Source organism: Mirounga angustirostris, unplaced genomic scaffold, assembly GCF_029215605.1.
Source record: "Mirounga angustirostris isolate CCGP_5_RB_7025 unplaced genomic scaffold, mMirAng1.0.hap1 SCAF_12, whole genome shotgun sequence".
NCBI lineage: Eukaryota > Metazoa > Chordata > Mammalia > Carnivora > Phocidae > Mirounga > Mirounga angustirostris.
This window is the reverse complement of record NW_026991720.1, coordinates 6,467,431-6,537,415: the sequence shown is the minus strand read 5'-3', so window position 1 is coordinate 6,537,415 and position 69,985 is coordinate 6,467,431. Positions and strand designations below refer to the sequence as shown.

At 45.3% G+C, this 69,985-nt stretch overlaps 4 protein-coding genes across 7 annotated transcripts; 3 read left to right on the top strand and 1 right to left on the bottom strand.

The window, feature by feature from the left end:
- Positions 1-11,592: 11,592 nt before the first annotated feature.
- On the top strand, positions 11,593-19,511 carry GIMAP7 (GTPase, IMAP family member 7). Of its 2 annotated transcripts, none has more exons than XM_064575751.1 (2): positions 11,593-11,684; positions 18,022-19,511. In XM_064575751.1, exon 2 carries the CDS (start codon positions 18,062-18,064, stop codon positions 18,935-18,937), a length of 876 nt encoding a protein of 291 aa, XP_064431821.1. In that variant the 5' UTR covers positions 11,593-11,684; positions 18,022-18,061; the 3' UTR covers positions 18,938-19,511. The 2 variants fall into 2 exon arrangements, with proteins under 2 accessions (XP_064431821.1, XP_064431822.1); XM_064575752.1 differs by having other exon boundaries at positions 11,617-11,737.
- Positions 19,512-24,641: 5,130 nt separating this feature from the next.
- LOC123835179 (GTPase IMAP family member 4) lies at positions 24,642-30,527 on the top strand. Its single transcript, XM_064575750.1, has 3 exons — positions 24,642-24,942; positions 26,688-26,750; positions 28,754-30,527. Exons 2-3 carry the CDS (start codon positions 26,702-26,704, stop codon positions 29,683-29,685), a joined length of 981 nt encoding a protein of 326 aa, XP_064431820.1. The 5' UTR covers positions 24,642-24,942; positions 26,688-26,701; the 3' UTR covers positions 29,686-30,527.
- A 9,566-nt stretch (positions 30,528-40,093) lies between these two features.
- LOC123835181 (GTPase IMAP family member 6) lies at positions 40,094-44,953 on the bottom strand. The gene is made up of 3 exons (XM_045864067.3): positions 44,669-44,953; positions 43,471-43,555; positions 40,094-40,997 (listed from the first exon to the last, which is right to left on the bottom strand). Exons 1-3 carry the CDS (start codon positions 44,840-44,842, stop codon positions 40,240-40,242), a joined length of 1,017 nt encoding a protein of 338 aa, XP_045720023.1. The 5' UTR covers positions 44,843-44,953; the 3' UTR covers positions 40,094-40,239.
- Positions 44,954-53,419: 8,466 nt separating this feature from the next.
- On the top strand, positions 53,420-62,848 carry LOC123835180 (GTPase IMAP family member 2). 3 transcript variants are annotated; one of them, XM_045864065.3, is made up of 3 exons: positions 53,420-53,539; positions 60,641-60,676; positions 61,526-62,848. In XM_045864065.3, the coding sequence occupies exons 2-3, from the start codon at positions 60,649-60,651 to the stop codon at positions 62,512-62,514; spliced, it is 1,017 nt and encodes a 338-aa protein (XP_045720021.1). In that variant the 5' UTR covers positions 53,420-53,539; positions 60,641-60,648; the 3' UTR covers positions 62,515-62,848. The 3 variants fall into 3 exon arrangements, with proteins under 3 accessions (XP_045720021.1, XP_045720020.1, XP_045720019.1); XM_045864064.3 differs by lacking the exon at positions 53,420-53,539 and adding an exon at positions 59,123-59,314; XM_045864063.3 differs by lacking the exon at positions 53,420-53,539 and adding an exon at positions 59,124-59,511.
- Positions 62,849-69,985: the final 7,137 nt, after the last annotated feature.

Sequence of the window (69,985 nt, the reverse complement as noted above, 5' to 3'; positions counted from 1 at the left end):
TGGGTGGCTCTGATGCATAAGCGTCTGCCTTTGGCTCAGGTCATGATCCCGGGGTCCTGGGATCGAACCCTGAGTCAGGCTCCCTGCTCATCGGGGAGTCTGCTTCTCTCTCTGCCTCTGCCCCTGCTTGTGCTCTCTCTCTCTCTCCATCAAATAAATAAATAAATAAAATCTTAAAAAAAAAGAGAGGACATGGGTCGTGACCTAATCTTTGTGGTCTGTGTGTCCACAGCTCGAAGTGCAAAGGAAGACAGACTCGGGGTAGGTGAGGGAGGAAATGGCTGCGGGTGAGATAAGATGCATGTTTTTCTGTACAGAAGTGAATTTACAATAAATCACCCTGTTGCTCATTTATCGGAAATGTAGGGGATTATGGGAACAACAAGAAAAAGTCATGCTGTGGTGTGCTGACAGACACATTACAATCGTTCCTTTATCCCTGTAAAAGTCTTTTTTAAAGATTCATTCATTTATTTGAGAGAGAGAGCACAGGGTAGGGGGCAGAGAGAGAGAGAGAGAGGGAAGCAGACTCCCCACTGAGTGGGGAGCCAGATGCAGGGCTCAATCCCAGGACCCTGAGATCATGACCTGAGCCGAAACCAAGAGTCGGACCCTTAGCCAACTGAGTCAACAGGTGCCCCCTTGTCAACGTTTTATTGATCACATTTATCATGTGCAGTAAAGCACTTAGAAGCTCTCTCTTTACAGGAAGATCGGAGTGAAGCAACAAACGATGTTAAGTTGAAACCAAAAGAAAGGAATGAAGGTAACAGCACCAGCTGTGCAAACCTGTAAATCCCAGCAAGTCACTGAGTGCTGTGGGCTGGATCCTTTCCCTGATCCTGTTGTCCGGAGCGGGGCCTCTTCCACCGTGGAATGGCTAAGAATCCACGCGCTGCCAAGCAAATGCTGTGGGGTTTGGAGGTGTGGGGCAGAAAAGTCTAGGTGGACGAGGAAGGAAGGGAGCTGTGTGTGTGTTGAGAGAAGCTGAAACCTGGTGGAGAAACCTGCCTGTTTTCTTGCTTCTTGCTTCTTTGGCTCTTGGTGCCAGGTGGTAAATAAAGCTGGTATCGGGAACTGTCTGTAACTGTCCATTACTCTACGGCCCCAGGGACTCAAAAGCAGTGGGAGAAGAAGGTGCATCCTCGCACTGCTCCCCCACACCAGACCCCTCAAGCCAGGAGCCCGGGACTGGGCCCCCCTCATGGTCTCCCTCTGAGGACCACGGTGCCCTGCTCCGCCATGGAGGTTCAGAACTACAAGCAACCAACATGTGAGAAGTGGTGCGGGTCTGCGGGCTCATGCTTTGTGCCAGTGGGAGAGTCCGGGGATTTGTCCTCGCTGGGCGAGGCCCCAATATTCTCCTATGATACAACTCTGGAGTTGGCCTCCAATTTAGATAATCTGGGACTTCCCTACCTTCTTATCCGTAAAGATACCGGGCCTCACAGGGGTTATGGTTTTGTTGGTTTTTTTTTCTTTTTGGTTTCCTCCAAGCCATAGATTATGGTAATGGCAGAATCAGACCCACACGCTTTTCCGCTGCCTGCATTTCATATATTAATGGGAGACATTCGGTGCTGATTAAGATAAAATAGTTCTTTTGAGTGGGTTTGGTATTCTGTAAGAGCATGGGATTGACTCTTGCTGCTGGGACTGGGTATGCTTTTACCTTTTAGGCCGAGGGGGTTCATCACCTCCTCAGCTCACCCCACCTGGACAGTCTGCCTGTTCCCCTGAAGAGTTCAGGAGGCCTTACCTGCACTGCCAAGCCTTAAGTTCTTCTCTCTCTCTCTCTCTTTTTTTTAAGATTTTATTTATTTGAGAGAGAGAGCACAAGCAGGGGGAGGGAGCGGGAGAAAGAGAGGGTGAAGCAGACTCCCGTACTGAGCAGAGAGCCTGACACGGGGCTCCATCCCAGGACCTGAGATCATGACCTGAGCCGAAGGCAGACGCTTAACCGACTGAGCCCCCCAGGTGCCCCTCTATCTCTCTTTAGAAGAAACAAATTTTTAGTTTTTGTTTTGGTGTTATATAAATTGTTGGCAACAACTAAATTCTTTAGAGGATTTAAATCTAAATTCTCCTGAGAAGGCTTTCTTCTCTCATCACTGAGATTTCCGTGGTCCATCTGGGCCAGATACCTGGTGGGAAATGAGGAAGAACATGATCCAGAGAATTCACCCTGCTTGCATGGCGTGCTGCAGAGGGGATCTTTGGGACAAAACACAGGCAGGGGGGAGGGTGGAGGAGAGGAGAAAGGCGACATAGTCGTCTCCTAGCCCTGTTCTTGCAGATTTGCCCCAAACTCGAGCTTGAAAGAGCAGAACTTGATTTCTCATCGCCCCCAGAGTCCAAAAGCAAGATGGCCGCAGAGCCACGATCTCTCTGCAGGCTCTAGGTGAGGGAGCCTTGCTTGCTTCTTCCTGGGCTCTGCTGGTTGCTGGCCATCTTGGTGCTCCTTGCTGGCGGATACGTTGCCAGTCTCTTCCCTCTTGCATTTTATGAGAAGCAGCAAGGAGAAACCAGCAAGGTGTGCACCTTCCACACTTTTCTGGAAAACCTCCTCTGCTGAACATTCCAGTTCATCACTTACACGGCCTACTGTCCACCCTGCAGTGGAACTCAGTGCAGCCGACTTCTCGCCACTTTGTGCCAAGTGCGGTCTTTCCTCCGGTGTCTAGCAACCTGGTCCCCACCTCTATCTGGGACCGCACCACAAAGTGCCCTTATGTTCATCTTTCTACCAGCAGTCTCTTCAGGGAGATCTAGGCCTTTCCTGTCCTGTACCTCAGGATTCTTCCCGCCTCTATCCATTACGCAATTTCAAAGCCACTTCTAGATGTTAGGTAATTTTAGAGCAGCACCCCATTTCTTGGCCCCCAAATCTATAGTAGTTTCCCAGGGCTGCTGTAACAACCGCAAACAGTTGCTTAAAGCAGCAGAAATTTATTGTCTCATGGCAATGGATGCTGGAAGTCCAAAATGAGGACGTTTTCAGGGCCGCACGCTCTCTGAAGTCTCTGGGGAAGGATCCTTCTTTGCTTCTTCTTAGCTTCTGGTGGTTCCTGGCCATCCTTGGTGTTCTTTGTCTCCTAGGTACATCACTTCTTTTGTCACATGGGATTTTTTGTGTATCTGTGTTTGCTGTTTATTTGTTTTTAGAGAGAGCGTGTGCAGGAGCAGGGGGCAGAGGCAGATAGATATATAAAATCCTGAAGCAGACTCCCCACCTAGCACAGAGCCCAATGAGGGGCTCTATCTCACAGCCCCTAAGATCATGACCTGAGCTCAGATTAAGAGTTGGATGCTTAACCCACAGAACCACCCAGGCGCCCCTGTGTATCTGTGCTTAAATTTCCTTCATTTTAAAACACTTCCAGTCACTGGATTAGGGCTCACCTTAACAACCTTAACTGAACTTAATGACATGGCAAAGACCCTATTCCAAAAAAGGTCACATCTCAGGTACCAGGAGTTAAGATGTGAACATATCTTTGAGGAGGACACAATTCAACCTACAGTGGGTGGTAGGCAAGGGACAGTGCATGTTGTTTGAGGGTAAAATACCCCCAATCTCTTCCTTTCCAGCCCTAGTTGCACTTCTACGTAAACCCACTGGGATAGTTTTCTTATGTCACTGGTTCTGGGGAGACTTCTACTGCCTAGGGCTGAGAGTCCACACTCCTTGGCCTGGTACTCAACAATCATTACAATCTGTCTCAACTTTTCTTCCAAAGCCAATCTTCTACTTCTCTCCTTGAGAAGCAATGTAATACAGTAGTTTCAGGGGAGTTCTGTGTACCCAAATTAGCAGTCATTGCTCCTGTTCATATCTGTTTTACACGGTTGTAAGGAGTCAAGGTGGTAATGATGTAATGGCTGGTGCCTGGAACACAGAGGCCCTCAAGGGGGCTGGCTGGTAATGATTCCTCTTCTCCAAATTGTTTGCTGTTCTCTGCCTGTGTCCAGTAAAGCTCCACCTCCAAGGCTTTGCTCCTGCTATTTCTCCCTATCTTTCTTGTTACAGTGCAGTTAAAAAAGAAAAAAAAAAAAGCAAAATCATGGGGTTCCTGGCTGGCTAAGTCAACTGAGAGGCTGACTCTTGATTTCAGCTTGGGTCTTGATCTTAGGGTCGTGACGTAGGCCCTGCGTTGGTCTCTATGTTGGGTGTGGGGCCTACTTGAAAAAAAAAAAAAGCAAAATCACAGACTCTTGTGCAAGTATAAACAAAGATTTTGCTCACCTCATTGGTTAATGAGGGAACCGGTAGGATATTATAATTGGTTCAAAGTTCATTTGAGAATCTAGGGTTGACTCTCTAAGAGAATTGTAAAATGTAACTTCTGAGTTACACTTTCTACCAGACAGAAAATTATTTGCATATCTATAAGGCAGAAATATGCAAAATACCTCTCTTTCCTTATAGAGTTGTAAAATATCTCAGACGATAGTGAAGGAAGCACAGCATCACACAGAATGAAAGAACACTCAGTAATCTCTCTTACCTATTTCTAAATTGTGGGCCATTTTAATGGTGTTGTCTACTTTGTGATCATAAACAGTCTCCAATAATTATTGTTGGTCCTAGAAGATTGGCTTTATTACACATGGCCTGATGACTTACATGGATGCAGCAAGAATCTTAACTGGAAAAGCCTCCTTGAATTTGCTCAGCCTAACAGTATTAAGGAACTATTAATTCCAAAGAACAGACTTCTTTTGGAAATTTTCAAAATGAGTCTTGAATCAGACTTTTCAAAGCCTCTATCATTCTTCTATCCAAGGGTAGGAAACTGAGACCCAAACACTTTCTCCAATAAAATTGGCATGCTGTGCCTATACATCTCCGTGAATTTTCCTTTTTTTGAGGTCTCCAAAATTTGCCAAGTTTTCTGAACTGTCAGAGAGTGGACTTCCTTATTTCCCGAGAGACTGGGATCCTGGAAGTCAGATGTCATGTTTTCTTGGGAAGGTTTGTAGGCATTTGCTCGATATACAACACCAACCATTGCTCCTTAGTAGTGGTCTGGTTGTCCTTGATTGAACAAAAATCACTCTCAGATATCACACTGTAGGGGTACCTGGGTGGCTCAGTCAGTTAAGCATCTGACTCTTGATTTCGGCTCAGGTCATGATCTCCGGGGTCTTGAGATTGAGCCCCACAACGGGCTGGGCCCTGGATGTGGAGTCTGCTTAGGATTCTCTCTCTTCCTCTCCCTCTGCCCCTCCTCCACTTAAAAAAAACCACACTGTACATATGATCTTCATGCAGAATTGTTTTTTCCAATTGTATCTTTGTAAAAGGATAGATTTTTACTGACTCTATATAAATGATTCTATCATCATGAAAGTGAACGAGACTCAGCAGAAGCATTTGTTTTGGAATTCTCAGGGTAAGTGAAGATCAGATAACATTTTAAAATGGTTGGGCGGTGAGGAGATTGGGTGGCTGGGTGATGGACATTGGGGAGGATATATAGTTTGGTGAGCACTGTGTATTGTGTAAGACTGATGAATCACAGACCTGTATCCCTGAAACAAATAATACATTATATGTTAATAATAATAAAAAAGTAAAAATAAAAATAAATCACCCATTTAATAGGCAAAAAAACGGGGTGCCTGGGTGGCTCAGATGGTTAAGCGTCTGCCTTCGGCTCAGTGCAGGATCCCAGGGTCCTGGGATCGAGCCCCGCATCGGGCTCCTTGCTCAGTGGGAAGCCTGCTTCTCCCTCTCCTTCTACTGCTCCCCCTGCTTGTGCTCTCTCGCTCTCTCTGTCAAATAAATAAATAAAATCTTAAAAAAAAAAAAGATATTCTTCTATAAAAAAAATAGGCAAAAAACCCCCAAAATAAAAAAAAATAGCCCCTTAATGTTAGTCTTGTGACTAGGTGGATTTTGCCTTGATATTATTATTTTAATAACTTTATCGTTTCTAAATTCACTTTATACAATTAAAACAATTTTTCACTTGTTTGGTATTAAAAAGTTTGAAAAAAATGGTTGATACCAGTTTACAAATTCATAGTCTACTAAATTGTGGATTAGAGATAGTTTAAGGAGAAGGAAATCGGGTTTCCTCCTATATCCATACAAGTAGAACATTGAAAATAATGCCATCGATATTCAAAACAAATAACCACAATGAATTTCCTTAATCCATTCGTTCAGTCCTATGTAATTAATTCTCACTCTGCTGGATCCTGTGTCAGTCACCTGATTTCACGAGGAACATATGGTTCCAGACTGAGAGTCTCAGCAGTCCTGGATGTGCTCACTGGCACAGTCTGAACGTTGACTAAGTGCTGCTTCTTGGAAACCTGCTCTGAAGAGTCTACTTGGAGTAACAATAGTTCGGAGTACCTCCTCCAGTCTGGCCGCGCCGCGCCCCCCCCCCCGCCCCCCCCGCCCAAGCTCTGAGACTGTGTTTCTCTTTTGAAGATACAAATTCTGAACAGTAGCTTTTGGCAGAGTCTTCAGACAAGCCTTAGAAGGAAATGGAGACCTGTTTGATAGCAGGACTGAATGGTCATGGTTAACTTATTAGAATAACCGAATATATCAGAGTGCAAGAGAGCAAAAGTCTCTAGGGGGCTGGTCTGTATTTCACCAGGCTTTGATCAATGTTTCCTTTGAGGGATCCAGCCCCAAGCGCGCTGGCACACTTAGCAACTGTATCTCTTTTGTGACAAGGCTGACCTCAGACGGCCGGAGGCAGCTCTTCTTGCCAGTCCCTGGAGCCAGAAGACCATTTCCATAAAGACGTATGAGTGCTGGGATAGAGATAATCCAGGTCCCTCGCCCCGGTAGACAGGCTGTGGAGGTGCTGAGTCTTCTTTCTCAGGCAGTGCCCTTTGGGGGAGGAGTGAGTGGGGAGAACCCAGAAAGCTTGAGCGATAGCTAACAATTCACTTAAAGGGGATTCTTAGAAAGGGGAGTTAACTAACTTTATTTGGTGACAAGATAGCTGGCTCTAATATCCCTAGCCGCTGTCCTCACCCATGATCTGTTTGACCTTCTTGCTAAATGACAAACTAGATCAAGCCCTGTGTCTGTCCCCACATTGATCTCTGGCCAAAGGAAGTGGTGTTCCCTGGCAGAAGTTTGCGATTTTTATTTCTTGAAGATGTAGGAAGGAAGTATTTTCAGATGTATAGACAGAGGATGAGAAGCTGAGCCAGAAATCAACAGAGTCCTAGAGCTTTCATATCTGCCATTCTCAGGATGTGAGGACAGGCCCTCTGCAGGGACAGAAAACATGAAGTAAGGATTTGCCAAGCTCTCCTCCTCTCCCTGAAGGGTCTTCAGTTCTGTTCATGTATTTGGGTACTGTTGTGGACTGAATTGTGTGCCTGTCCCCCAAATTCATACGTTGAATCCCTAACCCTCAAGGTGACGATATTTGGGCTAAGGAGTTTTGGAGGTAATTAGGTGTCCATGAGGTCATGAATGTGGGGTCCTCATGCTGGGATTCTTACAAAGCCCTTGTAGGAAGGGATACCAGAGAGCCGATTCCTCATGCCACCAGGTGTGGACACAGTGAGAAGGTGCCATCTGCAAGCCAGGAAGTGAACCCTCCCCGGGGAAAGGGCTTGGCTGGCCCATTGACCTTGGGCTTCCCAGCCTCCAGAATGGTGGGAGGTAAATGCCTGTTGCTTAAGCCCCCAGGCTGTGGTGTTATGGCAGCCCAAGCTGACTGATGCAGACACCGACGATGTGAAATCCTACAGTAGGCCAGCTGTTGGAGGGTAATCTCGGACCTGGGACTAGCATCAAGGCTTTTGTTCCTACTACTACTTAATACTTAGTGATCACTGTGATCCAAGTGCCGATCTAACAGTACCACAGGTACTACTTTATTTAGTTTCAAACAACCCCCTGAAGTAGGTGCTCCATTTTATTTATTTATTTTTTTAATTTAATTTTATTATGTTATGTTAGTCACCATACATTACATCATTAGTTTTAGATGAAGTGTTCCATGATTCATTGTTTGCTATAACAACCAGTGCTCCATTCAATACGTGCCCTCCTTAATACCCATCACCGGGCTAACCTATCCCCCCACCCCGCTCCCCTCTAAAACCCTCAGTTTGTGTCTCAGAGTCCATAGTCTCTCATGGTTCGTCTCCCCCTCCGATTTCCTCCCCTTCATTTTTCCCTTCCTACTCTCTCTCTCTCTTTTTTTTTTTTAACATATAATGTATTATTTGTTTCAGAGGTACAGGTCTGTGATTCATTAGTCTTACACAATTCCCAGCGCTCACCATAGCACATACCCTCCCCAATGTCCATCACCCAGCCACCCCATCCCTCCCAAGCCCCACCACTCAGTTTGTTTCCTGAGATTAAGATTTCCTCATATCAGTGAGATCATATAATTGTTTCTCTGATTGACTTATTTCGCTTAGCATTATACCCTCTAGTTCCATCCGCATCATTGCAAATGGCAAGATTTTTTTTTTTGATGGTTGCATAATATTCCATTGTATATATATACCACATCTTCTTTATCCATTCATCTGTTGATGGACATCTTGGCTCTTTCCATAGTTTGGCTATTGTGGACATTGCTGTTATAAACATTGGGGTGCACGTACCCCTTCAGATCACTACATTTGTATCTTTGGGGTAAATACCCGGTAGTGCAATTGCTGGGTTGTAGGGTAGCTCTGTTTTCAACCTTTTGAGGAACCTCCATACCGTTTTCCAGAGTGCCTGCACCAGCTTGCATTCCCACCAACAGTGTAGGCGGGTTCCCCTTTCTCCGCATCCTCGCCAACATCCTTCGTTTCCTGACTTGTTAATTTTAGCCATTCTGCCTGGTGTGAGGTGGTATCTCATTGAGGTTTTGATTTGGATTTCCCTGATGCCGAGTGATGCTGAGCTAGGTGCTCCATTTTAAAGATTAGGAGAGTGAGGTGCAGAGAGCTTAACTTACCCAAATGTCCTAGGCTGAAGAGTGGCCCCCTGAAAGATAGCCTCCTCCAAATCCCCAGAACCTGTGAATGTTACTTGATGGCAAAAGGATCTTTGCAGATGGGATTAAGTTAATGATTTTGAGGTGGGGAGATTATTCTGAATATCCAGGTGGGCCCTGATGTAATCACAAAGGTCCTTATAAGGGGGAGGCAAGAAGGTCAAAGGAGGAAGAAGGCAATGGGGTGGAGGCAGCAGAGATTGGTGTGATGTGGCCACGAGCCAAGGAATGCTGGCAGCTTCTAGAAGCTGAAAGAGGCAAGGGATGGATTCTCTTCCAGAGCCTTCAGAAAGAACCAGCTCTGCTGAGACCTTGATTTTATCTCCATAAGACAAATTTCAGGCCCTTGTCCACCAGAACTGGAAGAGAATACATTTATATTGCTTTAGGCTACTCAATTTTTGGTAATTTGTTACAGCAGCAATAGGAAACCGACACACCAAGGTGACATAGTTAATATGTAGACACTGTGAGGAGCCATTATTTTCTATTTCGTGTTATTATTTCTGCAATGTCTGAATAAAGTAAGCTTTGAATTTACCTAGATCCCAGCAGCAGAATACGCCCTGAGCCCCACAAAGGAAGATTCCCATGGAATTTAAAGAAATGTCTTTTAAAGACCCCACAACCTTTTGGAAAATTCATTTATCCACATGGCCGTGTGTGTGAGTGTGAGCGTGAGTGTGTGTGTGTGTGTGTGTGAGGTGTAAAGAATAATAAGAAAATGTAAAACAGGAAGCTGTGGCTTTGTGCACGTTCATCTCTCTGCTTCTGACCGTGTGGAGGGAGCAGCATCCTGGAGCAAGAGGGCTACTTCAGGGGGGTGCAGGTGGGGACCAGCAGCAGACAGACAGGTGGCCCACAGCACAGCTGCGAGTGGAAGGGTGCTCTCAACAATGAGGAGAGTGGCTAAGTGAACAATACAGCAGAGATATGGGGCAACTCTGTTCCTAGCCCAAATCTTCTAGAGGGAGATCACTCCTAAGTTAGGGTTCCGGATGGGACGGATATGAGCTGGTTGCTCCTCTTTGGCCAATGGTCTCAAGGCTGTTACCATTTGAGATCTGCATCCTTAGTCCCGATGGCATCCATGGATTCTGCCTCAATGACTCCCCTGTTCCCTCTAGGGAACTTACCAGTGTACCTGAGCATAATACCTGGAGAAGCAATTAGCTGACCAGGAAAACATCCAAGGCGGCTCTGGCTGGGCAAGTTTCATTTAAGGAATATGTAGAATGAAATGAAACTGGGCAATGAGAGAGATCTTTTGAGCAGGAGATACTGTTCTGGGTCTCCTCTAGACTCCTACATATGCAGCCTTATCAAGATCAACTTCATGGATAGGTGACATGTACAGTTGCACAGGGCCGTATGCTTAGAAGGATTTAATGCTCTATTGACGTCATCTTGAAATTCTTTTTCTTTCTTTCTTTCTTTCTTTCTTTCTTTCTTTCTTTCTTTCTTTCTTTCTTTCTTTCTTTCTTTCTTTCTTTCTTTCTTTCTTAAGAAAGGACCTGGCATTTTCATTTTGTGCCAGACCTTGCAAATTACAAAGCTGGTCCTGGTCTGTGCCCTTATTGGAAGTTGGAAAACAGTTACCTGGGGCTCTCCGAGTCATTAACACCAACAATTGGTCCAATGATAAGGACCAATAATATAGTCACTAACACCATAATTTCCAAATCTAGCTGCTTCCGTCCATGGGTAGCTAGCCCATTGTCCACTATTTCCTGCCACATTTAGTCTTCTTAGTACCTGCCTTCAGGCTTGAACAGTGACTAATCCAATGTCTCCATGTAGTGAACCAAAGTATATAATGAAAAGCATAATATTTCTGTGGTGACGCAATAGACAATTGGAGCAGTTGGTCGGTCGACCATGACAGCTTTGAGAATCTGCCTCTCATCTCAAAGTTGCCAGAGCAGGTTGGAGTGAGACACTGGGTAAATCTGGGAAAATCGATCTGTGCCTGGGTCTAGGGTAGGGAGAGGTCGAAAGGTTGGAGGGGCCAGTTGAGTCTGCTCCCTGGGTGCATCTTTCCTAGTCAGGTCATGCATGTTGTCAGGCTCAAAAGAACCATATGAAGAAGACTAGAGGTTTGTGGTCATTGAAAGACTTTTTCCAGGCCACATCTTCTTTTTCTCTTGGCTCTTTTGGCTTTGTACCTGAATGCTAACGATTTTTGAATGAGTAACTTGAGACCTTCATGAAAGACTATACTAAAAACCCATATCATACAATCCCTGGGAAGTATCCCCAGGCTCTAAATTTGGAAACACAAAGCCACATATCTGAGTTCCTTCTTTCCAGAATCACCCGAAAGTCTCCCACTCTATCTGGGGAAGATGATCAGACACTGTGGCTGGCTCTGTGTGCATGATTTGGGTCATTTAGTAAGGGCCTTTTGATCCACCACTATAACCCCACACAACAAATATAGCTTTGGAAATTTTGGTGTGAAAACAGGCACACGGAGAAAAAGGTTTCAACTTGGCCAAACTAAAGCAGCCCCCGAATTATGGGGCAATATTTCTGTCTCTTTAAAGGCAAACTCTTCCTTCACTAGCTCCACCCAATCAGAACTTCCTGGCTCAGAGGTTTCAAAGGGTACAAACACTTTTTCCTTACAGTTAAAGCAAAAGCACCAGCTCAAACAGCTTCTTTGGAAAAAACCCTGAGAACTCATCATCTCTTCCAAAGGTGAGCCTGGCCTCAGAGCGATGTGGAGCCGTGAGATGCAACGGGACACAGGGGTATGCATGGGGTGGACTCTGGTCTGTGCCAAGCAGCCCAGCAAGGAGGATGCTGCCAGAGGGTAGTGGTGGAGGGTAGGGTGGGAATAAAGAGACCGATTTGCCCAATGTCGCGTGTCTTGTATTTACAGGACAAACTTGCTGAAAAACACCCCTTGCATCAGTTGCTGTTGTGACAGACATTGAGCGCCATCCATTTCCCTTAATGGGAAATTAGTGTCCTCAAGGTCGGTCTTTAGAGCCGGAAGGCAATTTAAAGACCACTGAGTCCGAATCCCTCTTGTTCCTGAAAAAGGATCTGAATCCCAGGCTGTGTGAATGTGGTTTCATTAATCTCCCAGGGGTACCTTAGTCACTAATGGCAAACTGAGGACCTTCGTCACTCAGCAAACTGAGTAAGGACTCAGCAACATTTAAGGAGCGCAGCTGTGTGATGGACAGTGTAGCAGATGAGGTGAGGAGGAGTGCCGTGGGGGCGGAGAGGTAGCTATTCTACAGACACAGTGTGTCTGAAACCCTTTTGTTACCTTCCCTAATTCCAGGCTTACTACCACTTCACTGTTTCTGGAAAGAGTCAGTGCTGTCTCCCTTGGTCTCCCCTGATCTATTTCTGATTCAATGTAAGTGGAAATGTAGGGAATCAAGGACCAGGAAGGACCCAGGAAGAGACCATGGTGTGCAGAGGTTATTATGCATGAACATGGTGGTCAGACAGTCTTTGAATTGGATCCCCCCTCTGCCCAATGCCTATTAGCACTGTGACCTTGGGCAAGTCTGTCAGCATTTCGGAGCCGCATCAATTTCCTCATGTAAACAATTAGAATAGGGGTGCCTGTCTGGCTCAGTCAGAAGAGCCTGTGTGTGACTTTTGATCTCAGGGATCGTGAGTTCGTGCCCCACATTGGGTGTAGAGGTTACTTAAATAAAAAATAAATAAACTTTAAGAATTAGAATAAGAAAATTGGCTTCCTTGCAGGTAATTTTGGGGAGTAAAGAAGAGAATGTACAAAACCTATTTACCAGGGTGCTTGGTATAGAGTATACATTCAGTAGTTGCTAAAGTACGAAGAAGTTAAATTTTTTATTGTGGGAAAATTTTTTTTTTAAAGATTTTATTTATGTATTTGATAGAGCACAAGCAGGTGGAGGGGCAAGCAGAAGGAGAGGGAGAGGGAAGGGGGAGGGAGAAGCAGGTTCCCCGCTGAGCAGGGAGCCCGATGTGGGACTCAAACCCAGGCCCTGGGATCATGACCTGAGCCGAAGGCAGACGCTTAACGACTGAGCCACCCAGGCATCCCCAATTGTGGGAGACTTTTAACTCATTCAAAGATAAAGGCAACTTCCCTGTACCTTCAACAATTATCAATTTGTGTAAGTCTTGTTTCGTCTACAAGCCCCTCCTACCCATCCCAGATTATTTTGAAGCAAATGTCAGACGCTCTATCGCTTTATCAGTAAATATTTGAGTATGTATGTCTGAAAGAGAAAGACCATTAAAAATATGACTTCTTCAGACTTTGAAAAGCAATTAGAAATTTTTAAAAAATTACCAGATGTATTCAGATTCCCCAATGGTCTCATAATTTTAAAAATTGTTTGGAAATCAGATCCTAATAAGGTTCATAAATTGCAATTATTTGATATCTCTTAAGTTTCACTTAATGTGAAAGTTTCCACCTTCCTGTTTCTGTCTGTGAAATTTTTGTTGTCGTTGTTTAAGAAAGGGGCAGTCTTTTGTCCAACAGAGTTGGACAGTGTACCATTTTGTTGATTAAATCCTCGAGATGTCCTTGAACATGCTCTTCTAGTTTCAATGTTTTGTATGAATTTATATTTAAGGAGAGGCTTGATCAGATTAAGGTTTTCCTCGTTTTTGGGGTGGGACTATTTCATAGTAGCCGTTGTAAACATACATCGGAAGGCACATTATGTTCGCTTCTCTCTCTTCCTGTGATTTAGCAGACACTAATGACAGCCTAGAGTAAAATGGTTTCATTAAGGGTCACAAATTATGATATTCTAATTCTATCATTCTTTCTTCATTTATTAGATGGAATAACCTTATGAAAAGAACTTCCCCTCAACAGTTCTTTCATTTCCATGAGGTCCAGTTATATAACACAAAAGACATGCTTGATTCTTTCCCTTTATCTGTCCATGTTCAGAATGATGGAATTATTTCCTAGCATACCCCAAAAGGAACAATTGACTTCTTTAAATATGATGATATTGTTATGAATTTGTGGATTTCAACATATTTGATCTATTTCAATCCATTGGAAATATTATTCTATGGATCCTCAAATTGTCCCATCTGTGTCAGAGCTTCTTCAAGTTGACTCTTTAGTCCTTTTGATAAGATTCGGGCAATTTTTTATTTTATTATATTCTTAAAGATTATTTATTTATTTATTTGACAGAGAGAGACACATCAAGAGAAGGAACACAAGCAGGGGGAGTGGGAGAGGGAGAAGCAGGCTTCCCGCCGAGCAGGAAGCCCAATGCGGGGCTCGATCCCAGGACCCTGGGACCATGCCCTGAGCCGAAGGCAGACGCTTAATGATTGAGCTACACAGGGGCCCCTGGAGTAATTTTTTAAAGTAATCTCTATACCCAGTTTGACCCTGAGATCAAGAGTTGCATGCTCTGCCGACTGAGCCACCCAAGTGCCCCATGGTCTGAGTAATTTTTGGTAGTATCCTTGCTTTATAGTATGACGAGACAGCCTAGGATCCACTTGCACATTTCCTAGCCCAGACTGGGATCAGTACTTTTTCCTAAGAGTCCTAGTGTTTTTAGTGGGAAACGGCATTTGAAGAGCACAGTATGGGCACTCAGGATGCTCTTTGCCACTGGGCTTGTCACTGGCCTTCAAAACTACACACACACACACACACAAAGCTAAGAACAAGATAGGATTCCCGAAAACAATTTCAGATTATTTTTGGCAGGTTTCTTTCCCTTTTTGACCTTATGGCATATTCCACTCTGGATGGACAATGAAATTACTGCATTTTCAAGTTTCTTTGGCCAATTTTTTGTGTGCTTTATCCATCACACCAAATACTATGTGTCATTTGCTTTTGATTTTTATGAGTATTATTTTAAATTATTTATTTATTTATTTATTTAATGTAGGCTCCACGCTGGAGCCTAATATGGGGCCTGAACTCATGACCCTGAGATTAAGACATGAGTTGGTTGCCTAACGAACTGAGCCACCCAGGCGCCCCTTACTAGTATTTTGAGATATAGTTTTTGTTGTATAGTTATATAAACTATTTACAGGTTTCCCCTACTATCTGAAAGCAGAATGCTCCTATAAAATCTTTCATAAACCAAAATGCAGAGAAACAATTACCATTAATTTATAGGGGAACATTTTTTCGGTATTCCCAGATCCCCGCCAAATCACCTCCCTCTGCATTTCTGATGGCTTTCGACACAACTTGCTGACCAATGCACAGAATCAGTTGAGGTAAAGCCCGCATGCTCACATGGTTCAGAGCTCTGGCAGCTGGATGCTGAGATGCTGTGTGGGGTTCCTGGGAAGGGGCTCGGCAGCATCATTCTCACGGCCCAAGAGGTTGCTGCCTCTCACGTCGCTCATCTCAATGTAAAACAGACGCTGAACACTGTTTTCGCTTCCAGCACTTTTTGTAAAAATGAAAATCCTCTTCGAATTTACTTTGGCTAGCAAAAACAGGTCCACGTGTAGGTGTTTCATAAAAGCAAAGTGATGTAATTCGAGCTTTGTTTTTTTAATTTTTGAAAAGATTTATTTATGTATGTATTTATGTATTTATTTATTTATTTGACAGAGAGACCGAGAGCACAAGCAGGGGAAGCAGCAGAGAGAGAGGGAGAAGCAGCTCCCCCAGAGCAGGGAGCAGTTTTTATACTTTTTAGACCAAGAGACAGTGAATCTGGGAGGAATTGACAAGACAAAGAAAACTTAACCTTTGGGAGCTTCGATTAGTAAGGAATTCTAAACAGACTTTGGGCTGGGGTAGTAAGTGAGTAAAAAGTGACAAGAGTTGTCTGTACAGCTTCTTGGCTCCAAATCTCCCATCTCTGGTCATAAGGATGTCTCTTTAGCTCCTGGGACAGGGAGGGCATCCTTCACATGGGAGATTAGTTTCCGACTTGCAGGGGGACAGAGGAGGGTCTGGGTGTCCTTCTTGCTCAGGCTGTTTCTTTAGTAACTTTTATTGAAAATAATCAGCATGCCGAAGTGGCACATTTTGGGGTGGTCTGTCCTCATACAGGCATATATCCTAAAATTGGGACTAATACTCCAAGGATAAATGCACATGTAGTTTGACAAGATAGTGCTAACTTCTCCTCTGTAGGTTTTGGACTGTTTTTCCATTCCCATTAACCATGGAGAAGAGGACCTATTTCCTCTAAGCCTTTACCAACAGATTATATCAGCAAACTTTTGGATTTTTGCCAAACTTGTAGGTGAGAAATAGTATCTCAGGGTAATTTGAATTGCTTTAATTTAGTTATTTTGTTTTTTTTATGTTTGATTTCTTCTTCTGTATTCTAAGTGAATGTTCATATATTTTCATATATTCAAGGGTATTTATACTTTGTCCTTTGAACTGTTTATTCATATGTCTTATTCCATTTTCTATCAAGCTGTTGGTCTTTTGTTTCTCTACTTTTAGGAATTCTCTGTATAATAGGCTAATTTTCTCTTTTATTCATCATTATTCTTTGTATAGTAGGAAAATCAACCCTCTTTGATATCGGCGGAAAAAATTTTCCCTCAGTTTGACATTTGTGTTTTAATGTCTGTAGTGTTCTTTGCCTCACATTATCTTTTAGATTTTTATGTAATCAAATTTATGAGTCTTTTTCCTTACTCTCTTTAAAATCTTAGAAATATTTTATCCACTCCAGGTTACCAAGAATTTACCCACATTTCTTCTAGTATTTATATGGATTATTTTTTACGTTTAGATTTCTAATCTATTTAGAATTTGAATGGCATAAGAAAGTGGATGCAGTTTTGTGTTTTTCTGTATGGTTTTATAGTTATCTCAGTGCTGGTTATTAGTCCGTCTTCCCCCCACCCTCCCGCCATTGATGTGAGATGCTGCCTTATTGAATATAAATGTAACATAATATAATTGAATTGAATATTCATGAATATAGTATGATCAATTTGGTCTGTTTCTGAATTTTCTGGATTGGTTTCACTGTTCTGACTCTCTGTTCATGCACTGACATCACCACGCCTTAAATATAGAGGCTAAAATGCTTTATACTCTGGTAGAGCCAGTCCTCCCTCATACTTCTTACCTTTCTTGATTGTCCAGGATAATTTTCTTTTTCATTCATCCAAATGAATTTTATTTTTTTTAAAGATTTTATTTATTTGACAGAGAGAGAGACAGCTAGAGAGGGAACACAAGCAGGGGGAGTGGGAGAGGGAGAAGCAGGCTTCCCACAGAGCAGGGAACCCGATGTGGGGCTCGATCCCAGGACCCTGGGATCATGACCTGAGCCGAAGGCAGACGCTTAACTACTGAACCACCCCGGCGCTCCCCAAATGAATTTTATAATCAACTCTTCTAGCTGCAGTGGAAAATAAGTGGTGACAAAAAATTTTAAATTTATATGTATATAAAATCACATTAAAGAAGTATCTAATAACTCAAATGTTATGAAATGCTTTAAACATGAATTAGTATTGCATTTGGTGAAATGTCTTTTCTGCATCTAGGTATTTTTATTCTTAATCTATTCATGAGAATGTGTTGTAACAACCCATTTTCTCATATTGAAGCACCCTAGGATTTCTGAAATAAATCACATTTAATCATGGTGTGTTACTTTTTAGTGTCTAATAATTTATTTAGGATTTTGTATTAGTATTCACAAATGAGACAGGTCTGTAGCTTTATTTATTGGTGGGATCTTTGTTAGTCTTCGGGATGAGTATCATACCTATGTCATAGAAAGAATCAAAAGTTTTCCTTCTTTTTAAATCATCAGGAATAGCTTAAGATGCACAGAGTTTCTTAGATCTTTAAGGGTAGAAGTGAGTTCCCCATGAAACCACCTGGACCTGGTACTCTTTGGTGTGGAAACTCTTTAACTATTTTATTATTTCTTCCATGGTGATTGAACTGTTTCATCTTTCTGTCTTTATGGGATCCACATGGATAGTAGACCACTACACATTTTCAAGGAGGAACAGAAAGGAGAAAAGAGGGGGTAATGTTTTCCACTTACTTCCATTGACCCATTTTCTTCTCCTTCCCTTCCTTAAGGTCTGCGGATACCTAAGCCCTGGAGCCTCCTGATACTGACATGGCTCACTTGCAGAACAGGAGTCTGAGGATTGTTCTGGTAGGGAAAACAGGAAATGGGAAGAGCGCAACAGCAAACACCATCCTTGGGAGAAAAGAATTTGAATCTAGAATTGCTGCTCACGCTGTTACCAAAAGTTGTCAAAGAGCATCCCGGGAATGGAAGGGGAAGAATCTTCTTGTTGTTGACACCCCGGGGCTCTTCGACACCAAGGAGACCCTGGAAACCACCTGCAAGGAAATCAGCCGTTGTGTCCTCTACTCCTGCCCCGGGCCCCACGCCATCCTCCTGGTTCTGCAGCTGGGCCGCTATACAGATGAAGAGCAGAAGACCGTGGCATTGATCAAGGCTCTCTTTGGGAAGCCAGCCTTGAGGCACATGATCATTTTGTTCACTCGCAAAGATAACTTGGAGGGTCAGAGCCTAAGTGACTATATAGCAGACGCAGATGTGACCCTCAGGAGCATCATCCAGGAATGTGGGAACCGCTGCTGTGCCTTCAACAACAGAGCCACGGAAGCCGAGAAGGAAGCCCAAGTGCAGGAGCTGTTGGGGCTGATAGATGAGATGGTGTGGAGCAAAGTCGGGGCTTACTTTTCTGATGACATTTACAAGGATACAGAGGAAAAGCTGAATCAAAAGGCAGAAGTCCTGAAGAAAATCTACACTGATGAATTAAAGAATGAAATTAAACTAGTAGAAAGAGAATATGCTCATAAATCACAGCAAGAACGAGAGGCAAAAATAAAAGCGCTGAAGATGAAGTATGATGAAAAAATAAAAAATCTAAGGGAAAAAGCTGAGCAGGGTATATTTGCAGAGGTTTTAAATGGGATTATGAAGGTGCTTTCAAATATATGGCATATATTTTGGTAGTCATGTCAATTTCACTTTTGCTCCTGAATTTACTGTGATTTGTAATAGCGGTAGACTGTATTTTCCAAAGATGGCTTTGACAATATATTCTATCCTACTTATTCTTCTTACAATCTGACTTCATTACTTCTCCCACTAAGTTGCGGCGTCTATGTCGCCTACCTTGGAATTGGATGGACTTTGTGACTGTTTTGATAAATAGCAGATGGTTGAAGCAACCCCTTGGGACTCTAAGGCTAGACACGGAAAATGCCCCCGGCCCCGCTGGGGTGCTTGCCCTTGGAAATGGGCCATCATGGTGTGAGAAAGGCCATGTCGCCCATTGAGAGGCTCCCAGCTTGGCGTCGCTGGCCAGCTCCCCTTTTATCTTCTTCTATCTTTTATCTTCCAGCTGGACCAACTTGCTAGCCATACAAGCAAGGTGACATGGAAGCAGGTTCTCCACCTGCCCCACCACCTCAGACAGAGTTGCCAAGAGCAAAGATGAGCAATCCCCACTGAGTCCTGCCCAAGTTGCAGATTGATGAGAAAAAAATAAATGGTGGTTGCTGTTTTAAGCCACCGAACTTCAGAATGGTTTGTTCTGCAGTGACAGCTAACCAGAATGAAACCTCTTCCCAGCTTGGTCCCCACCACCGCCCATTCCCCACCGTCCCTCTTCACAGTGCCGACAAACGTAAGAAGTTACAAAATTGGCATCCTCAGGCAATGAGATATAGACTTGAAGGACTCAGTTTAGGAAAATTCAAATCGAAATCCCGCATACGTTACGTGTGCACGCCCCTCGGGGCATGTGCTGCTGCAGGGCTGGTCTATGAGTAATTTGTTAGTGAAGCATCGGGTTTCTCTGGAAAGCTGCTTCTGTCGTTCACGGAGATCTAGAAGTTGGTAGATTCTCTTAATGCTTTTCTCTCTTTTCTTTTTTAGGTCCCATCCTAACTGAAAATGTGTCTGACTGTAACTAAAAATCTCTTCTGTGCCAAATATTTTTCACTGGCCTCTGCAGACCCACACTTCCGCCTTCTTCACCCTAGCTCTCTGCCCCAGGAGGCCGATCTCAATGGACTACATTGGTGGGATCTCCTGCTCTCTGACTTCTGCTTGGCCTGGCCAATGGGAAGTCCAAGTAGGAGACCCCAGGGGAGTAGAAAAGCAAGGCTGGGTCTTCGTTCTCCTGCCTCTCTCCCTGCAGGGCCATCTCTGATCAGCCACAACCCTAAGCCAATGGCGAGAGCTCCTCCCAAGACAGCCTCTCTACCCAACTCACCTTCTGGGTTCCAGTCTTTGTTCACCCCCTTAGGGTTGGGATATCATCTTCTCACCATTACTAGCACTCCCCCTTGTCGTTTCCAAAGCCCTGTATCCACAGTTTGTAGGAAGTCCCTTCTCTAGAACTCCCCCCGGGACCTGATGAGAGTAGGCCATCTTTTTGCTGCTAGAATTCTGATTGATAAATCTTAGGATTCTCACTTTTCTTTCAGAGCATTCCCTGATCTTTATGGCTGTTGTTGGTTTGAAATTCCCTCTAGTCTTTTCTGCCACCAGAAAAATCGCTTCCTTCCCCTTCCGAGCTGTGACATGGGCAGTGAGTATTTGAAAGTTTGTGTCTTGCTAAAAGAATTGAGAAAGTTCGAAGTTGGAGGGGTGACTTTCTTTCATTTACAGTGATGGCAGACATCCCAAATTCAAATCATCAGAATTTTTTTTAAAAGATTTTATTTATTTGAGAAAGTGAGAGCCAGAGAGCAGAAGTGGGGTGAGAGAGCACGAGCAAGGTGAAGGGCAGAGGGAGACGTAGACTCTCCACTGAGCAGGGAGCCCCATGTGGGGCTCGATCCTGGGACTCCAGGATCATGACCTGAGCTGAAGGCAGATGCTTAACGACTGAGCCACCCAGTCGCCCCCAAATCATTGGAATTTTTACAGTCGTCTTTGTTTTGACTATGAACACGACTAAGAGTATCTACTGTATCAATGAATTTTAGGGAGACGGATTAGAGATTAAGTCTGGAAAAAAATAACATCCTAAATCTCTGCTCATCACAAGTATTAAGAATGGAGTAAAAACGACATGGAAGAAAAAAAACTCTCATAAGCAAACATATTCATAACATATGTCAAATAACACCGCTGGACCAAACTGCTCTTTGCCTTCATGCAATTCTTATATTCAAAAATACTTCCTTGTGAGCGACTCATCTGTGCAGTAGTATTTATGCCGTGTCCTGATGTTTTTTCATTTAAAAACCATTTAAAAGGCATTTTCCCTCAGAGATGTGCAGAAGCATTATGAATTCAATTAACCTGTGTTAAGGCCTATTGAACGTGCAACTTCTGTGAGCTGATTTCTTTTCTCTCAGCCTTATATTCTATTTTGGAAGGTAAGACATACCTAGAGGAAAAAAGGAGTAAATCAAATAAATCATTATCTTTTTACTTGACAAATGAAATATCGCTCACTCATCTTAACCTATTTTATAACCGAGTTTTCTCTGAGTGCTGAGGACTCTGGAAGTTCCAGCCTTTAATGTGTGCATGATCCCCGTTATTGAAACATGTGCTAGCCATGATCCATAATGCCGAATTTAAACTAGGATTTATAGAGGAAGACCTGAGGAAGAATTCAGGGCTTGACGTCTACTGTGAAGGATGTGTGGGATGCGTCCACGTGGGTGATGGGTCCGACGACCATGCTTCTTTCCAGAAATAGGAAACTTAAGGGTGACAAGTAAGGTTGTCAGGGGAAGGGTAGAGTCAGGAGCAATAGCGTTCAGTTAGGTTTGTGCCAAGTTGAATATCAGTTGTCAAAGGTAGGGTCCAATGTAAATGATCTGCATTAACTTGAAATTTGGGTCTGAAGATTATGTGAAAGGCTTGGGGTGAATGGGGCAGGATAGTAATATAAATATCTCCCTCAATTGCAGCTGAGTCTTCAATAATTGCCAATATCCCCACAGTCCAAAGCTAGATGCTAGAAGATCCGTACAGGACTTGCAAAGGAAAGAGCAAGAACCAGTTTTGTGAGGTTTAGTTCTTCAACTAATTTGATAGGTATTTGAAGGGGTCAAGAGGAAAAGTTTTTGTTTTTTTTTAAGATTTACTTAATTGAGAGAGAGAGAGAAGGTGAGTGGTGCACAAGTTGGGGGAGGGGCACAGGGAGAGGGAGAATCCTGAAGCAGTCCCTGCCGAGCAGGGAGCCCGACTTGGGGGTTGATCCCAAGACCCTGAGATCATGACCTGAGCCAAAATCAAGAGTCAGACACTCAACTGACTGAATCATCCAGGTGCCCCAGATTTTTTTTTTTAAGTTTTAAAAAACAGAAAGAGAGAGTGTCTATGGTCTACAATTTCTATTAATCCCTTTTCTACAATGATTAGCCTATGTCCAGTTGGCCGTCTTGAATTTGAAATCCCTGATCTCTTGTTAAATAGAAATAAAATATGGTAAGAATGTGCAAACGACTTTTACATATTTATATTCACACACCATCATTTGTGGCCGTTCACAACTTGTAAAAAGAAATTCTAATTCCAAGTACAAATTGTTACTACTTCAAATAAGCAATAATAAAATGAATAAAAAATCAACCTCCGAAGTTTTCTGTAAGCAGTCTGGGCTTTTAAAGCTCCACCGTCAGGACTCTGAAGGTCAGAGTCAGGCAGGACAGCCTGCCCTGGCCATTTCCCTCAGCTCAGGTCGGAGCTGGGACGGTCCTTCATTAGGCGTCTGTGGCAGGGCTGGGTAGCGGGCATGCACCTTGCACCTTAACCTCGTACGTATCCTGTGAAGTGCCCGCAACTCCATGAGGCGGGTGAGATAAGAACGGAGCAGGATATGGTTGTGGGGAAGACAGGAAAGAAGTGCGGTCGTGCACAGGTAAATTTACAACAAATTTGTGTTCTTGGGAGAAGTTCTTGTGAGAAGCTTGTGGGCGTTCTTGTGAGAGGCTTCTGAGGGCCGGGCTGACATCGACCGTGGACCACACACTTCCTGGGGGCTGTACTGTGAGGTGTGTAGGAGTCATCCTCCGCTCTCTTTCCTACGTAATTTCTCTTTTTCCAAATATTTTTGTGCACTCCACCAACTGTGCCGGCCGGGTGCCCACCGATTTCTTTTCTTTTCCTTTTAAAAATTTTATTTATTTATTTATCATTTTATTTATTTATTTGAGAGAGAGTGCGAGCGGGGGGTGGGGTGCAGGGGCAGAGGGAGAAGCAGACTCCCCGCTATGAGCCCAGGGATCATGACCTGAGCTGAAGGCAGACGCTTCACCGGCTGAACCACACAAGCGTCCCTCCACTGACTTCTTCACAGTCAGGAGGAAGCCAGGAAAACAGTGGAGGCAGATTTTCAGTGTGCTGAGAGAAAAAAACAGCTAGCCTGAAATCCTGCACTCAGGGAAAATAGCCGTCACAAATGAGAGCAAAGTACACACATTTCAGGGGCGCCTGGGTGGCTCAGCGGGTTCAGCATCTGACTTCGGCTCAGGTCGTGAACCTGGGTGTCGTTACAAATGTCAGCCATAATAGGGAATTCCCTATATGTAGTGATCCTTGTAACCCCAATAAGGAATATCTAAGTAATGGCTTGGGGGTTTAATAGTACTTAAAATTTCGATTTGGATCATATTTTACATCAATCTCTGCTCTCACTCCCACACTTAAATAAAGAATGATACAAACCTTCTGGCTGGGCTTATGCTTAGTAACAGAATATAATCCTACCCTTTCTCTCTTTAAATCACTTCAGAATCACAGACATGTGTTTACACCCTGCCTATTCTTTTGACTTGCTTTTTTTGCCTATCTCACCCAAGGGCTGAGTCGTCCTTGTTGCTTGGGTTATATTGTTCTAGAATGTTCTTTATCCTCACTCCTAGTGCACAGTTTATTCCATTGCCCTGTCTCCTGTTTAGGAGTAGTTACCCTGTGCCTGTATGCACAAGGCCGACCACATACTATCCTCAGAGATATTTATGTCTTCTATTTTCTCTCTTTGGAATTGTTAGCAGTTTGTATAATTACTCAAGTGTTACGCAACTTGAAATAAAGTCTCAGTTAGGCGGTGTAATTGTAAATTGGCACCTCTTTCATAACGGAATCCATGTCTCTAGGGAACTGGGATCCATGCTGCTCACCACCGCCCCATAGTCTCACAGTTTACATTTTCATGACAGATAGTGTCAGATGTCAAGGATTAGCCTATTGCAAATGGTCTGAGCACCATCTCGCAGGGTGACTCTGGACCCGTCTCATTAGTTAAAAGCAGATCAGTTACCCTCACTTGCTTCAAGCAGATGAGACCTTGGAAATTGCAACTGTCTCTCCCCCAGTCACTGGGAGGGAGGAGAGGAGGTAGGGCTGCTTATGCTGATACAGGCCTAAAGCTCTAGGGGCAGGTGTTGGGCTGCAAGGCCTGCTGTGCTGAGACGTGGGGTCCGGGACCGCAGGCTTTTCGGAATAGCTGGCAGCCTCTGGTTTCAACTCAGCGGTTTTTCCAGAATGTCACAGCATAAACCATATTTTATCCCTCACGGCAGAGCGTTTGCATGGCTGAATAAGGTAGCTACTAGGCAGATGTGGCTATTTAACTTTAAATTAATTCAAATGGGGTACCTGGCTGATTCCATCAGTGGAGCTTGCAACTCTTGATCTTGGGGTCGCACGTTTGAGCTCCCCATTGGGTGTAGAGATTACTTAAAAATAGAATCTTTAAAAATATTAATACAAATGAAGTAAAATTAAGAATTCGGTTCTGCAATCACACTTACATCACATTTCATGTGTCAACAGCCCATGTGGTTAATGGCTACCCTATTGGACTGCACGAATCAAATCCATCATTGAGAAAGTTCTATTTGCGGGGCTAGATGCTGAAGTGGGCAGGTCTCTTACATGAAGATGTTTGAACAGCTCCTCCCCTCACTTCCTCTCTCCTTTTTCTCAACATTGTGGCTTAGCATTGCCTTAAAGTTAGAGAAGGGAGCAGGACCCAGATTTTCTAGGTAAGAGAAAACGGCTATTTGGGGGAGGGGACAGAGGGTAACGTGATTTGGTGGAGAGAGGACCTCTCCCCTGGGTGTATATCTTAAACCTACCAGCATATTTGTTCTCAGAAAGTGTATTTCTTCTTGGTTCCTATTTCCTGTATTTGCTGATGTTAAGCTGTAAATTTGGTGGTGGTTGTTTTTTTTTAAGATCTTATTTATTTGGGAGACAGAGAGTGAGCTCATGTGGGCTCGTGAGAGAGCACCAATGGGGGGAGGGGCACAAATAGAGAAGCTGGTTCCCCGCTGAGCAGGGAGCCTGATGTGGGGCTGGATCCTAGGACCCTGGATCATGACCTGAGCCGAAGGCAGCCTCTTAACCAACTGAGCCCCCCAGGTGCCCTGTTTTTATGTTTTGTTTTTGTTTTGTTTCATGTTGGGTTTTTTTTGTTTTTTAGAGAAGGAGGGGGCAGGTAGAGACAGAGGGAGAAGGAGAAAGAGAATCAGAACACTAAACAGGCTCCATGTCCAGTGTGGAGCCCAACTGGGCCCTGAGATTATGACCTGAGCCAAAATCAAGAGTAGGCCACTTAGCCGACTGAGCCCCCCAGGGACCCCTGGATACTTGGTCTTCAGGCAGTGGGAGAACTCAGCCACTAGGGCAGTCTTCTGTTTTCCCATCTAAACTGGGAGAAACAGCACAGCATTGCAGAATGAAGAGAGGGCCCAGGGGCATCTCAGTGGCTCGGTCTGTTGAGTGTCTGAGTCTTGACTAGGGCTCCGGTCATGATCTCAGGGTCCTGAGTCTAGCCCCGCATCGAGATCTGGGCTGGGCATGAAGCCTGCTTAAGATTCTCTCTCCCTTCCCCTCTGTACCTCCCCCAACTCACTTAAGAAAGATCTTTAAAAAGAGAGAGAGAGAGAGAGAAAGCCCACATGCCGGAACAAGGACCTTAAGAAACACCCAAAAACCTTTTGTTTTCCTATTTCTGTTATCCTACTTACTCCCTAACACCCATCACCAACATCAACTTTGTGGCCAAAGCTGACTTTAAAAAAGTCTGTGATTTCTCTTCTCAGTTTACAAGAAGCTGTTTCCTACTCCCTATCCATTAGAGATAAAGAAATAACTCTTCCTACAAAAGGAGTGTCTGTCTTTCTAATAATGTTTTAAATGTTTTGGGATGGCTTCTTATCAGATGAACCTGTCCTTAACAACTAGTATTTTCAGCCTGTCCTAGTCAAAGTCTGCTCCAGTGAGAGTTCTTTGTTAGGAAACAAAATTCAACCAAGTAAATTGGAAGATCCAATTGATTTTATTGAGCATTCATGAAGCAGGCAGCACCCCACCCTGCAAGTAGAGGGGCCCTCCCCTGAGCCACACAGAAGAAAGGCATAAAGGCACAGAGAGGACATTAAAAAAGAAGAAGAAGAAAGGAATTTATTAGCAAGGAAAGCATTGTTTAGGCACACTGGTTTCCTGGGGGGAGGGGTGTCTGGGGTCTGTCAGTAAATCCCTAGGATTGCTGGGGAAGGGTGCCCAGAAGCAGTACCAACAAAGCCCTCCAAGCATTTGCTTGTATAGAGAAAAAGGAACAATCTGAAGATGAGCCAATCTGGAGAGTGGAGAAGCTTTGGGAAATATGGGAGGAGAAAGCAAGCAGCAAGTTTACAGGGAAAAGCAATTGCTGGCCGGGGGAGGCTGAGGTTTCCACTTACTTTCCGTGTCCCTAAAATGACTAGTTGTGTTCCTTTCTGTGCAGGAGTTCCCGCTACAATGTCAGCCACGAAGTGTGGTGCATGCTCCAGCAAACCTGGGAGCCTTGGTGAGAGGGTGTTGGGGGGGTCCCCTGTGCGGCAGGGCGGGGGGAGGAAGGAGAGCTAGCAGGGGGTTCTCCTGAGCTGGCAGCCAGCCCTCATCCTTGCTGGAGCAAAATATCCAACCCCCATATCTGATTTCCTCTCCATTTACTTCCTCTGGACCCCCTGCACTTTCTCCTGCTACAGGGCCTTTCAGTGTCTCTTCCCCTGACTTGCTGCTCCCTCTCACTAGGCCTACAGATGCCCTAAGGATGTCCCCAGGTTGGAGTCTTCCATTGTCCTGCTAACTGAATAATCATCTGAACTCCCATCCACATTTTTTCCTTAGATAATCCTCACCATCCTGTGTTCAGTGTTCTTGGTTTCTGGAAATCTCCTTCTCTCACCCCAGGATTCTGGTGATCAGATGTGAGAAACTGCATCAGGGATGGTTTTGCTAATGCTCAGAAGGTGATGGGGATGATACCTACAGATTTTGTGGAAGGCAGAGTTGGGGGTTCTGCAATATCTCTCCTCTGTTTGCTATTTTTAAAAGAATATTCCAATTTACAGAGGAGACAGAAGGGGACAAAATGGAAGCAGAGAGACCAACTGGGAGCCTCCTTGGGAGGCATGGATGCCGATGGTAGCTTGAGCTGGTGTGCTGGGCTTCACAGTGGAGAGAAGCAGACAGATTTGCAGGTGGAGCCAAGAGAGGTTGCTGATGGGCTGGATGGGGAAAGGAAAGGAAAGAGAAGAATCAAGAGCAATGCCTAGATTTTTGGTCTGGGCAACTGGGTAAATGGCGATACCCTCTCTGAGAAATAAAATGGAGTTGTAATAGTGTCTGGAGTTGTGAGTGTGGTAATGTATGCATCACCTTCAAGCCGAAATGGATGGTTGTAATACAGGATTCCTCACGCAGGAACCAGACTCACTCAAGGGCTGGGCCAGCAGGGTCTGCCTTCTCGGAGAAACAGGCTCCCAAATGAGATTGCCCATTGTCTTCCATCCTGCGGGTCCCGGTTCTATGCTTAACAAATCCTGAAGCCCAGGACCCTATAGACACAGGAAGGAGATATGCAGAGAAATACTGAAGACAAATGCAGAAGAGCTGTATGGGTGATTTGGTGTTTCACTCAAGGCCCGGTTATTCTGAGAACAGGGTTTCTATTGCTAAGCTGTGCCGTGCTGGGATTAGCTGTCCACTTTCCTAGGAAGGAGAATGTGCTTCATCTAGTGGAACTAAGAAAGGATAACTCCACAGGCACTAACCTGTATGGATTTCTTTCTTTCATTTTTTATCTATCAAGGGATTTTATAGTCACTTCAGCTAACTGTCACTATTTTCTGGCTATCATTCTTTAATGTATTAATTTCGAATGTAAAAAAAGTCACTAGATTCGAAGCTAAGGTCTTTAACTTGAAATGGAGGAATTTTGTCCTCTCTCGGGTCACAATCCCTAACAAGTTGGTCCCACACAGGAACTGGAAAGGGACGCTTTGTCTTTCTGCCCAGGCATCCCTATTGTACCCTGCCAGGACGGGATGGGTTGTAGAACCCCCCTACCTGGCTTCTGAATGGGAAGAAGAACAGTTCCATTTTGACTACAAACTGGGGGAGGAGCGCCCACAGAGACATCCCAAGGTCAGATTTCGAGTTACTTCCTGCATTGCTCCTATGGGGAAGAGCTACCTGCAGTAGCTCAGAATTCTCTTCTTGAGCTATTTTGTTTCCTCTTCTGTGGGCTACTTAGCTACAAAAGGTAAGAGTAAGAAGCTCCGCCGAATCCAGGAAAGTCCTTGGGCCTTCCCCATGTGCGGCAAGAGGAACATCAGGCTTTCTGTAGACTTTCAATAGGGCTTCTGTAGAAAGGCCTTCTGTAGCGTTCCTGTGAGTGCAGAGGTCGCTCACGGGAGGGGAGCCTAGGGCAAGAGAGGAGGAGTGTGTGAGTGGAACAGGAGCCCTGCTGGGGAAAGGGCCAGAGGTCCATCCTAATGCCCTGGCTTTTGTTTCCTGATGTCCCAGGGCTTGGAACCCAAGACCACAGAGATGCACAACTGAGACTTGTCTTAGTGGGTAAGACTGGAGCAGGAAAAAGTGCAACGGGCAACAGCATCCTTGGAGAGAAAGTGTTTCTTTCCAGCCTTGCAGCAAAATCAGTCACCAAGGTCTGTAAGAAAGGGGGCAGCCGGTGGCAAGGGAGAGAACTTGTCGTCGTGGATACGCCTGGCATTTTCGACCCCGAGGTACGGGATGCTGACACTGGCAAGGAGATCGCTCACTGCATCCTCCTGACCTCCCCTGGGCCTCATGCTCTGCTCCTGGTGGTCTCGCTGGGCCGGTACACGCAGGAAGAGTTCAAGTCCACGAAGAAGGTTCTGGAAATGTTTGGAACCCAAGCTAGGAGATACATGATTCTCTTATTCACCCGGAAAGATGAGTTGGAGGGCATGAGTTTCCATAAATTCTTAGAGGACGCTCCAGACAGCATGCGAGAGCTGGTGGATGAGTTTGGGGATCGCTACTGCCTGTTCAACAATCGGGCGACAGGAGCTGAGCAGGAGGCCCAGAGAACGCAGCTGCTGGCGCTGGTCCAGCGCATCATGGTGGAGAACAAAGGAAAGTGCTTCACCAATAAGATGTACCAAAAGGCCGAAGAGGAGATTCAGAAACAAGTCCGAGTGACACAAGATTTTTACAGAGCAGAGCTAGAGAGACGGATAGTGCAGATCAGAGAGGAGTTCGAAGAGAAAATCAGAAAGCTGGAGGACAAACTGGAGCAGCAGAAACAAAAGGAAGAAATGGAGCGAAAATTAGCAGAGAAGGAGGCTCTCTATGCTCTAAAGCAGCAAAATGCCAGAGATGAAGTTGAGAGTCAAGGTGGGATACTTGACTTAATCATGCAAGCATTGAAGATTGCTCAATTTGTTTTCTTACTTCTGTTTAAGGAAGATTAAACGGAATGCAAAGATCTATTTCCTGCATGTTTTCTGGTGGTCCTGCCCCCACAACTCATTCACCAAAGTCAGAGTGCTCTCAGCTGTGTCTCCCAGGCTCTCCCAACTAAGCGATGTAATAAAGTTCACTGTTACTGATCGGCAGAGGTTTGGTTGACTTAACAGGTGAGGGACAAATTGTCAGTTTGTGGAACTGCAAAGCAGAAAGTATGGATGCTCTCTACCTTGTGAATTCTTCAAAGAAGATGACCTCAAACTTTCTCTTTTGCTCCTTAGTAAAAGTTTCTCCTCTAGATTCTTCCTAGATTGCTGGATCATCTGCCTCTGTGACGTCTACTCCCTTATTTTCGCCTTTAGGACACAGTGATCACCTCACCCATATGGTTTGTTAGACAGATTGGTTTTGTGTTGGGCAATCTATAGATGGAGAGGCTTATAGAATTCTTTGCAGATGATTGGAAATTTGTTTAATTACATTTTTACAGAAGGACTCAAATTGTTCCTTATCAGCTGCCCATTGAAGAACAAAGAGTCGTCTGGAAAAGAGATCTCTCGGAACTCAACTAAGTGAAATGCCAGAGAGAGTGGACAACAGACAGAGATTCAGCACATAAGGGAACAACGTTTGCTGTGTTCAGACACATCTATAGCAGCTCTTTGACCCAATTCAGTGTAATATATTTGCTGAATTAACCAGTTCTCTCCTTTTCTTGTGAAACTCACTGTTGCTACCAACACCTTGATTACTTACTGCTTTGTAGGTCATCTGCACACTACCACCCCCCACCCAGTTGAATTGCTTGCTTCTTGTTACTATAATAAAACTTTTCTGTTCTCTCATACTTGTACAGAATTGGAGTCCACTTTTTCTTGGAAAATACCACTGCTCCTTCTTCTAAGAACACAGTGATGAGTTTCACTTTTTGGGTAAAAGTTCAATATGATTTGGGAGCTAGTCTTGGTCAACCCTCAAGACATCTCTCCTCCTTTTTCCTGGAAGATTCCAGCCACATTCTCAACCCCTCTGCCAGTCAAACACCACGCCACACACTGCCAGTCAAACACCTTGGATTGATTCATTCTGCATTGATACAAATCATGTGTAACCAAGGTTTCAGAGACCTTTCTGGTTTTCCCAGTGCAAAAATTCCCCTTTAAGATATGAATAACAGTAGGACGTGTCTGTATCCCTTTTCCACTGGGTACTTCTCACCCAATCATTTCTAGGGCTTCCCAAAGCACATTCCCATGTTCTACGAACATGTCCTGGTGGTCATATGTGACTTGTGCCAACTCCCCTTGCTCTGCCATCTTGAAATTGGCTTCTCCACGCTCTAAGCCATTTTGCCCCAAGGGACATATACGTCTCCCTTATTTTCCCAAAACAAATATGATTTAGACTGTACATTAAAAAAAAGATTTTATTTATTTATTTGAGAGAGAGAGAAAGTGAGAGACAGAGCACGAGTGGAGGGGGAGGGGCAGAGGGAGAAGCAGATGCCCCATTGAGTAGGGAGCCCAATGTGGGGCTCCATCCCAGCACCCTGGTATCACGACCTGAGCCAAAGGAAGACACTTAACCGACTGAGCCACCCAAGGGTCCCTAGACTGTACATTTAATGAAAGTTAGCAAAGGCTTGAGGATAAGAGAAGCACAACACAAAGAAGCTTACAATTCTTCTTGAAATTATCACTCAGAGACAGATTTGATTTCACTCTACAGAATGTGGGTGCACTTTGAATCTACTGTTTTTATCATTGGAGTTTCAGCCAAAATTCCATTATGAATTTAACATCCTATTGTGTTACGACCTTTTGTAAGCAAATATTTAATCAAAGAGCCACATCTATCTCCTAAGAAAAAGGAAATACAGGTTCATGAGACGGGAGGCCCACGTGAAGTGCCCTGAAAGCAGTGTTGCCCACTTGTCTCCCAGGGCAGAAGGCAGATAGAAGGTCCTTGATAAATACTACCCATTGTGGTTCATCCAATAGGAGGATGAAACATATGACATATTCCCGTCTCTTGAGGTTTAGGAGCCTATATCTATTCATCCACTCATTAACACTCATAGATTGTTTGACTTCAGGGTAGATTTTATACCATAAGAAAACACGGAGAATCTAGAGCTAAGTAAAACAAAGTCCCTTTTGAGACTGGTTTCCTCAGTATAAAGATTCTGAGAATCATCCAAGTGGTGTGTGTCCATAGCTTGTCCTCTTTTATTGCTGACTAAGATTCCATCTGATGGATGCACCACACTTTGTCACTTCTTCTGTACTTAGTCTTACGTCCCTAATTGTTTTCTCTCATCTCATTGCATTGGCTGAAACCTCTATCATGATATTGAATGGTAGTGGATGGACACACTTGCTTGGTTCCTGATATATCTTCACTGATTCCCAGTGGAGTAAGTGAGATGCTCAATTACAGTAGTCTATAATTTGTGTGTGTGTCATTTTCAGCAAGTATTCTCCAGCCACTTTTTTCTTGAGTGAACAGCTATTCTATTATTTATCATGAACAGCTAATCAATTTTGTCAAAGGCTTTCAAAAATCATCTATGGGAATAATCTTATGATTCTTTTTCCTTCTATCTATTAGTAAGGTGAATGATATTAATAGATTTTCTAATAACAAACCGATTTTTCATTTCTGTTTAAATCCTATTTGGTCATGATGTATCACATTTGACAGTGTGGTGCTGGAGTCTATGTGCTAATATTTCATTTGATATTTTTATATGGATACTCATGAGAGATATTGGTTTATAGTTTTATTCTTTTGTACAGTGTTGTCAGGCTTAGGTATCAATACTATACTTCCTTTTAAAAATTTCCCTTCATTTCCAACGTTCTGGAACAATTTAAAGAGCCCTAGGACTGTCCGCACTTTGAAGGTTTGGAAGAATTTCCATGTCAAACCATCTGGTCCTTGCGCTTACTTTTTGGCGAGGTTCCTGGATGGCTTTCTCTATCTTCTCCATGTAAATTGGTCGATTTCAACTTTATCTCTCTAGTGGAGACAGTTTTGGTGATCTGTATTTCTCTAGGAAATTATCCATTTTGTCTAGGTCTTCACATTTATTTGCAAAGAGGTCTTAAATTTTAAAAATTCTCTCTAACTCAGGGGCCATTTCCTCTTATCATTTTGAAAATTTTATTTGTGCCCCTTCCCTTTTTTTTTCTTGAAAAAGTAGTTTAATTTTTTTCAACAAACAAGAATTTTAATGTGTTAACTAAATCTAGTGTTTTGTATTCTCTACTACATCAACTCTCGTTTTTATCCTTATTATTTCCGTATTTGTGCTTTCCTTTTGGTTTACTTCATTGTACTTCTCCAGTTTTCTCTTGAGGGGGGAATTGAACTGATTTATTTCCATTGTTTTTATTGAAGAAGTCTCAGGTGCTGTGCATTTTCCTTCCCTCATTTTTTCTTTTTTAAGATATTTATTTGAGAGAGAGAGAGGGAGCACCAGTGGGGTGGAGGGAAGAGGGAGAGGGAGAAGCAGTCTCCCCACTGAGCTTGGATCCCGACGCGGGGCTTGATCCCAAGGCCCTGAGAGCATGACCTGAGCCGAAATTAAGAGTCAATTACTTAACCAAGTGCACTACCCAGGAGCCCCGGTGTGCACATTTTCTTAAGCATTATATCTCTGGTATAGATTTGTGAGAAGGGACATGAGATAGGGAACTTTTAATTTTATTTTTAATTCCCTTTGAGTTAGTAGCTGCTTTTATAGGAAAGATGCTTGGAGCAAGCTTATGGAAATGAGTCCCCTAAGACTTTAAGTCAATTGGTTCTTGTGGAGTAGTGTGGATAGCATTGGAAACAGCCTACATAGCAAAATTAAATGTAGACTACATTTAATATAAAGAGAAATTGTAAAAATTTTACTTTTACTTTTAATTTTTCTAGTCTTTCCTAGCTCCTATCCATTACTTCTAGGGAAAAACTATAACTAAATGTTTAATCTTGTTTAAAGCAGTCCAATCTGATCTGTTAAAGAGACCCTTTAGACAGGGTTCAGTCTCTCTATGTAGGTGACTTCAGTAACTATCCCCCAGCCACCATGTTCCTCTCCTTCAGTGGGGGATAGATGCCTACGTGACATTGGAACTTGTTGAGAAATTTGTTGTTTGACAGACAGAATTTGGGACACACATCTCATTGCTTTATTCTCCTTTCTTCCTCTCTGTTTTCTTTCCCCTGTAAGATGATGGAGTATTCCCAACGCCACTTATCTGGACATCTACTGTATAAAATGTTACTGCACAGCAAATGAGACCTGGACCTTGTCATGCCAGTTGGAGGAGTGATAGAATATAGACAATCCGTTCTAAAGAAACACCCTGGATTACAAGGCCGCCGGCTTTTAACAAAACCCTATTACTATTTCTTACTATCAGAAGCTGATTCTTCAGGTTTTTCTCTGTATTTTGGGAAGCATTCGCATGCGTCAGAGCCACCAGGAAGGCTTGCTAAAGTACAAAGTTTCTGAGAATCTGCATTCCCAGCATGCTCCCAGGTGCTGCTGAAGCGCTGGCCTGGGACCATACTTTGAGAGTGACTGGCCTGGGGCAAAGATTCTGTGATTGAATGGGAAAAAGGCAAAGTCACTTCAATAATGTTCAAGGCATTTCCCTCGTTCCAATTGTTACCAGCTGGATTCGGGGCACCAAAGACTCCTCCTCTCCGAGATTCTGATGGAAAAGCATCCACACACAGAACTAAACCAAATAGGGCAAAATGCCAGATTTCTACCAGAAGTCTAGGACTCCCGAGTCAAGAGAACTGGAGACCGTAGCAGGGACCAGAATCCAAAGTTAGACGTCTTCCTTCTTCTCCCTGAATGGAAGAGAGCTAGTTGCATCTAATGGGGCCGGCTGACAACCAAAGAGTTACAGTCTGAGATGACTCAGCTGGAAGTGCCCGGAGGAGAACTTCTTTGGTGTGCATATAGGGTGGAACAAGGAACCAAAAGTGCGGTCATGTCTGGTCACAGCAGGTTAAAAGGGAGCGAATACCATCTGTTTCCTGTTCTCTAGAAATAAAAATATTTAGCAAGTGCCTTAGGGATGCAGGGAATTTGGTGCACCGCGGTGAACAAGGAAGTTCGCCGCCCACTCACTACTGTGAGAGTATGTGTCAGCATATTGAGACGCAAGTAACTAAAATACCGGATATTAAATTAATACTTTGTCCCAGGCTTACCCAGCATTAAATAGGTATAAGTGTTTGGGGTTTGGTTTTGTCTTGTTTGAGAGCGAGAAAGAGAGAGAGCACGGGCCGGTGTGTTGGGGAGGGGCAGAGGGAGAGAGAGAATCTTAAGCAGGTTCCAACCTAGGGCTCATCTCCAGACCCTGAGATCAGGAAAACAGGTACAAGTCTTATTCGATGCCTTGGATGCGATAGGAAACATTCCCATAAGATTGGGTATAAGGTGAACCCTTACCTATGAATTTTTCACTGTGCTGAGTCCTCTCTTGTCCCTGTGGCACCACTGATTCTCCCCGAGCGTCCCTTCTCTGCATCCCGGGGAAGGAGCCTAGAAGGACATTCCCTATCATCCCTTCTCCCTTAGGTCCTGGTTAGAGTCTGCTAAAGAGAGGCACTCCCTCGAGATTCGGAACGTGGATGAGAAGGAGCACCATTGTCCGGAAGCCTTTGCAAACACACAGCGGTTGTGCTTCGAGGCTGACGACGTGAGAACCGCCTGGCTCAGCGCCCCAGTTCACTCCCCAGACCCTTGCATTCCCAGCCCTCCTGCGCTTGGGCAAGCCTCTCATTTCCTAGATGGACTTCAGTTTTCCCAATCAAATACTCTGTATAAGCGGTGGGAGCTGAAATATTTCTGCAAACAAATGAAGCAAAATGAAGTAGGATCCAGAGGTGGAAAAGAGCATGGTCCAGCAGTTCTGGGGCACACAGGATGGGATTCAGATTGGCATCTTGTGCAGGTGTTTCCATCGCAAGAGATTTGTGCCAAATATCTATGAAAATTCTCATTTGACAGGCTTAAAAGATTTTGAAATATCCATCCCACCAATCTCATATTTTGCCCTGAATTTACAGCATGTCTTCATAGATTTGGGAATATGTTAAGACACACTCAAAATATTATTTGGGCAGTGTCTTATATCACTCCTCTCCTATAGCTCTAAAGAAAAATACTTGCAGCTTTTCAAATTTCAAATTGATTCATCTTTGAGATTATTAAACAGGTCTTGTCTTTTATGGACAATGGTTTGGTGTCGTAGTATGTCTTTCTTATTTTGATACTTTAAAATTCTTAGGCTTTTCTGAAAAATTTCCACCGAAACTTTTCATACCCACAGTAGTTTTTTTTTTTTTTTACTCTCTCCAACTAAAAGTGTTGTTTTCTTGTTTGCAATAATCCAAGCTGCTTTTTTTTTTTAAGATTTTATTTATTTGCGAGAGAGAGAATGAGAGACAGAGAGCATGAGAGGGAGGAGGGTCAGAGGGAGAAGCAGACTCCCTGCCGAGCAGGGAGCCCGATGCGGGACTCGATGCAGGACTCGATCCCGGGACTCCAGGATCATGACCTGAGCCGAAGGCAGTCGCCTAACCAACTGAGCCACCCAGGCACCCAATCCAAGCTGCTTTTAAGTGGCCCAAATTACAAGCTCAGACCCTGCTAAAAATTGTTTAGAATTGTTTTGTTGGACATTTAATTCTGGCTCCAGTTACTAGTTTTATCAATTTTGTTTTTGATTGTTGAGAGGAAACATTTTATCAGAATTCCTATGTGTATGCCGAAAATGTCTCCAACCACTTTTTCTCTGGCTTTGCTGGACTGCAGGAAATTGCAATGGCTACTGGTCAAGAATTTTGTAACATATCTTCTTCTAGTCTCTTTCTCTCTCTCCATTTCTGTCATAGGGCTTGCCTGGTCATCTCCATTTGTTCTGCATCGGTGTTATGCATTCATTTTGTAAAATATTTGATTTATTTAGAGCGAGGGCAACAGCAGGGGCGGGGCAGAGGAAGACGGAGAGAGAGACTCGCAAGCCGACTCCATGCTCAACTCTACCCCAGGACCCTGAGACCACGACTTGAGCCATCCAGGTGCCCCTGCCTTCATTTTAAAGTTAAAAATCTGTCCATATTTATTTTTAAACTAAAAATCAATTTAAGTGTATTATGAATAAAATAATAATCAATCTTTAAGTTGAATTGCCAAGTACAATGTAGATAGGCGTTACCGTGACTCGTCCTCTCTATATCAGGTAGTCAAACAAAAGTACCGCATCAGTGGAAAAGGATTATTCGAACCGAGTCGATCTATTGACATGACTAGCTCAACGATGGGTTTGTGTGTAACACTAGAAACAGTTCACATGGCCAACGTTTGCATTGCATAACAGCAATAACATGTGATAGAACAGTTGGAGGGAAATTTACTTCTGCCTCAACAACAAAGCTGTGTTTCATGGTGAAATCGTTTACACTGCTTCTGTTTTTAAATTTCAGTTAAAACTAATTATAATTATGTAAAATGTTACACTTCTCAGGTGTACCAGCTACATTTCAAGTGCTCAGTAGCCCCATGTGGCTAGTGGCTGCCATATTGAATACTACAGTTTCTAGAAAATACTCAAATATTTGGAAATCAAATACATACTTCTAAATAATCCATGAATGAAAAAAGACATCACAAAGAATATAGAAAATATTCTAAACTGAATGATAGTGGAAACAGAATATACAAAAGCTTGTGAGACATAGATATGCGTGTGTAGAGGAAAATTTCCTTTTTTTTAAGATAAAGATGTATTTATTTATTTTAGAGAGGAGGGGGAAGGGCAGAGGGCGAGGGCGAGAAAGAATCTCAAGCAGACTCCCCACCAAACCCAAGAGCCTGAGACCATGACCCGAGTCCTAATCAAGAGTGGGCCACTTAACTGAACGTGCCAGCCAGGAGCCCCGAGAGGAAAATTTCATAGATTTCTATCCTTACGTTAGAAAAGAAGAAATTTTAACAATCTATAGGTTATTGTGGATAATATGTTGTAGAGACTCAGGATATTACTACCTTCTGAAGAATATTGAGTTTGTTTTAGCAGGCACTTAAATTACTGGCAGATCACTTTGACTTTGGGAAGGCTTGGTTTTAGACTAGCAAGGGATTACTTCAACCTTGTTCTTCTTTTAGGGCAAATCCATTTGTCCTGATACGGTTTTTACACCTAAAATAGGACCCGTTCAGTATTTCAGTGGAATGTCTGATGCACTAGAACCTCAGATTCTGTCTTTGCTGCCATGGGCACAGACATCTGTGACATCTCTTTCAGGCTTCCAGAAAAAATTTCTCCTGGACCCTTTGGGGATGACAGTTCCTTATAGCGTCTGCCCGCATTTGATCACTTCCCTGGGCCTTCGAACAATTGTTGTAAAATTAGTATTATTTTGTATTTTCTGCATAGTTTATCAAGTGTTATTACAGGAGCACTGGGAGCTGGAAACTCCCCTGAGACTTCAAACAGCTGTTCTGACCCACCAGGGAGGAAACAACCTTGTAGGCACTGACCCCTTCTAGTTGCCCAAATCCCCATCTTTCATGCTTTGCTCCAGTGTAGAGACGTTTCTAGAAAGGCACAAAGTCTAAAGTTGGCTCTTTTCATAGCCTTGGCCAGACAACCCTCCGTCCTCAGCCCACCCCCACCTCCACTCACATCACATCTTTCTTACTGGTACAGAGACTGGCGTTTCTAGAACATACGCACCCATGCCTTCCGCATTCTGTGAGGCCCAGGGAGTGATGGCGGTGCAAGATCTATCCCTCCCCCTGAAAAGTGGTGGGAGTTTTCTCCCCTGATCTTTAATCATAAAGGAGAAAAACAAACAAACAAACCCACTGCATTTGATGCAATTAAAACCAATTCCTTTAGGGTTTTTAATGACTGACACGTTTTGAGTGACTTGCCATTCAGAGTCACTGAAAGGCTATCATTTGGTCAATGCTTATATTTTCTGTTATGAAATTTAACGGAGCTAACAGTTAAAATAAGATCACTCAAATTAAAGAAATTAATCTTCTAATGGAAATGCAAATGATTTTAGCTTTAACTCCATAGCTCTGAAGTTGGGAGTCTACTCACTTAGAGGTACGATGGCCTTGATCCATTTACCCTTGGCGTGTTTACCAGTTGTCCCAAACCTAATGGAAGACAATTCCAACTGGAATGCCCATTGGTTCTTTTCTGATAATGAAACAAGTGATTTTAACTCTCACACAGAAGAATCAATGCCTGAGAATAACAAAGGAAATATAAACATGTAGACTGAGGAGGAAATCGGGTGTGCATACTACACTCAAAGCCTCTGTAACCAAATCAATATTTTATTCATAACAAAGGAAAAAAGTCGAAGACCAAAACAGAATGGAAAATCCTGACATAGATCTTTGGGAATATGAACATTTCTTACATGATGAATGTTGTGTTTCAGTTCAGTGGGAAATGGGCATATTTAATAAATGGCTCTGGCACAAGGACTCTCTTTTTTTTTTTGAGAGAGAGATTTTTATTTATTTGAGAGAGAGAGACAGCGATAAGGAGACATAAATAGCGAGAGAGCACGAGTGAAGGGAGAGAGAGGGAGAAGCAGACTCCCTGCTGAGCAGAGGCTCAATCCCAGGACCCCGGCATCGCGACCTGAGCTGAAGGCAGCCGCTTAACCCTCTGAGCCCCCCAGGCACCCCCACAAGGACTATCTTAAGTATACACTCAAAATAAGTCTCCGTGGTGCCTTGAGACACTTTTCTGAATCTCCCAGCAAAAGAAATGCTCTAGCTTTCTTAGGAGTCCATTGAGTCTGGGGAAGATGGGCGTCATGGCCTCCACACTGGGAGACTGTAGTCCATGGGCCTCTGATTGTAGAGAATCTCCAACCAGAGGACAAGTGTCCAGACAGACCTGAGGCCGTGTCCTCTGCTTTCTGATTGTCCTCCAGCACTGTCTCCCCCACCTCCAGTTCCCAGCTCTCCCAGAAGAAGGTAGCTGGAGGCCCTCGGTCACCCAGCTCCAAGAAAGGAAAAGAGGAGCATACTGGGAGGCATTTTGCCCCGGTCTGCTCCTATTCTCTTTCCATCAGTTGGTCAGACTCCCCAGAAGCCCCTAGAACCTCAAAGAAGCTGAGGGGCCCCTGAGGCGCCTCCATGTCCTTAGGCAGTCAGGTGGCCAGAGCCAGACCCCCATCCTGCCCTCTTCCCCAATCGCAGGTGGCTTCTGAGGGACCCGGTCTGTAGGAGCAGCCCTCCAGAAGGACACCCCCGTGTTGCAGAGGTCCCCCCCCAACCCCCAGCAGGCAGGCTACTCCCGGCCGCGTTTAAGTCATCCAACTGCTTCCTTTGCGGGCTCCCTGGAAGGGCTGATGAGGGCCCCGGGGTGCGAGCGGGAACTGGGGAACGCACCCGCCTCTCGGCGCACCCGACACCCCCCAGGAGCCTGGGATGGCCAGTGAGCCCCGGGGATGGAGAGAGCAGGCCACGGGCTGGCAGCGGGCTCCAGGGGCCGCGGGCCAGCGGAAGCTCAGATGGGCGCGCTCTTCAGCAGATGTCTGTGCGCCTTCTCGAATTCCTTCTGCGACCGGCACAGTCCCTCGAGCAGGGGCTCCCGGAGGGGCGCCCCGTCGGAGCCCTGCCCGCGGCTGATGCGCGTCTCCCGGCAGGCCGGGTAGCTGTAGGGGCGGCCCTCGTTCTCCCACAGGACGCCGTCCACCATCCGCAGCAGCTCCCGCAGCTGCGCCTCCTGCCGGCCGCCGGCCGCCGCGTTGTCGAAGGCGCAGTGGCGCCGCGCGCACAGCGCGTCCAGCCGGGCCAGGTGCTGGTTGTCGGTGGCCCGCACGTACTCCTCCAGCGAGCCGCCGTCCAGGTCCTCCTTGCGCGTGAACACCAGCACCGTGTGCGCCAGGACGGCCACCCCGAAGGCCTCCTGCAGGCGCCGCACGGCCTGCCGGTCCTCGTCGGTGAAGCGGCCCAGCTGCGTCACCAGGAGCACGGCGTGCGGCCCGGGCGCCGAGAAGGCCACCGCCTCGCAGATGGCCCTTGCCGCCGCCTCCGGCCCGGCCCGCGGGGACAGGATGTCGGGGGTGTCGATCACCTCGAGCTCCCGCCCGGCCCAGGCGCGGCTGCCCCGCTGGAGGGTCAGGGTCACCGGTTGAGCGCTGAGTTTAGACTCGAACTCTCTGCGGCCCAGGATGCTGTTTCCGGTGGCGCTTTTCCCGCTGCCCGTTTTGCCCACCAGGAGCAGCCTCAGGGGCCGCGGGCTCCGTGGGTCCTCCCCCAGGCCTAGAAGCACCGAGACAAAGCACAGGGGGCTGGGGTTAGAGCCGTGCCCGGGGCGGGTGGGAGCGCCGAAGACCCGGCTCTGCACCCGAGCCCGGCGGGGGCTCACGGTCTGCCTTGCCTTTCGGGGGGTTGCTTTTGGAATTGTGGCAAAGGCACAATATACCAAATATCTGCTATGACATAAAAGTTATCACTGTACTCATTTTGAGGCGTGCAGCTCAGTGGCGCTCAGGGCATTCACAGTGTTGTGCAATCATGTCCACCGCGCATCTCAAGAATGTGTTCGTCATCCCAAGTTGGAATTGTGTTTGCTTTTCTGGGTCTGGCTGATTTCGCTTAGCCTAGTGTTTCCCAGTTCATCCATGTTGTAGCCCGGGTCAGAATTTCCTTCCTTTTGAAGGCTGAATAATACCCCCACTGTAGGGCGAGAGCCCTTTCTGTTGATTCACAGCCATACATGAACATTTGGGTTGCTTCCGCCCTTTGCTGCTGTGAATGGTGCGGCCATGAACATTAGAGGACAAATGTCTCTGAGTCCCTGCTCTCCATTGTGTTGGGTATCTACCCAGAAGGGAGATGGCCGGGTGGGGAGGTTTTCGAACCCCTTCCCAGGGCCGTCTCTTCGCACCCAGGTGGGAGTTAGCCCAGCATGAATATGGGACCCTGAGCTTTGCTGAATATCCCTGATTGCAGATCCTTCTCAGTAAGAGAAGGAAGAGAAAACGTATGTGGCCTCTGTGTCTCTGTCTTCCCTCCGAGGCAACTGACCGCATCACCTTCTTCAGCTTTTCCCACTGGGAAGGTTGGGAGTGGGGGACACCTCAGCCAGAGCCCAGGCTCCAAGCGCAGAGGCATGCTGGCTCACATTCTTAGGCAACAACCTGAAGGTTTGGGCTGGACATTCTCACCCCACAGAATATCAGAACCATGAGCAGAGAGAAAAGACCGGGAGATGCCCACTTAATACGGAGAAGCCCAGTGTCAGGATTCCCAGACACACCTGGGCCCGAGGGACAGGAGGGGGGTTCCTTTCGGGCCTCTCAGATCCCAGACCCAGAGCACACGGAGCAATGCCAAGTCATAGCTGGTTTCCAGGTCTGTTCCCCACTGAAGTGACTGAGGTGTCTCCGTGTCAGAGCCCTCGGCCTCCTGAAGGCAGGATGGGCCCCGTCTTCCTCGGACCCTCCTGAGCAACGACATGCTTTTCTGCTGTTGCCCCGCTGCCTATCCGGACGGAGTGGCTTTGGCTCCCTCCGGCTGCCCCCAGTGGGCTTGAAGGCAACGGGGGTGAGTGGGTGGGAGCTTCCAGGGAGCACGGAGAGTGGAAGGTTCCTCCGTGCCCTCCTAGCCAGTGCAAAGCCGGACAGCGACAGCAATCCTGTCGGGCAAGCCTGGAGCCCGAGCACACCGCTGGCCTTGAAACCTATCACTTGAGCTCTGGGGAGGATTTTGCAAGTAACAGTTAACCTTGATTGCTGCATGAAAAGGTCAATCAGGTGCCAGTGCTTCTACTGGCAGCTTTCTTTTTTTTTTTTAAAGATTTTATTTATTTATTTATTTATTAGAGAGAGAGAGCATGAGAGCGGGGAGGGTCAGAGGGAGAAGCAGACTCCCCGCCGAGCAGGGCGCCCGATGCGGGACTCGATCCCGAGACTCCAGGATCACGACCTGAGCTGAAGGCAGTCGCTTAACCAACTGAGCCACCCAGGCGCCCCTACAGGCAGATTTCTTATGTGGTTTATTAAAAAGGCTCTCTCCCGGTGCCTCAGGCCATTGGGGTTCATAGAGTAAAAAAAAAAAAAAAAAAACCGTTTGTGTTAAAATACACAATGAATCACAAATAATTTCTGCTGGCCAGGAAAATGGATGGATTTCCAGCATTCCCAGATTCCGTCTTCCCAGGTTAGATGGCAATGTTGAGCCCTCGGAGGTTGCGCGCCTGACCCTGATGCAATAGCTTTTGGGGGGACAGGACCCCGTGAGAAGGCCAAGCCCGGTTCTGAGGCAGCGGTCGGCCGAGGACACCTGCTTGTCCCCGTGGTGCTCTGCAGCCCATACGACCCCAAGAGCTCTCACGTGGGCTCCGGCCAAGCACCGGCACAGGGTCTGTTGGCTTCAGAGCCTCAGGCCCGGGTGAGCCGTTTGGTCACACTGAGCATCGGCACATCCCTCCTGGGGACGAAAGCCCAGAACGCACGGACCCTTTTCCTCGGGCCTGGCACAGAGAGTTAGTAAAGGGGGCAACGAGCACTGTGTCTCCCCTTCCTTGCGCCTGCTCCGCCTCTCAGGGACCTTTCCCTCTTACTTGGCTGCAGTAGAGAAGGGCCCCAACCCAGAGGCCCCCGGACGGCGGCCCAGGTGGGCACATCTCTGGCCAGGGTGAGCCCTGCTGCCTGTCCCAGTGCACCACCCGCTCCCCGAACATCCCCATCCACACCCCGCTCACGTTCATTTCTGCTAGAAAGTAGTTTACCTCCTAAAACGTCTCGTCTAGGATCCTGACACAGCGCTCCTGCAGGATTGTCCTCGAGAATACGTTCGAGTTCCTCTTCCTCTGGCTAGAGAAGATCGTAATATGTCTTAGTAGGCTTTCAACAGAGTTTTAAGAGGCACCTGACTTTTGCCTTTCTCTTGCCAGAAGCATTGGTTTGAGGGGGAGCAGCCTGAATGAGGAGAGGGGGAGGGGGTCTGGGGGGACCCCACTTCCTTTGCTCTCCTCTCTCCCCACTCCCACCACTGTGGTCTCTACTGTCACTCTAAGAGACTTCATGGAGAAAGGTGAGTGGCCCTGCCGGCTCAGGAGTCAGTGGCATTTGGATAGACAGGGACCTGGAGCTGTTCTGTGAGGACGGAAAGGAGCAGAGAGCAGAGGCAGGTCTGATCCTGGGTCCTGAGAGCGGTGGAAAGATGTGGAGGGCACGGGCAGGAAGTTGTGGCGGGGAGCTGGCCTGGCGTGGCGGGGGGAGTCCCAGGAGTCTTGGGCCAAAAAGAGCAGTCCAGGCCTGACCTGTGGGGAAGGCTCGGCAGTGAGGATTGCGGAGGGCAAGAGGTGGGTGGCCGGGTTCTGCGGTGAGGACGACAGGGAAGGGGTCTTCGGGGTGGGGGGCAGGGTCCCCCTGAGAGCCGGGGGACCTCAGTGCTCCTCTCCAACCGCCATCATTACGATGGCCACACTGCCTGGGGCCCTAGTGTTCCCGTAAGTGTGAGTGCGGGGCCTGAGCTAAACGTCCCTGAGATTTCCTCCCCTGTGAGATTCCAACACACTTTATGACATTTTCTAGAGCAACTCCTAGTCCTCCTTGCAAAGTAGGGCCATGTCCCTCCAACCAGGAACGCAACACACACCCACACTCACAAACATACAAACCCACACTCACATATACACACAAACACAACACACACCCACACTCACATATACACACAAACACAATACTCACCCATACACTAACAAACATAACACACACCCACACACTTACAAACACAACACAATCCCACACCCACTAACATACACAGTCACAAACACAACACACATCCACACAGTCACAAACATACAGACTCACAAACATACACTCAAAGCATTACCACACATGTACTCACAAATATATAAACACACACAAACACACACGCAGCACCCAGGCACACAGACACGCTCCCCTCACACTCGGACTTACCACTCTGTCAGCTGTTGGGCAAGAGGAATGGCGATGTTTTCTGTCTCCTGGGGCCATGTGCTCTTGTGAATTCTTTGTTTTTCCTTTTGGGGCCGACACATCGTAGGCTTCTGCGGACCATGAGTGGAGGAGGTAGAGGAAAGTGTCCACCGCGTAGGAACAGAGAAAGGACATGGCTTCTATTTTTCAGCAACCTGGGATGAGAAAGCTCAGCTCCAGAACTGCCCTGAAAGAGCAGCTGTGGGCTGTGGGGGGAACAGGAAGTGAATGGGAACACGCAGGCCAGGCCCTCCTCAGTCAGAAGACGTGCCGTTTGCATTTTGTCTGCAGTTTTGGTAGTGTGAACGGGAAGAACAAGAACACCGGTGTTGTTATTATTTTGATCCTGTACGAGGACAACTAGATCTCAGAGGCTTAGGGAGAAGCAACAGATGCTCCAGGAAATTTGTGCCAGGGGAATGATTTTTCACGGATCTCCCTTTTGTGTGAGTTCCCGCTTCCTACAGATAACCCATGGCTTCACCATCGTGGCAGATGCCTGTCGTCTCTTCCTCCCTCCTTAATTCCAACTTCCTTTAAGTATTTTCTCTCAGGACAAGGGCTGGAACGGAAGCACCAGCCCTTCCCGGGCCCTGAGTCGCCCGTCCTCAGATGGGGGCTGCCCCACCAGCTCCCCTGGGCCTCCCGCCCCTGGCACTGGGGGCCTTGGGACTTGTCAGCAGCACGGCAGTGGAGCCGATCCCTTAGAATAAATCATGTAGCCAATTCTTTATAATAAATCTCTTTATGTACGTGTATACACACACACACACACACACACACGTCTGACAATTCCAAACTCTGAGTCCTATCTGAGTCTGGTTTGGTCTGTGTCCAGACTATACTTCTTGCTTCTTAGCATGCCGTGTGCTGACGTGCCAGGCTGGATGCGATCTACGGGATATTAGGAAGTGAGGTCACTAGGGCTATAGCACGAGGTGGTGTGTTCATCTGTCTAGGAGTCGGGCTGCGTTTCTGTTTGCTGTAGCTGTAGGTGCAGAGTTTTCGGTTTCCTCCGGCACTCTAGTCTCATTTCACTGCTGTCTGTGGGTTTCCCTAAGAAGCCCTTCTTAAATAGAGTTTGTGCTGTGCCGTTCTTTTGGCTTTAATTCACTGTTTTTACACCAAAGCCCTGTCGATGTGGTGGCAGGAATGGGTGGGGGGAGCATGATCTTGAAATTAAATCGCCCTCTCTTAGTGGGTCCGTGATGGGCTGTGATCATCCCAATTTATTTACCTTTTCCTCCGCTGTGCCTGCTTTGAGTGAATCAGGTGATCTGATCACTTTCCACCTTTTTCTCCCCATTTGATTCCAGCCTCTCTCTTCTTCCCTCTTCTCTGGCCTTGATGGACTTCCTTTACTTACATCATGCTTCATCCCACCTTTTTTCTCTGGAGCTGCTGTGAAGAACTGGAACCAAAATGTTTCTCCGGGAAGGTGTTCTATTATAAAAAGATTTTGATAAGCATTTTGGAGGTTTAATGGAGATTTGGAGGTTTAATGTTCACTATTAACACTATTTTCAATGTTTAGAGGAAATATACACGAAGACCATAAAAGACAAATAAATTGCATGTATAAAAAACATAAGGTGGATATAAAATTATCATTATTTGTGTTATGATTTCATATCTGGAAAAATCAAGAGAATAAACCAAGGGGCATTTGGGTGGCTCAGTCAGTTGAGCATCCAACTCTTGACATCGAGCCAAGTCATGATCTCAGGGTCCTGGGATCGAGGCTCACATTGGGATCCCTGCACATGCTGGAGTTGGCTTGAGATTTTCTCTCTCCCTCTCCCTCTGCCACTCCCCCTGCTCTCTCTCTCTCACACACACACACTCTCTCTCTCTCTCAAATAACTAAATAAATCTTTAAAAAATAATAAACCAATAAGGTCTCATACAATAAGAGAACTTAATAAATTGATGAATGCAAAATCAAATACAAACCATAAGAATTGACTAACAAAGAGTAGCCAATTAGAGATAACGTTTGATTTAAAAAATAACAAAAAGTAAGATGCCTAAGAATAGACTTGACAACAGTGCAAACCTTCTGTATAAAGGAAACTTCTGAAGCTATAGAGCAAATAGAACTCTCGCATGATGTTCGGTGAAAAATATAAATTGGTAGAACCCCTTTGGAAAAATCTGTAGTACCCAGGAAACCTGAACATTACACAGAGTCAGTACTGAGCTATCCTCCCCGGAGGCACACACCCAGCAGACATTGTGCCTCTTTTCCAGGCAAGGGAATGCCTGTGGTATTTAGAGTGGTGGCACTCAGAAGAGCAAACCACTGGAAAAAATGTTAGTGCCCACCAAGGGGTAAGTGTTCTCACAAAGAAAGAAAGAAGGAAACATGGTAACTGTGTGAGGAGGTGGATAGGTTAATTAGCGTGATTGGGGTGAATATTTCACAATGTCCGCCTACATCAAATCATCAAGTTGTGTACCTTAAATAGATATAATTTTTATTTGCCAGTTTATTTTATTTGTCGAAGTTATACCTCAGTAAAGCTGGAAAATAAAATAAAGTAAAATGCAGGGGCGCCTGGGTGGCTCAGTCGTTAAGCATCTGCCTTCAGCTCAGGTCATGATCCCAGGGTCCTGGGATCGAGCCCCGCATCGGGCTCCCTGCTCCGCGGGAAGCCTGCTTCTCCCTCTCCTACTCCCCCTGCTTGTGTTCCCTCTCTTGCTGTGTCTCTCTCTGTCAAATAAATAAATAAAATCTTTAGAAAAAAAAATAAAGTAAAATGCAATCCCTATCAAAATACCATGAACTTTTTTCACAGAGCTGGAACAAAAAATCCTAAAAATTTATGGAACCACAAAAGACCCCAAATAGCTAAAAGAATGTTGAAAAAGAAAACCAAAGCTGGTGGCATCACAATTCCGGACTTCACGCTCTATTACAAAGCTGTCATCATCAAGACAGTATGGTATTGGCACAAAAACAGACACATAGATCAATGGGACAGAAGAGAAAACCCAGAAATGGACCCTCAACTCTATAGCCAACTAATCTTAGACAAAGCAGGAAAGAAGACAGTCTCTTCAACAAATGGTATTGGGACAATTGGACAGCCACATGCAGAAGAATGAAACTGGGCCATTTTCATACACTATGCATGAAAATAGGCTCAAAATGGATGAAAGACCTAAATGTAAGACAGGAATCCATCAAAATCCTAGAGGAGAACACAGGCAGTAAACTCCTTGACCACAGCCGCAGCAACTTCTTGCTAGACATGTCTCCAAAGGCAAGGAAAACAAAGCAAAAATGAACTATTGGGACTTCATCAGGATAAAAAGCTTTTGTACAGCAAAGGAAACAGTCAACAAAATCAAAAGACAACCAACAGAATGGGACAAGATATTTGCAAATGACCTATCAGATAAAGGGCTAGTATCCAAAATCTATAAAGATCTTATCAAACTCAACACCCAAAGAACAAATAATCCAGTCAAGAAATGGGCAGAAGACATGAACAGACATTTCTCCAAAGAAGACAACAAATGGCCAACAGACATGAAAAAGGGCTCAACATCACTCGGCATCGGGGAAATACAAATCAAAACCACAATGAAATACCACCTCACACCAGTCAGAATGGCTAAAATTAACAAGACAGGAAACAACAGATGTTGGCGAGGATGCAGAGAAAGGGGGACCCTCTTACACTGTTGGTGGGAGTGCAAGCTGGTGCAACTACTCTGGAAAACAGTATGGAGGTTCCTCAAGAAGTTAAAAATAGAGCTACCCTAGGACCCAGCAATTGCACTACTGGGTATTTACCCCAAAGATACAAATGGAGTGAAACCAAGGGGCACCTGCACCCCAATATTTATAGCAGCAGTGTCCACAATAGCCAAACTATGATCCACAGATCAATGGCTAAAGAAGATGTGGTATATACATATATCGGCCACCAAAAAATGAAATATTGTCATTTGCAATGACATTGATGGAACTAGAGGGTATTATGCTAAGTGAAATAATCAAGCAGAGAAAGACAATTATCATATGATCTTACTCACATGTGCAATTTAAGAAACAAGACAGAGGATCATAGGGGAAGAGAGGAAAAAATAAAACAAGACGAAATCAGAGAGTGAGACAAGCTATAAGAGACTCTTAATCATAGGAAACAAACTGAAGGTTGCTGGAGGGGAGGTGGGTGGGGGGATGGGGTAACTGGGTGATGGACATTAAGGAGGGCACGTGATGTGATGAGCACTGGTATTATACAGGACTGATGAATCGCTGACCTCTACCTCTGAAACTAAAAATACATTATATGTTAAGGAATTGAATTTAAATAAAAACAATTTAAAAATAAGGTAAAATAGCTGAAAAATGTTTGTAAAATGAAAACGCAAAAACAACATAGCTACATTGTTGGATTAATTATACAGATTACATATTCATTCATAAATTATAAATTATACATGTATTATAAATTAAGTTATATTCACACAATAGAATACTAATAGCAGTGAGAAGACACAATTTATTGCTACACATGGATAAATCTCAAACATAATGGTAAGCAAAAAACAAAAACAGAAAGCAGATACAAAAGAATGCATAGTACATAATTCCATTTATATAAAGTACAAGAATGGCTAAAATCAATCTATGCTATTAGATGTTCAGTTAGAGATCACCCTGGAGAGCATTACGGGCACCTCTGGGATTTTCTTTCTTTATCCGAGTGCTGGTTACACCTTATCTTACGATAGAGCCCAAGGGACCTAGTATTGTTCTTAAATATTGGAGTATTTTTAAAATAATGGCATCAAATTTATCTCCCTTTTTCTGTGCAGCTTGGGATGATAAGACTAACTCAAGCTTCTATTTTTCATATGTTCTCTTAATTCTCTGGAGGAAGAACTATTATTCTAAGTAATACTTGCCCTGAGACATCCTAAGGCCAGGAAACAAAATGGCAAGCTAGAACCATGCACTAAAACCAGTTGGATATGGGGCGCCTCGGTGGCTCAGTAGGTTAAGTGTCTGCCTTTGGCTCGGTCATGATCCCAGGGTCCTGGGACCAGTGCCATGCTGGGCTCCCTGCTGAGCAGGGAGCCGGCTTCTCCCTCTCCTCCATGCTCTTGCTCTCTCTTGGTATCTCTGTCTCTCTCCCTCTCAAATAAAAAGACAAATAAAGAGAATCTTTAAAAAAGCTCGATAATCATTTTGAAAATTCTTAAATGATAGTTCTTCCCAAAATAAATTTTTGAAGATCAGACTGGAGGTGTTCTCATTGAAAAATTTCAGTAGAAAAGAAATTGGAGCTCTTAGTGGAGCTCAAACTCAATATGAACCAATGGTGCAAAAAAGCAGTCACCAAAAGCAGCCCCTTTAAGTCAGGCTCTATTGAAGGAAGTCCAGGGTCTCTGATTTGAACCGGCAACAGCTACAAGCTTATGATCAATTCCAGAGACTAGATTTGGGGGGTATTGCCAACGTGGACTGTTCAGAGTGGGGTAGCAAAGAATATGAAAGAAGCGCGTAAAATAATTACCGAAAATGAGGAAGGAACTGACTAAAAGTATCAAGACAAACATGCTTGGCAATTACACAGATGGGAAGAAGTTTACTGTCTGTTGATGTGCAAATGCAGGAGACAGACAAATGGGCACGTATTTCGGGGTTTCTTCACCACAAAGGAAAATCTAACCCAGGTGTTGAAAAATACAAGAGGGACCCCCCAAGGGGAGGAGACTAGAGTTGGAACAGAGACCTTGTACTGCTGGGTACCACCATGAGCGTTTCTGTAGGAGAGCAAGGGGAACCACTGCTAATGGACTTGGCCTGCTCCCTAGTTGATGATTCTGGCTCCGGTCTACAGGCGTGCCGTTTATGCGGGACAGGAGAGCCAGCTTTTTAAACCTCCCCCCTCTATCCTCAAAAGCATCTCCTCTATGAATCTGCTCCGGTGCTTCGGTTTCCAGCTCTTAACAATCACTCATTTGGGGTTTTATTAATTAGGACTGCAGAGAAGCACTGGTTCGCACACGGGAAGTTGCTTAGGGCCCCCCTGAGACGTGGTTGTGGGGCAGGGGGCCGGTCTGCGCGCAGCCAGCAAGGGCGGGGATGGGGGGCGCCCCAGTGGCCGGGAGGCTGGTGGCAGCCCCTCCGGGTAATCTGGACGTGTAGAGCCAAGGGTTGAATACTGAGGCGTCGGGTGGGGAAAACTGTGCAGGAGAGCACCGCCTGACATTTAGGGATTGCCTTTTCTGGTCTTCCACTGGCATTTGCCAGTTTTGCTCCCATTTTCCATGTTTGCCTCCTTTTGCGTTGCGTCATTTCATGAAGATCCAATGGGACCCGGAAAGGGCAATTGCACACCGTGAAGCGGGAACAGGAACGGAAACAAACACACGGCAAGGACACGGTTATGTCCCTCACTTCCAGCGGGCCCTCATCCCCCAGGAGCTTGGCTGACGCAGTCACCCCAGTGCTTATCACCGAGTGGTTGAGGGTGCCCTTGGGCTGGCGTCGGCTCACCTGCTCAGTGTGCTTGCTCACACCCCAGGCTCCCTTCACTGGAGCCCACAGCTTGGGCTCAGGCTGGAAGGCAGAGTAAGGGCAGGAAAACTTGTGCCCACTGAGTGGCCGCTTGTTTGCTCACAAGAGAGTCAAAAGTGCTCGTTGCCTCTTCTGCATGAGGCCCTGGTGTGGGTTTGAGACTGAGGGGAAAACGCTCCTGCTTCACCCTCGCCAGCCCAGCCAGGGGGTTCAGAGCGGTCTCTGCGGGGCCATCCCTCCTGGTCCCTGCCCACCCCTCTAACCTGTTCCCAGCGCCAACCCCCATACGGGGTTGGGGTCATGGGTCCAACGTTCCAGCTCTGTCCTGTGAGGCGAGCACGACGTTATGGGACAGGGAAGACCAACTGTGGAGGAGGTGAGGGAGGAAGGGACGGTGAGAAGACACCAGGAGTGTTGAGGCACAAACGGGTGAATTTACAGCAACCAGCAAATGTTCTCATCATTCGAAACGTTTCTGGGAAATGGGCCGACATCGAGTGTATACCACAGACTTCCTGGAGATGCACAAGAAGAAAAACCCCATCATCTTGTTTAAGTAGAACACACAAGACCGGCTTGGCCATTCTCTGGGAGAAACCAAACAAACCAGCCACACAAACAGAGCTTCATTTGGCTGATTTTGCAAGACTACTTGACGTGGGTCAGTTCTTGCTTCTGCTTCTGGAAATCACAAGCAAAACCTAAAACTCTCGCCCAGAATAGTACCAGGGAACGAGTTGCCAAGTCCCTACCATTTCAGAAAACTCTCGTATTAGAAGCCGCCACAGGGAAGAACACCCAGCTCTGCGGTCTCCCAGTACCAGGGGCTTTAGAACCACACACCCTCGGTCCGCGTTCGGTGTGACTGCTCCTGGTTTGCAATCTGTCTTCTTGGTGCGTGCACCATAGACTTGTACTAAGTCCCACTGCTGCGATTCACTGGGTTTCCTTCTGTGATTTCTGAACTTTGGCGATATCTAATAAAGGGCTACACACTTGGGTGAGTGAGTGATGGAGAACATGTGTAAAGACACGACGTTACGTTGCAAAGAGGAGACCCCACGTTTTGGGGACATTGCGCAGACCCAGCCATGAGCCTGGGCTTTTCCCCACTGTGCATGCTCTCCCGCCGGCCGTGCCCCCGCCACTGAGGCTGGGGAGTAGGGCAGAACTCAGGGCTCTGAAGGGCACCGTCTGCTTGTGGTGAGCTGAGAAAGGGTCTGAGAATATTAGGAACTATTCTGTGCACACCTCGCCTCCTTGACTGTCTTGTGCCAAGAGGTGGATAGAGCTGACTTAATTTACCCTTAAATGTCTCCCACTCAACACTTCTCCGATGACCCTAGAAGTCAAAACCCCAGGACCAGCGGGCCAGTGGGCTTTCACCGGTGTTGCCCTGACAGGACGCGTTCTTCCAAACCTCCCAGTTTTGTCACTGTCCCTCCCCTGATCTGGTCACTACCTATGGTATCCCATTAGGGATCACTAGTCACAGGCACGTGCCACCGGGCTCCCTGCGAATCCGGTCAGCCCTGAAGGGGCTTGGTGGGCTGAGTCATGCCCACTGGGTAAGCCCGAAGTAGCAGACGACTCTAATGCCGTCGTAGGAAAAGGCCTTCGATCAATGCCACAGCCCTCATTTTAACCATAAAACGCATGAAGGGAGCCTCAGAGCCTCTGTGAGTCCGGCCCACCGCCACAAAACACATGCAGCCTAATGCCTATAACCTGCACCTCCTGTTCCTCAAACCCGTGTTCTTTCCACTCTGCTTGTGTATCAACGCAAGGCACATACGCCTAGGTGACAATGGGAAAGTGCCATGCGGGAAAACCAGCGCCTCTGTGCTGAGGAAGAGTCCTCTCGTCACTACGTGATCACAATCGGGACCATGGCGCCACTCAGAGAAGGTAGGCCCTAATGTATCGATGGGAAGGGGCAGAGCTGATTGTAGAGGAAGGCTAGAAAAAAGTCCCATTGTGTTCATGCAGTAGAACACAGATCTGGGAGTTCATACACTCCCCTTTGTTAACATCTGTACAGATCTCTTGTTAGAAATTCCAATTCCTGTCATCGTGTGAAAATGTCTCATGCCCAGTGAGTCACGCTCAGAGGAAATGGGGACCCTGCAACCACCTCCCACCACCCTAGCCGAACGGTCTGCCTGAATCCTGAAACTTCCTCTGACTCTTGGGGAGGAAATCATTGCTTAGTCTCCAGATCAAATTACCTTCTGAAGCAAGTTCCTCCACAGAGGTGCTCAACTCAGAAAGGATAACACCTAAAAGTAGAGGTTGGCAATGGGCAGGGGGGCTGTGTGTGTGTGGGGGGGGGTTGTATTTTGGTTGTGGCTGTATCTGAGAAGCAGCTTGGGCAGAGTCTAGAGTGGCCTTTCCAGAAGAGCCCAAGCTTCTGTCAGCTGTTTGTGAGCATCAGGACCCATCAGTTCTGGAATCTGTTCAGGACTGCAAGCCAGGACTGAGGGGAACAGTGTTCTAGCAGGGCGGGATACTTTAGATTCCCCGGCATAGGCCCCTCCTGGTATTGGGACCAACACTGCCAAAGGGACATTGTGCAAGAAAGAGAGAAATGCAGTGAGGTGGGACAGAGAGGCACAGAGAAGAGTGGAGGATACAGGATTTGGGGAGTAAGAGAGAGGAGAGAAGGGACAGAAAAGGGGGAGTTTATGTAGATAGAAGGAAGTTCCCTCTTGTCCTGGTTTCACTTCTTTAGTTTAATCTGCGTGTACAAAGTCAAGATTATGCCGTTCAGATTTAGCATGTGTCTGTTGCTCAAGAAACCATCATCACTGTAGACCCTATCGCTGTAGCTCAAGGACCAGAGATCACTGGAGGATGTGTTTTGGCTATACGTGGTTGCTGATGAACTCTGGGCAGCTAAAAATATTGGTGGGGGTGGGGGTGGTGTTTGGGGGCAAGGAGGGAGAGGGCAAGTTAGAAATAGACCAAATAGACCAAATAGACCAATGTCTACCATTTCGGTGGGTAACAATCAGACTGGGGATCTGGTCACGAGTTAGACCTGCAGAGCTCATGCCTTCTAAGACGCTGCCCTTCTGAGGGCCCTGGGCCACAGACCACACCAAATGCATCTTCTGGCTGCTATCTGAGCATGTGAATCTTCAGCTCTGCTTGAATGCCTTTGACCTTCTCAGTCTCTTCCCTGGGTGTTGTTTTGTTTACCTACCCACTATCCCGGGTAAATTCTTTCCTCCTTGGAGAGGAACGATAGCTCTAGGGTGGTGGGCTGCCGACAGGTGTTTGGACAGAGTTTCAGTCACTTGTGATCACACCAGGTGAGATGGGTCTCTGCTCCCTCAGAGGACAGAGCTTGCCTCAGGAGCACCTTTGCGCTTGTGGTTTTCTTGCACTAAACCACAAAGTTATTTTTCAGTCTTGGCAAAAACACCCAGAAAGCAGGTTCTTTTCAAGATACAGTTGAACTCCGCAAGAACAAGAAGTAAACATGAAAAGCTTTTATACAGAAATGTTGGTGAGGAAATGAAGGCAGGCAGGGTCCGGAGCACAGGGGAAGGTGTCAGGAGATAGATGGGGGCCAAGACTCAGAGTGCTCACCTCCGAGGTCACGGCCAGGGCTCCTCTCCAGCTAGCTTTAACCGCACCTGTTCTGTTTCTGTGCACTAAGGCGGGGGGAGGGGGAGGGAGGCAGAGGACGTGATGCAGGACTCCAGTGAGGTTACCCAAAAGCAGATCATGTCAAGCACAATGAGGGACAGGGCTTTCGAATCCATTCTTCACACAGCCCACCGTACATCTGACTGTGACATGACCCCAAGGCAATCCTGCCGCGATTTTCCACTTTTCGTAAGAGAACTTTCAGGATCCAAACTCGATGACAAGTCCCCATACGGATGGTCTATCTCCAAACTCCCGCCTCACTTCCACACAATCAGACTTCCTGCCTCTGGGTAGACATCCTGGCTTCCTTGGAATGAATACCCAAGAGAGCTCCACGCTTTGACTTGCCTCAAAATACGCTGTTTCTTTTTCCTTCAATCCCTCCAGCTTCTACTCACTCTTCAACTTCAGCTCATACGATGTTACTTCTAAGAAGTTTTTCCCGATTACCTCCCTCCCATCAGTGTAGCTTATCCCCCAGCGCGCCCTACGCTCTCCTTAAGAACACTCACCACGCTGAAGTTTCTGTTCGGTGTCAGGCTTGCCTAAGAAAGGATGTCGTGATGGTGGAAGGGTGGTGATGGTAAAAAATCTTGTTTTCTTCAAAGATAGAATCAGAATTCCTCTGGAGCGGAATTCTCTGTTCAGAGAAACAACATGGCTATTACGTTTGGAGGGAAGAGGGGAGCCTGAAACCAGATACAGCTGGAACCCGGGCAATGGGGCAATCAGAGAGAGAGGAGCTACTCTCTTCTAGAGATGGATAAGATCACTATGAAGCAATGCAAAATCCTAATGTAGCAATTAACAAATAGAATCCAGCAATACCTTAACTGCTAGGCAAAGAAGGATCAATATCAGGAAATACTTTGGTATAACTTGATGGATTATAAAGCTATGAGGCCACATAATCTGATAATCCGTTTAGCTGTTGAAAGGTAAGTTGTTAAAATTCAACATCTCATAATCGGTTATGTTTTTAGCATAGTAGAATTTTCCATCTGAACCTCGAAGCATCTTGCTCAATGAGAATCACTGAAGTATTGCCACAAAAGTTAGGAACAGCATAAGGAGGCCTCCTGTCACTGTGATCATTTGACATTCTTCTAGATACTAGCCACGATAAAAGTGAACCATAATTGGAAGTTTAAAAGAAAAAAGCCAAGAAGAAGAGGAAAAATGATCATTTGGGGCCCCAGAAAGAACTCTAACAAACCAAGATCAAAATGATTAGCGTGGGCAACAAATATATAAGACAGATGTCAATAAAGAAAAAGACGGTTCCTATACATATGAAAGATATTCACCCACACTCATGTGGAGTAATGCATGAAAATCACTAAGATACAGTTTTTCAGTGATCAGATAGGCAGATACAATCATGAGGAAGGATATGCGGAAACTAATACAATGTTGGTGTAAGTAATTTGATGAACATTTTACTGTGGGCAATCCAGTAGTATCTATCAAAATTACAAATACGTGTACCAAGAGTCTAGCAGTGCTACTTCTAGGAATCTATTCGGGTGACCCAACTTTCTCCTGCTGTACAGCAAACCACTCCACACTCAGTGGCATAAAACAGTTTTATGACGTTCATGATGTCATGTGCTAGGAATTCAGGCAGAGAAGGAGAGTATGACTTGTTTCTCCTACATGGCAGACCGGGGCTTTAGTTGCGGTGGCTGAAATGGCTGCAGGTAGCTGGGACACAGCTAGATGAGAGCCACATGGCTGTGGCTTCCTGGTTGTCAGCTGTGTGTGCCTAGTTCTTCTCCATGTTGCACGTGCTGGGGCTGGAACATCCAAGATGGCTTCTCCACTCCTTCACCAAGGGGACAGCACTCTTCTCCTGGTTGTTTGGATTACTAGTTCCTCACAGTGAAGTCAAGTCAGGAATTTAAAGGGAGTATTGGTCAGCTTTAATCCCTGAGAGAGTAGGGAGTTTGAAGAGCGGCCACAGTGGCTGTTCAGAGGGGTTGAGATGGTGTGGGGGTGAACTGGTGAAGGAGAGAGTGGAAGGACCCATGCCTCAGGCTTGCCCGTGTCCCATTCCAAGGAACTGGGAACTGTCTTCACATCATGGTACTTGATGCTCCAGAAGGGGATGATGGTGATCCATCCTCTGAGACTATAAACAAAGCGATGGAATAAAATTCAAAATGGACGTCTCTGCGCTCCCTCACTTGGCAGGATATGGCTCTCGGTGATGTGACACTGCTGGGAATCGAATCATTTAGTGGAATGCTCCTGTTGATGTCTTTTGTGTGGAGTTATTCTCAGAAAATGTACTGTAAACCCTAAGGAGCGATTGTGGAAGGAGCTGAAAAGTCAGCCGCGCTCCTGTTCTCGGGCTATTGAACGCAATGGCCCGGTAGGAGCAGGATCCCACGATCCCCAGGGGCAGGGCATAGGTTAGGAGCCATGAAAGAATGTGACCCTCAGTCCCCCTTCCGCACCTGGGGATTGCTAGCCCAAACGTCCCCCTCCTCCCTTATCCCATGACTTGCCTCCGTGTGTGTGGGCGCCTAGGGGAGGATGCAAGCCTGCCTTAGGCCTTCGAGATAGTTGCCATCCCTTGGTACTCCTTTCCCATGCCTCTGTCCTTGCTTTTCTGATAAAAAAATAAAGTAAAAGCTATGTGCAGAATTTAGCTGCCCCTGCTCTCCCTTGCAAAGGCAGCCCTGCAGGGCCGTTCAGATTGATGTCTGAGAACTTTATTTCGGTGCGTGACGACACTCTTGTAGGACTTAAAAGGTCTTTAAAAACTTTTAATTTAAAACTTTAGTTATTAATTCTTATGATTATACTGTGAGATTGGCCCTTTTTACAACTATGGGTGTCAATTTTATCGAATTCCTTGGTGGCAGGTCTTATGCTTTGTTAAGCTAACAGTTCTCCACACTTTTCAATGGACAAGTCACTAAATCTAACCTCTTCCAAAAGATCCAATTTGGTATTTTGTTTGTTTATCAAAGTTTGTCTGTTGTGTTGTGTCTCTCCTTTGCTTTGGTTTGCACTTATCTCTTCCATGAAACGTTGGAAGTCAGCAACAAACCTCAGGTGTGGATTGTTCTACACACTACCCCAGCCTTTGCTAGTTCATGTCACACCCTCTCAGTGCACTTCTTTATATGTGTGGTGAGGATGCGTCAGATCTGCTGTCTCAACAACTTTAATTATACCTACAGTTAGTTGCCATGCTGTGGGTTAGATCCCCAGAACTTAGTCAGCTTATAATTGAAGGCTTTTACCTTTTGGCCAGCAACTCCCCATCTCCCCCAATCCTTAGCCCCTGGTAATCACCGTGATAACTCCCTGTTTCTATGAGTTCCATTTCTTGTTAGGTTCCACTTCGTATTAGGTTGCACGTATAAGTGAGATTATACGGTATTTGTCTTTCGCTGTCCGATTTTTCTTAACTTGGCATAATGACCTGAGGTTTATCCATGTTGTTGCAAATGGCAGGATTTCCTTCTTTCTCGTGTCTGAACAATTTTCCATTGTATACACCTATCACATCTTCTTTATCCATTCATCCATTGACAAACAGAGATTGTTTCCATAACTCGGCTATTGTGAATAATGCAATAATTCAATACAAATAATAGTTTGTAGCAAGGTAGTGATGTTCACCCAAGTCCCGTGGCTCCCCTGCATTTCCCAGCCTCCCTTAGAGTGAGCTCAGAGCTCAGTGGATTATTCCTCATCAGTGGGTTGGGAGAGAAAGCCACATGTGGTCACTAGGAATCTGGGATGAAGGCAACATAAACTCCATATTTTCTCTCTCCCTGTTGTGCTGACTGTCACATAAATAAGCAGAAAGAGCATTTGAACGATTTCGACTTTAACTCTTTGGGTTGTTCTTCCGGAAAGTGGACACTCCCGATTATTACTGTAGACACTACTAGATCATTACTCCCCAGAGGTGTGTTCCCTGAAATGACAGAGCTGGTTAGGAAAGAAAAGCAGGGGGACTATGGGAGCCATCGGGAGTTATTTCAAAATCCTTTCAAGTTAACTCCCAGTTAACTCCCAGTAACTGTTAACTCCCAGTCTGACTCAAGAAATGGGCTTCTCACAGGTTCCCCTTTCTACATACCTTTTCCCTCTGCACAGTGCCCCGCTAGAGGTGTCCCCCCAACCCCCAGACCCATGCACTTGCCCCCCACCCCCCGCAATGATACTTGCCTTTAGAACAGTCACTGCCACCAGTGAGAATGAGGCTTAACTCCTGGGCGGGCTTTGCATTTGGGCAAACTTGTGACCCGCACGACACAGCCCGGGGCAGGAAGAGATCAAATCTACCAGCTACCCTGACGTGCCTGCCTTCCTCCCCTGTCCAGCTGAAATCATTCCAACACTGCTTTTTCACTACTGGCAAGAAAACGGGGTCCACACGATAGCAAGTAACTACTGATTAAATCTTCCCATTTTAACACAGGCATACGGAGGGGCTCTTTTGCAGCAGGGAAGCTCTGCAGACATTAAGGAGAGGAAGAAGACAGGCTGGGCTTTTGTTTTATTTTCTCTTTCTCTTTGAGCTGAGCTGGCAAGTCTCAGGTTTGAATGGGAGTCATCTGGGTTTCTTTGGACAGTCAATCAGGTAAGCCCACATTCATGAAAAGTTCCACAGTGTTGATTTCTAATTCCCAGGCTATGCTTGGGGAAAAAAAAATCTTTTTTAGAACAAATTTTCCCTGTTTTAAGGGAAGCGATTTAGAGTGGCTGCCTTTGGCTGAAGTACAGCCGGTTTACAAGACCGTAAACTTTGTACAGTTTTCGTTTACACGTTACTGGCAAACAGAGCTTCCTTAGCACGAAGCCAATAAAGAGTGCTAACTGGGAAGAATGTGGGCATTCACATGTGTTCGTGAGTCTTCTGTGCCTTGTCGCTTTGGTATACGCTGCCAGACTTAAGCAAGAGAGAAAAACCATCTGATGAAAATGAACGGATGTTTCTCACTGCACAGGGAAAGGGAATGGGTCCCAAGGCTTCTTCAAGCTGGCTGTTGAGGATTGAGGAAAATTCAAGTAATTGATGGATTGAATGAAATGTATTTCAGGCTTCAAGGATAGTGTACTTAATTCACTGAGTCTCTCACAAGAATTTCAAATGAAGGACGAGGTTTGGAGAGAGGCAAGAGCACGGGAGAGGAGGGAGCAAGGTGGGGAAAGCAGGAGAGAAGGAAAGAGAAGACTGAACCTCGCATCAGGGAAGGCCAACAAGAAAGGAAGGCGAGAGAAGGAATGGGTGAGGCCAGGGAGAGCAAGAGAGGGGCTGGGGGGCCACGGGAGGAAGGAAGAAGGACACAGAGAAGAGGTGGGCATGGAGACCAGGAGGAGGAGGGGCGGACAAACGAAACCTACTTCTTCTCCACTCACTGACTCACTGGGTGACTCTGGGCAAATGACTATGTCCCTGTAAGACAGGATAATTCTCTCCCCCATCAGCTATGTGTAAACAAATGAGGCGTGGGTGTGACAGTGCTGTAGGAATACAAGGGTCTTTCCTGATGCAGAACTAAAACAATTATCTAAATATATGATATCTATAATATATCTATATTCCCTGAAATTGCAGAGCTGGATAGGAAAGAAAAGCAGGGGCCACGGAAGCCATGAGAGAGTTATTTCAAAATCCCTTAAGGGTTAATGACTGTTAACTCCCAGTCTGGCTCGGGAATATATATACATTATATATATAATTGGTCTCTGGTTTCTCTGTGCCTCAGGAACAACAATGGACCGACACGAATGCGGTCACTCTGGTAAGTGACTTCTTGTGTGTGTGATTATTTTACCAATTTCTGTGCCAATTTTATATAAAAATCATGCAACCTTCTCTAAGCAAAGTATAAGCTATCAGATAGTTCCTCAGAGAGAATAATTTTACTTTGCTTATTCCAGTATTTCCCCAGTCCAGGCTTTTCACTGGTGGTCAAGACCACAGCCCAGCCCAGCGAGGTCAGAAGAGCCATCTCTGGCCTTAGAACAGAGTCAAGTTACTTAAGCCACCTGGAGATCGAACCCACAGTCGTGGCTACTACACATCTCTGATCTTCAGAAAATTTGTCTTGTACACAGCCAGAACTGGGTGAATCAGGCAAGCCTTGCATGACTAGATATGTTTCTAAATCCACATCGTCCCCCAAGTATGTTTTTCTATGATCCAACATGGCAGCATCCTGCAGTCCTAGAGAAACTGAGTTTTTTTTTAAACATTTATTTATTGATTTCAGAGAGAGAGAGAGAATGAGCATGGGAAAGTGAGCGGGGTGAGGGGCAGAGGGAGAGGGAGAGACAGAATCCTTGAGCAGACTCCCCGCTGAGCACAGAACCCTACACGGGGCTCATTTTAAGGACCCTGAGATCATGACCTGAGCCAAAATCAAGAGCCGGCCACTCAAACAACTGAACCACCCAGGTGCCCTGAGAAACAGAGATGTTTTAAAAATCACTGTTGGCTTGATTTGATTTGATAATGGAGTTAGCCTCTATTTTATAAATCCAATGTATTGGGAGACTACCTTTGCTCATAATGTGGGAATATCTCTTATTGTTAAAAGTATTCCATTGGTGTAACCAGTAGTCATAACGTAGCAAACTCGCTCTCACAGGACCATATATGAAGAACCAACGTGCCAGAGGATCAGAGCTGAGAATCATTCTGGTGGGCAAAACAGGAACGGGCAAAAGTGCCACCGGGAACAGCATCCTTGGGAAGCAAGCATTTGGGTCGCAGCTGACTGCCCAGCCGTTCACTAAGACTTGCAGTGAAAGTCAGGGAAGCTGGGGAAAGAGAGAGATGGTCATTATCGACACACCGGATATGTTTTCTGGGGAGGACCACTCCGATTCCCTGTGCAAAGAGGTGCAGAGATGCTACTTACTCTCGGCACCAGGACCCCATGTGCTGCTCCTGGTGACCCAGCTGGGCCGATTCACCGCCCAGGACCAGCAGGCTGTGCAGAGGATGAAGGAGATCTTTGGAGAAGATGCCATGAGTCACACAATTGTCCTCTTCACCCACAAAGAAGACCTCGAGGGAGACTCCTTGACGGATTACATCCAGGACACAGATAACACAGCCCTCCGCAAGCTGGTGGCAGCATGTGGGGGGCGAGTGTGTGCCTTTAACAACTGTGCTACAGGGAGTGATCGGGATGGCCAAGCGAAGGAGCTAATGGACTTGATGGAAGGCCTGGTGTTGGAGAGAGGGGGTGGCCACTACACCAATGGGCTCTACAGCCTAGTAACAGCGTCAGGATGTGGACCTGTGTGCGAAGAGGAAAGGTTAAAGGATTTCAAAAGAGATCTTAGGAAGTACATGGAAAATCAGAGACGTTACTCCACCATGGCCAAAGCAAATTACCTGAAACAAGCCCTAATCAAGACACCAGCCTTTTATTTTTTATTTTTTATTCATTTCTTTCTCAAATTGCTAATTCTGTTATTTTGTGTATTGTACAGAATGTGCGTCTCGTTTTGCTGCTTTCTTTTGAGTGTATGCTGTTTGTTCTGTACCTTACTGTTAATGATAGCCAAAATATTGCTGATAAGTTGGAGAAAGATCACTGGGCTGGAAGGAAAGACTCCTAGATTATAGTTACAGGTCAGCAATTATTTATTCATGACCAGATACTGGGTGAATCCACGTGCCTCCCCTGGAAAACGCGGTGCCTGACATCAGTAAATGTTTGCGATTCTGTGAAGTGTTTAAATCTTAACATCACTCTCTTAATGAACCGAGTTATTTTAACAGTTACTGTCTGCCTTGAAATTTAATACGAAAAGCGTTTGAAAGCTGTAAGCATAAAATTCCTCATTTGCAAATCTCTAAAGCCAGTTTTATGTTTCTGGAAACTCCTTTTCTTCTTTATGATACTATTATTTCTACTGAATATAATAAAAACAACAATAAAACTTCTACTCGGTGTAAGAACATAGCAATAATAAATAAGCTGTCAAGTTCCTGAGATCCCATGTCTTTCACCTAGGCATAGTCCCGCCAGGGCCAAGGTCCCACAAAACCTTCCCCTGGGATGTGGCCCTCCCTGCGCTCTCCTCTCACTGAAGCCAAACAACCAGAGTTGCTTTTGTCTGTTTTCCCTGACCTCAGGCTGCCTTTCCCTGTCATTGGATTGTCTTCCCTGCTGTCTTTGCCCTCATGTCTCGTGGTCCCCCGAAGCCCGAGGGGGAGAGCCAACACAGAACAGAACCTCAGTCCATCCTCGTTCATTTGAGTTCAATCTGAGTTGAATAAATATTAGAAACAATCACATTGTGTGAAAGGAAATCGGTATTTCCTTTAGATGGTAGATGTTTGTTCTGCCTTATATTCCTGTCGAACAGACACTAACTCCTGTCATTCCTAACCCAGTCTGCAAAGACCATACACCCCGGTGCAAACACACCCACACACATTCAGGCATGTGATCAGAAGAACAGAATACAATGGCATAAAACTGTCCATCTACCTGCCAGGCGATGTCTCCCCGGGCAGGGCCATTCCCACTCTCCAGCAGCTTGAAGGCAGATGGGTTCCTTAGGGGCCATTGAGACCCTGCAGAAAGTCACCTTCCAAAGAGGAGTGTTTTCCCTGGTTCACACACTCACAGGGAAAGGTTACACTTTCCAACTCAAGGATAAATTAAAAAACATTGGAGAGGTTTGGAAATTTCTCTTTTATTTCAATTTCAAAAAGGGGCAGACAGTCTTGGGGGCCAACTGGTGAAATGATGTGAGGTGCAGAGTCATCTTCTGTCCCATGTGTCTCTGGGAGGGTCAGCTCCCTGGTCCAGGTCAAATGAGCCAGGTTAGCCCGTCTCGTCCGTCCTGACTGTGCCTCCCTGTCTCTCCAGCACCCCTACCCTCACGCACAAACTCAAGCTCCTCTCTGATACTGCTGTGTATTTCCAAATCTGCCCCCTCCCGTGCCCCCTGCCAGGCTGGCCTCACAGCCAGCCATTCTCAGCTGACTGATGACCTCAGCTTACTAATGAGATGCTTACAAAGGGACAATCCCGCCGCAACAGCTGAGCACAAATTGCAGAGAGAGGCCCACAGTCCTGCATGGAAGCCATGCAGACACTAACAGGAATGCCCAAGGCCAGTGCCGAGATTTGAAATTCCCTCAGCTGCAAAGGTCAGTTTGTTTTAAGGGGTTGTGGGCAGATCCCAGCAGGAGCCCTGATAGGGAATCTTGATTTTGGTCTTGTTCACTTTTCAGTAGACTCTTGTGATGAACAAACAGAAACAAACAAAACAAACAAAACATTGGCATTGCCTCTCTGCTGAGAAAAAGGAAAAGGGTCACCGGCAAAAATAAATACAAAAAATAAAAATGAAAAAAAGAATAGCAAGGTGTCCAGTGTGAACAATGGAAAGTTTTAACCCATGACCCATAGAAAAGTCAGATTCTTCTCTTTTTAGTTGGGGAGGTTGGGATCCCAGGGAGCTTCCAAGGGGCAGTGATTGAGCTGATGGAAATGTGGGAAGGAGCACTCTGCGGGTCCCACTAAGGCTGCAATCCAGGACACACTGGGAAGAGAGTGTGTTACAAGCTGGGATATATGCGAAAGGATAAAGGATGCCATAAAGAATATCTGAAACATATTAATGGGTAAAAACAGTGTATCATGCTAGAATAGCTGAACATCCACAGGCACAATGTGAATTTGGATCCCTGTATCATATTATATATAAATATTAGTATGCAAAGTGGATCAAAGAGCTATACCAAGAGTTAAAACGGTAAGACTCTTTTTCTTTTCTAAAGATTTATTTATTTATTTGAGAGAGAGAGAGAACACAAGTGGGAGGGGTAGAGGGAGAGGGAGAGAGAATCTCAAGCAGACTCTGCACTGAACACAGAGCCAGACGTGGGGCTTGATTCCATGACACTGAGATCAGGACCCAAGCCTTTGAAACCAAGAGATGGGCGCTTAACTGACTGCTCCCCTCATGCACCCCCAAACTGTAAGACTCTTAAAACACAGGTGTAAATCTTTATAACCATGAGTTAGGCAATAGTTTCTAACGTATGACACCAAAATCACAATCGATAAAAGAAAAATAGAATAACTGGATTAAAACTTTTGCCCACCATAGAACACCATCAAAACTGAACAAACAACCCACAGAATGGGAGAAAATATGGGCAAATTCTATATCTGATAAAGATCTAGTACCCAGAATATATAAAGCACTCTCACAACTCCACAATAAAAAGACAAATAGCTCAGTTTTTTAAATAGGTAAAAAATTGGTCCAGCATTTCTCCAAAGAAGATACGCAAATGGTCAATAAACACATGAAAAGATGCTCAACATTATGAGTCAGTGGGGAAATGCAAATCAAAACCAAAATAAGATACCACTTCATATTCGCAGGATGGTTATAATTTAAAAAGAAAGAAAGAAAGAAAGAAAGGACAAGCGAACAAATTCTAGTGAGGATGTGGAGAGATTGGACCCTGATACATTACTGGTAAGGGTGTCAAATGGAGCAACCACTATGGAAGGGAGTCTGGCAGTTCCTCAAAAAGTTAGACGCAGAGTTACCACGTGACTCAGTAATTCCACTCCTAGGTATGTACCCAAGAGAACTGAAAACATGTTCACACAAAAACTTATACATGAATGTTCATAGCAGCATGATTCATAATTGCCAAAAAAGTGGAAGCAACCCAAATGTCCATCAACTGATGGATGGATGGATGGAATATTAATCCAGGCCACCACATGAATGAAACTTGAAAGCATTATGCTAAGTGAAAGAAGCCAGATGGCACACAAAATATCACATAAAGGTGAGTCCATTTGTATGGAATGTCCAAAAACTGGAGTGGGCTCATGAGAGTGTCCTTGAGAGGGTTTGATCCTTAGTTCCTTGTGTTCTGTCAACACTTATATTCAACTTCACTTTTTGAAATGTGTTGTTGTTTTTTTATGTAGGCTCCACACCCAGCATGAAGCCCAACACGGGGCTTGAGTTCATGACCCTGAGATCAAGACCTGAACTGAAATCGAGAGTCGGGAGATCAACCGAGTTATCCAGGAGCCCCTCAACTTCACTTTTTAAGCTTTTCTCCCCTCTTGTGGGTTGAACTGTGTTCCCGCAAAAAAGATATGTTCAAGTCCTAACCCGCAGTACCTATGAATGTGACCTTATTTAGAAATAAGGTCTTTGCAGATTTAATTGTTAAGACCATTTGGTCATCTCAACCCACATGACTGGTATCCTTATCAGAGGAGGGAAATGTGACCACGGGCACACACAGAGGGAAGAGAGTCACATGAAGATGGAGGCAGAGATGGGACTATGCTGCCAAGGAAACCCTGGGCACATTGGGACCTGGAAGAGGTAAGGAAGGAAGCCCCTTCGGTCTTCAAAGGGAGTATGGCCCTACCAACGCTTTGATTTTGGATTTCTGGCCTCCAGAATTATGAGAAAATAAATGGTACTTCGTTATAACAGCCCTAGGAAATAATACAGTTGATGTTTGAACAACTTTGTGGATTGGGGCGGGGGGTAGTTGGTTAACAGCACTGATGTCGCCCTCACCCACAATTGAATATCTGAGTATAACTTTTTTTCCAGATACAATTTTAAAAAAAAATTATTTAAATTCAGTATCTGAGTATAACTTTTAACTCCCCCAGAACTTTACTAATAATGGAAATGGTTGATTAACACCTATTTTGTATGTTATATGTATTACATGCTGTATTGTTACAATAAAGTAAACTAGAAGAAGAAGAAAATGTTATCATAAGGCAGGGACACCTGGGTGGCTCAGGTCTGCCTTCGGCTCAGGTCATGATCCCGGGGTCCTGGGATCGAGCCCTACATTGGGCTCCCTGCTCAGTGGGGAGCCTGCTTCTCCCTCTCCCTCTGCCCCTTTCCCTGCTTGTGCTCTCTCCCTCTCTTTCTCTCTGACAAATAAATAAAATCTTCTAAAAAACCATAATGAGGAAAAATACATTTACCGTACTATACAGTATTTATTATTTTTTAAGAGTTTATTTTTATGTAATCTTTTTGCCCAACATGGGACCCGAACCCACAACCTTGAGATCAAGAGCCACATGCTCCGCCGACTGAGCCAGCCGGGCACCCCACATAGTACCGTACAGTATGTATTGAAGAAAATTTCACATAAAAGTGGACCCACGCAGTTCACACTCATGTTGTTCAAGAGCCAACTGAACATCCTTCATGTTGTGATTCCCTCTCATTAACCCTGGTCAACATATAAGAATTACATGTTTGTGCCATTCAAGGAGATGAAATGGCAGGTCGCACATAGATGTGAGTAGTAAGGGCAGTAAGGGAATGCAGGCTGCCCCCACATCACTCTCCTCTGAGGATGGCCCAGTGGTGGCAGTAATGACCTAGGGAGGACATCAGTCCCAAAGGGGCAGCTGTGGATCAAAACCGAAGCAAGATGAGCCCCACTGTGAAGCTGGGTGACATTCAAGCACAAGGTGATCATTCATGGGGACAAATTGGAAGCACCTGGAAAGATACCTGCCCTAACCCTAAATACATAGTGGGAGGGGGGCTAGGTGCCTGGTTCCTACCGTTCTGTAGACAAGGGCTATAGAAGTGGCAGACCCTGGAGAGGTAAAGGGTCATCTCCAGAGTTCTCATCAGGAACCATGGACATCAGAAGGAAGTGACAAAGCATTTTTCTTTCTTTTTTTTTTTTTTTAAAGATTTTATTTATTTATTTGACAGAGAGACACATAGCGAGAGCAGGAACACAAGCAGGGGGAGTGGGAGCGGGAGAAGCAGGCTTCCCTCCGAGCAGGAAGCCTGATGCGGGGCTCGATCCCAGAACCCTGGGACCATGACCTGAGCTGAAGGCAGAAGCTTAACGACTGAGCCACCCAGGCGCCCCTGTGACAAAGCATTTCTCAACTGTTGAAAGAAAAGGACTGACAACCCAGAATTCTGTTGCCAGAGAATATGTTCTTCAAGAATAAAAGGGGAAATCATGACATTCTCAGGTGAAGGAAAGCTAATTAAGGGAATTTGTCACCAGGAGACTTTCTCAAAAAGACTAAGGAAGATTTGAAACAGAAAGGAAACAATAAAAGAAGGAACCTTGGAACACCAGGAAGAAAGAAAGTAGCAAAAATGTAGGTAAATGGATTCTCCTTCTCCTTGAGTTCTAATTATGTTTGATGATTGAAGAATATATTGCAACACCGTCTGATGTGGTTCTAAATTTATGTAGAAGAAATATATTTAAGACAATTACATTGTAGGGCGCCTGGGTGGCTCAGTCACTGGGCATCTGCCTTTGGCTCAGGTCACGATCCCAGGGTCCTGGGATCGAGCCCCGCTTCGGGCTCCCTGCTCCAAGGGAAGCCTGTTTCTCCCTCTCACCCTCCCCCTGCTTGTGTTCCCTCTCTCGCTTTGTCTCTCTCTGTCAAATAAATAAATAAAAATCTTTAAAAAAAAAAGACAATTACCTTGTAGACAGGGGAGTTTCAATGTTCTAAAGGGTGGTTAAGTTCATATACTTCACTCTGGCTGGTAAAATGATAATATCAATGGACGGTGGTAAGTTATATATATATATATATATGTGTGTGTGTGTGTGTCTATATATATAAATAAAATAATACCTAGAACAACTACCAAACCACTAAATAGTTATTCAGAAAGGGACACTTTAAGATAGTGTTTTTAAAACAGTGTTTCTAAAGTGTCCCTTTCTGAATAACTATTTTAGTGGTTGTTCTACGTATTATAGTACAAAATGAGACACACAGATCAACAGAACAGAAGAGAAAATCCAGAAATGAACGCACAACTATATGGTCAATTCATCTTTGACAAAGCAGGGAAGAATATTCAATGGGGAAAAGATAGTCTCTTCAACAAATGCTGTTGGGAAAATTGGACAGCAAAATGCAAAAAATGAAACTGGACTACTTCTTACACCATACACAAAAATAAATTCAAAATGGATGAAAGACCCAAATGTGAAGCAGGAAACCATTAAAATCCTAGAGGACAGCACCGGCTTCAACCTCTTTCACATTGGCCAAAACAACTTCTTACTAGATCTGTCTCCCGAGGCAAGGGAAACAAAAGCAATAATATACTATTGGGGACTTCCTCAAAATAAAAAGGTTCTGCACAGCAAAGGAAACAATCAATAAAACTAAACGGTAACTGACAGAACGGGAGAAGATATTTGCAAGTGACATGTATCTGATAAAGGGATAGCATCCAAATTATAAAGAACTTATAAAGCTCAACACCCCAAAAATGAATAATCCCACTAAAAAACAGGCAACAGGCATGAATAGACATTTTTCCAAAGAAGACAGATGGCCAACAGACTCATCAAAAGATGCTCAACATCACTCAACATCAGGGAACTACAAATCAATACTACAAGGAGATATCACCTCACACCAGTCAGAATGGCTAAAATCAATAACACAGGAATCAGCAGGTGTTGGCGAGGATGTGGAGAAAGGGGAATCCTCCTGCACTATTGTTGAGAATGCAAACTGGTGCAGCCACTCTGGAAAACAGCATGGAGATTCCTCAAAAAGTTAAAAATAGAACTACCTTATGACCCAGCAATTGCACTGCTAGGTATTGACCCAAAGAATACAAAAATACTATTCAAAGGGATACATGCACCTCGATGTTTATAGCAGCATTATCAACAATAGCCAAATTATGAAAAGAGCCCATATACATAATAGAATAGTACTCAGCCATCAGAAAGAATGAAATCTTGCCATTTGCAACAACATGGTTGGAGCTAGATAGTATGCTGCTAAGTAAAGAAGTCAGTCAGAGAAAGACAAATACCATATGATTTCACTCATATATGGAATTTAAGAAACAAAACAAATGATCACAGGGGGGAAAAAAGAGAGAGGAAAACCAAAAAACAGACTCTTAACTATAGACAACAAACTGATGGTTACTGGAGGGGAGATGGGGGGTAGAGGGATGGGTGAAATCGGTGATGGGGATTAAGGAAGGCTGATGAGCACCCGGTGTTGTATGGAAGTGTTGAATCACTAAATTATACACCTGAA

What these genes read in the sequence shown, in the direction of transcription:
- GIMAP7 (XM_064575751.1), top strand. Translation starts at nt 18,062, where the DNA reads ATGGCTCACTTGCAGAACAGGAGTCTGAGGATTGTTCTGGTAGGGAAA.
- LOC123835179 (XM_064575750.1), top strand. Translation starts at nt 26,702, where the DNA reads ATGTCAGCCACGAAGTGTGGTGCATGCTCCAGCAAACCTGGGAGCCTT. An exon ending in CAGCAAACCTGGGAGCCTTG is followed by an intron (nt 26,751 to 28,753) that starts GTGAGAGGGTGT and finishes CTGATGTCCCAG; the next exon opens with GGCTTGGAACCCAAGACCAC.
- LOC123835181 (XM_045864067.3), bottom strand. Translation starts at nt 44,842, where the DNA reads ATGTCCTTTCTCTGTTCCTACGCGGTGGACACTTTCCTCTACCTCCTC. An exon ending in GCCCAACAGCTGACAGAGTG is followed by an intron (nt 43,556 to 44,668) that starts GTAAGTCCGAGT and finishes GATCTTCTCTAG; the next exon opens with CCAGAGGAAGAGGAACTCGA. An exon ending in TAGACGAGACGTTTTAGGAG is followed by an intron (nt 40,998 to 43,470) that starts GTAAACTACTTT and finishes CGGTGCTTCTAG; the next exon opens with GCCTGGGGGAGGACCCACGG.
- LOC123835180 (XM_045864063.3), top strand. Translation starts at nt 59,475, where the DNA reads ATGGGAGTCATCTGGGTTTCTTTGGACAGTCAATCAG. An exon ending in TTCTTTGGACAGTCAATCAG is followed by an intron (nt 59,512 to 60,640) that starts GTAAGCCCACAT and finishes TCTGTGCCTCAG; the next exon opens with GAACAACAATGGACCGACAC. An exon ending in ACACGAATGCGGTCACTCTG is followed by an intron (nt 60,677 to 61,525) that starts GTAAGTGACTTC and finishes TCGCTCTCACAG; the next exon opens with GACCATATATGAAGAACCAA.